The sequence below is a fragment of the Schistocerca gregaria genome, chromosome 1 (assembly GCF_023897955.1).
Source record: "Schistocerca gregaria isolate iqSchGreg1 chromosome 1, iqSchGreg1.2, whole genome shotgun sequence".
In the NCBI taxonomy this organism is placed as follows: Eukaryota; Metazoa; Arthropoda; class Insecta; order Orthoptera; family Acrididae; genus Schistocerca; species Schistocerca gregaria.
The window spans coordinates 1021287266-1021348213 of NC_064920.1; the positions used below are offsets into that span (position 1 = coordinate 1021287266).

Here is a 60948-nt window from a genome sequence, read left to right on the forward strand (position 1 = left end):
GTAGAAAGAAATCGCATTCTGAAGGACGACAGTTCAATAGCCCGTCCAGCCACTAATTTTAGATTTTCTGTTATTTTTCCGTGAATCGCTCGAGGAAAATAGATTGTGGTTCCTTTGTAAAGGATACGATGCATTTCCTTCCTCATTCATTCGTAATCAAAGCTTGTGCTCCTCCTCTAATGATAGCGCTGTCAACGTGAAATTAAACTCTAATTCTTCTTCCTTGCTTCCTTCCTTCCTAACTTAGCCAAAGAACTTGTGTATTCAACTTTTGATTCGACAAGTTCATAATCAAATGTTACTTTATTTTACTTGACGTTAATTTGTAACAAGACGAAAACAGACACGTATTTTTTCCAGAAAATTTTCACTTGGTGTTCGTCATCTAAACGAGACGATATATACGTGTACTGTGTTAACGGAGAAATACGAATTACTGCAATTTTACTGGCGGAAGGTGCACTCGAGACGAGCGTTACAAAGAAGGTAAGTCAGTGACTTATATACCGATCAAAGATATCATAATGATCACAATGTCCACTACTTATTAGATAAGCAAACTGAAATTAACTGTAAATGGAATACATTATCAGAATGTCTGCTGGCAGCAATAATTTGACGAAAACGAATTCGGCTGTTATCTGAATGCCCCAAAAGGAAAGTCTGCGATAATGATGAAGATTATTGTACATGTAGAGAGCTAACAATTGGCGAATCGTCTTGATCGCAATAAATCTCGCATAAGTTTTCACCTTACAGCATCTTATAATGATATAGAAGATTTTCTGTACAATGTAAATATCTTAGGATTAAAGGAGATGGTTCAAATAGTGTAAATGGCTCTACGTACTATGGAATTTAACATCTGAGGTCATCAGTCCCCTAGACATACAACTACGTAAACCTAAGTATTCTAAGGACACCACACACATCCATGTCCAAGGCAGGATTTGAATCTGCGACCGTAGCAGCCGCGTGGGTACGGACTGAAGCGCCTAGAACCGCTCGACGACAGCGGCCGGCAAAGTAGATGGATCACTAAAAGCAGAAGCGTTGAGTTATCGACAGGCATATACAAGAGAAAGAGATCTTGTTAGTTTTCGGATGTATCCATTGACAAAGTAGAGTAAAATGCACAAAATCTCACACATGCGCCTACAAACATCTATTCCCCCTACATGGTTCTAGCTGATGCCATATAGAGGCATAGGTATGTATATGCGTGTGTATAAGCATGTTTGTGTTTGTATATTTTACTCTAGCTCGTCACAGGATAAATTTATATAAATACATTTCAACCGTCTATACCAACAGGTGTAAACACTATTTACATGCATGTTTAGATTCATCCGACTTATCTCACGAGTTGACTGTTCGTCTACTTTTCTGCGTTGAGCAATTAGTGTCCAATGAACGTGGATGTCAAAAGTGAGGGTTAATTAATTAGTATGTATCACAAGAAACCCGAACAATGGGACGTTCCATGCGGGAGCTGTAAAAACGGAGTGAAGACACGTAATGCCTTAACGGAAATGGCAAAAGAATCTTTAAGAAAGAGAGTGTTCGTTGCTCAAACATTTTCTATAAGAATAATATGTGGTGCTCACCCACGATCATCATGTACACATCTGTTTAAAGAGTTAGGCATTCTGACCACTGCTTTACAGTACAGTTATTCCATCATGAAGTTTGTTGTAAATAATCCATTAGACTTCAAGAGCAAAAATAATGTATATCATTACAATACCAGGAAAAAATGTTCGTTGCTCCATATTTGTCTGCATCTAACTACATCTACATGGCCACTCTATGAATCAAGCTTACTGGCACTGCAGACGGTTAATCGAACCAACGTCACGATAATTTTCGGTTATTCCAGTGTTGAACAGCGCGTGGAAAGGCTAACACACATATCTTTCCGTGCAAGCTTTGTTTTCCCTTATTTTAATATGATAATCATTTGTCCCTGCCACAAAACATACATACGTGGTAATATACAATAAACTTTACTTTTTGACTGCGATATTCATGTCCATCCCGACTGTCCACAATCTATATACATAATGTACCTAATAGATATTTGCCCAGCCACTCATTAGTCGAGCACACTAAGGTGATAATCCTCGTAAGAGTTTGAGCAACCTGTGCGCATTTGCACAGTGGATGGGCAAATATCTATTATGTATGTAGATTGTGGACAGTTGGGAATGTGGGTCTCACACGAAGCGAACAAGGCGAAAGCCCCAGCAGTCGCGCTATTCATCCGTGTCCTCGGTGGGTGAGATGGTTATAGCGTCTGCCATGTAAGCAGGAAATCCCGGGTTCGAGTCCCGGTCCCGGCTCACATTTTCAGCTGTCTCCATCGAGGTGTATCAACAACACTTGTCAGGAGCTGAGGGTTTCAGTTAATTATCATTTATTCCAGAGAAGCTGCACGGTCATCAATGCTATCTGTTATTTGGGAGCAGTTACTAGCTTCATACATCAGACGAATGTTTAAGCGCCGGTCGGAGTCTAATGTCTCCACTTTGTTCACATTTTCATCATTCCTAGAAGCTGATGGGTGACCGGCGCGCTGGTCGTCTTCGACGAGCTGCGGCCGCTCCCGGAACAGCTCGTGTCACTCTAACACTGTTCAGGGCAGCATCTCCTTAAGTATCCTTAAGCATTCCGAGGGTCTCCGTCGTGGTTTTCCCGTGATTCACGCAGAATTTGGTAGCGTAGCGCTACTCGAGATTTTTCTCCATCTTGAAACGCGACCACACTAGTGATCGCAGGTCCAGACAAACCGCCATGCTCTCCGCTATCCTGCAGGCGACTGGAAAAATTGTCGGTCTCTCCGGAAGGGTCCACACTATCCTACCCAGGCAGTCCGGCCCCTCTCCGCCGCTTCGCTCGCGCTACAGAAATTCCGTCCTAGTACTTATTGATCACACACTATACAATGTCAGCTTTCTTCATCCGGCTTCGGCCCCTGTACATAGGTTACTAGGCGCTGTTATAACTGCAACGTATGGGCTCTTCACAGCACGTCGGTGCCCTGTGCTGCCCTGATTACTTCACATTAGTATGCAGTGCCCGCTCAGCCGCACCCTCTAGCCTGAAAGCGATGTCCTAAACCTGCCTCGCCGAATCGTTTGCAAAATATCAACATTGCCTGCGCGTGCCATCCGTTGAGCCAATCAGTGCCGTAACTACTTACTGCGCGTAATTTGTAAGAATTCCTCAAATCCTCACCGCACAGATATATGATTCTATAAAGGATGATATAAATGCGACAGTGCTCCACTACGCTTAGTCCTACCAGAGATGATGTACGCTTGAATTCCTCCGACCTTAGAGCTCATTTATACAGCCGTTACAGAAGGTCAGACAATACGGCGAATAGAGCGATGGAACGTAGCAATTTTAATAGAAATGAATCAGTGGAATTAATGAATGAATCAATAAGAGCCAGGAAATAAAATTATGTTGCTAACAGGTGATCAAACTTTCGTAATCGTGGTCTGGTATTTAGTCACTTAGCCATTACGCGACAGATGAGCACATACGATATACTGCGCATCTCAGCTGTACTCGCGGAGTATTCAGTGAGACCGTCGTGCAATTCTTTTATGTACAGTCATTTGGTTTTAAGAAAAGACGAAACAAAATGAAACATAAAGCTTGACGGATATTCTGTAACAAGTTGATCGTTCGACAGTACGGAGTACAAATGGTCTTAAATTTAAGCCAGTAGTTTCACTGGCCTATCCACGACTCCCTTCCTCCAGATATGTGGTCTGTTCACGGATTCCCAATTTCGTGAACTGCTGAAGAGCTGTACGATATCGTTTTAATATCCACGCTTTTCAACCAGTGACCATTAGGAGCAGAAAGTTTCGTTGTCTGGAGTCGACTACAGCCAAAGGACGAGCCAGGAATTCTGGGTTACACACTGTCCATTTTTAGTCTGAAGAGCGGTTTCCTTCAACGCTTGCCTGAGCAGACATCATAAAAAATTTAACAGAACTTGCGAAGAGTTATTAATATAGGTTATGTGACCGTGAAAGTAAGTAATATTACATTTTGCAAGTCATGAGGTGCACTGAGTTATGTAATTTGTTCCATGTGTATGTTTATGTGGTGAGGGGGGTGGGAAGGGAGTAAGGAAGTGTGACCTGCTCCATGCGGTCCATAGAATTCCCCTCCTGTCCTAGCCCCTTCATCTTAGTATCTCTTATTCCCAACGTCCTCGGTTATATGCTGTATTTATTCCAATCTCTGTCTTCCTCTACAGTTTATGCTCTTTGGTTCTCTCTAGGAGCGTGGAAGTAATGCCCTTATGCCTTTAAGTCTTAGCGCCTTGCCTCTACTTTTAGTCAGTGTTTTGCACATATTTCCTTCCTCCTAGATACTGCGAAGAGCCACATTTCTTACCGGCCCATTTCATTTTCAACACCCCTCTGCAACACTAAATCTCAATCGCTTCCATTCTCTTTCTCCTTTTCCTAAAATCCATGATTCACTTCCACACAATGCTGTGCTCCAGACGTACATTCTCCTCAAATGAAGGCCTATTTTCAGTAGTAGCTGTTCTTGAGGTGAACTAGGCTCTTTTGGTCTGGTCTTGACTATCATTTTTTTCCTCCTTGTTTCAACCGCCATGTGTTACTTTGCTTCCAATGCAGAACAATTTCATCGACTCTTCATGTACGTGGTTCCAAACTCTGACGTAAAATTTGATGTTATTTTCATTGCTACTCATCCTCAACACCTCCGTTGTTATTCTGTTGTTTCGTAGCTTATATTCTTTGGTAAGCTGACTGTTTATTTCACTATAGAAGTAGTGTAATTCTTCGTCACTTTTGCTGGAGAAAGCAAGGCGTTCGGTGAATCTTAAAATTTCTCTACGTCACCTTGAACTTTAAACCCAATTCTGAATCACACCATTACGTCTTCTTCGAAGACTGCGTCCTAGAGTGAGGCCCTTGTTATCGAAGCGGTTCTCTTTTGGTTTTACACTCTTATTTTTCCCTATTCATATCTTTACCAGCATATACTGCATATTAATCGCCCGTTCCCGTTGATTTATGCGGAATGTACCACGGGTCTTCAAAAAGTACGTTAAACGTCACCAAATCTCTTTAAAACTACGTAGTTCCAATATTCGCGATGGAAATCCGCTCCTTGGTGAGTCATTATAGAACAGCTGTAAGAATGTCGTTGTCGTCGTAAAGTTTGCGGTTGCTGCGAATTATTTCATAGGTTGCCTGTATATTGTCATCCGTAGGCGATATCCATGTCCTATCTTCGCGATCAGCATTAGAAACATCTATACTGCCTTCTTAAAATTATTGGCACTATTTCACTCTAGCTGCACACGACACTGCATTTGGTCCATATTGCAACACAATTTCACTGTGAATCTGTGCGCAATTAGAGCTTTCCCACATAAATCGTGCTGTCCTGATTACTTCACCTTGGGAGTAAGTATACAGTTAGCGAGCAATTTAATTCGCATAAGGTGATGCACCTGTTAACGGTAGCGAGGCACAAGTGTGTGTACAGGAAATCTAGAACGTGTAGTCGCTTCTGACAATACAACACACTTGTTGCGCATTGATTTCAGCGTGGGACGACATGTGTAACTTAACTTTTAGAAGCCATTTCGTACATGTATCTCACTTTCTTAGGGAGTCACTATGTACAATCTAGACCTTAGGCTGTTGTTGTTGCGGTCTTCAATACCGCATACTAGTTTGATGCAGCTCTCCACGCTACTTTATCTTGCGCATGCCTCGTTATCTCCGAATCACTACTGCAACTTAAATCCCACTAAAGCCGATTTCTGTATTCGTCTCTAGGTCCCTATCTCCGATTTTTTATTCTCGCCCCCCCTCTTCCCTCCGTTCACATTTCCCTCCAGTAGTATCCTATCAATCGGTTCCTTCTTCATGTCAGGTTGTGCCACAAATTTCCTATCTACCCTAATCTATTCAGTATCGCCTAATTAGTTACGTGATCTCTCCAATTAATCTTCAGAAAAATTCTGTACCACCACATTTCAAAAGCTTTTATTCTCTATTTGTCTAAACTGTTTGTCGTCCATGTTTCAATGTTTCATTTCCATACGTGGCTCGGTTCTAGGCGCTCAGTCCGGAACCGCGCGACCGCTACGGTCGCAGGTTCGAATCCTGCCTCGGGCATGGATGTGTGTGATGTCCTTAGGTTAGTTAGGTTTAAGTAGTTCTAAGTTCTAGGGGACTTATGACCACAGATGTTGAGTCCCATAGTGTTCAGAGCCATTTGAACCATACGTGGCTACACTCAATATCAATACTTTCAGAAAACGCAACCTGACACTTTAATTATGTTCAACGATAACGAGTTTGCCTTTTTCAGAAATGCTTTTCTTGCCAGTGTCAGTCTACATTTTATATCGTCTCTACTGCAACCATCAGCAGTTATTTTGTTGCCCAAATCTCAAAACTCATGCATTACTTTAAGTGTCTCGTTCCTAATGTAGTGCCATCAGCATCGTCTGCTTTAATTCGACTACATTCCATTATCCTTCTTTTCCTGAATTTAATGTTCATCTTATATTCATCTTTCCAGACGCACTTTAATTCTTTCAACTACTCTTTCAAGTCCTTTGCTGCCTCTGACGGAATTATGGCAGACCTCAAAGTTTTTCTTTCATCTCCTTCGACTTTAATTTCTACTCCAAGTTTTTCTTTGGTTTTCTTTACTGATACCTCAATGTAAAGATTGAATAAAATCATGGATAGGATACAACCATGTCTCATTCCCTTCTCAGCCACTGCTTGTGTTTCGTGCCCCTCGACTCTTATAACTGCTATCTGATTACTGTACAAACTGTACAGATCAACTTCAGGTGGGACTGACGGATGACATCGAAAAAGTACAAAGAAGGGCAGCTCGTTTTGTATTATCGCAAAACAGGGGAGATAGTGTCACAGACATGATACGTGAATTGGTGTGGCAATCATTAAAACAAATACGTTTTTCGTTGCGAAGGGATCTTCTCATGAAATTTCAATCAGCAGTTTTCTCCTCCGATTGCGAAAACATAGGGAGAAATGATGACCACGATAAAATAAGAGAAGTCAGCGCTCGCACAGAAAAATTTAAGTACTCGTTTTTCCCGCGCGCTGTTCGAGAGTGGAACGATAGAGAGACAGCTTGAAGGTGGTTCATTGGACCCTCTGCCACGCACATAATTGTGAATAGCAGAATAATCAGGTAGATGTAGATGTAGATCACCCTCAAGCATATCTGCCTTGTATAGACCCTCTATATTCTTTCACCTGTCGGCTTTTCCTTCTTTGCTTAGGACTGGTGTTCCGTTTGAGTTCTTGATACTTATAGAGCAGCTTCTCTTTTCTTCAAAGGCCTCATTAATTTTCCTGTATGCGATATCTATATTTCTCCAAATGACTATTCTTCTAAACCCTTACACGCATCCTCTATACGTTCCTGCGTTGTCGTTTTGCGCTTCCTATCAGTCTCAGTTTTTAAACGATTAAATTCCTCTTTGTTAATATGAGCAATGAAAGACACAGGTTGGGGGAAGTGGCTGGTGTGTATATTTAACTGTTAATCACTACACGAGACGGCCCATTAGCACATACCTGAGCAGATAATCAAGGTGAATTGCACAGGTAAAACACTCCATTGAACTAATATTTTTATTAAAAGTAAGCGTGAGTAATTGATCATTATGGAATTTTATACCGTGTGTCATCCGATATTTGGATCCACACCAATATTTATTGTCTTTTGACCGTTTAAATAGAAAAGTAGTATCTACTGCATTTGTACCAGGGGAAGGAAAGTAACTTCCAATGTATTTATTGAGCATAATTTCTCTCACCTAATGTACATTTTTCACGTGTTACTTTAAGGGCATGCTCACAAATCATTTGTCGATAATTTCCAATTGCTGAAAACTGTTATCATGCAAATCTTTCGGTTTTATTTACGTCAGTCATGCGAAATTCTGTATTTATTCTCCCTGCATGCTCAGAACAGGCCATTCTACGACTCTCAGTTGGTTCAGGAGTAGACAGTTCGAGCCCCGTCCATTTAACTTTTACAGCGATACTATTTCTGACAAAATCCCTCCCCTTTCATACAGAGAAGAAAGCAGCAATCGTCTTGAGCGGCAGCTTGCAACTACACGCTCTTATCTCAGCAGAGAATGTACCCTCTCTTTCCTGCGGTTGAGTTACAGCCCTTATCTGGGGTTATACTGTTGTAGAGAGCACCACCTGCAGCACAGTTCTCAGAAATTATTACGTTTCCCTTCAACAGATATCTGACGAAACAATTTCTGAAAGTACTTGCAGCAATTCTCAGCGTATAATTCCTTTTTGTGTCAACATAAATAAACGGACCAATACCTTTCACACTACCTGGAAGACAGGCAAGGTCGGCCAGAACATGTCGAAAGTATTGTTAAACCATAGTCTAACACATACAGTCACAACACTCTCTGCAGCGAAAGTTGTACCGTTTGAGCGACACTTGCGCTCCAAGTAGTCAGAAATTAGTCACATGCAACATAAGGATAATAATTGTTTTGATTATTTTCTACTTAATTAACGAAATAGTGGTTATATCTTTGAGTTCCACTTATTAATAAATAAGCAGGAGACATAAATGATCGTGAAACATATTTAAGAAAAGTCGAATCACACTGATTCAATGAAATAAGCTATAATTGATTCACGAAAAAATACTATCTAATGTGTGTATATTTGCAGCTTATTCCGTTGAAAGCAAGAGAATATAAATGCATACTTTATGTAGGAGATGCAAATATTTCTGTTATCTGTTGTTGAGGCTGTAAATTTTCTTTAGTCTAATGACTCGATTTTCTAATACACGAATATTTGTTGAAGATTCATGTCGTTTGTGGCTCAAATTTAACAAGAACTGTGTTATTGGAATCTTCTGTGTTTGGAAAACAGTTTTATTGCTTTCGAAGATTTATTATCACATCTTTGTGGTTTTCCCTTAAGTTGCATTCTTGGTTACTTATTTGATACGTTTAATAATGTAGATATTAGATTCAATACACGTTTCTTACGTTCATATTCACTGATTTGACTGAAAGTGTAGCGAACAAATCTCAGCGTTGTTGGGTAGACATACGACGTCTTTCAGCAAAAGGTCAGGTCTTCTAGAGCTTCTTAGTAAATTTTTGTTATTGAAGGAAAACGACAGTGCTCAGTAAATATCGGCGTGTTAGAAGAGAATCATAAGTAAACTGTCCTGTAATGTGCCGTCCTTAGGAAACAAAATGTTACAAATGCGATGTCGCTTTTCGATTATTGTTGACTTTTATAGCACTACGTACAACCCCTATTGTAAAAACCATGTTACAAATCAGTGTAAACGTTAATACTCGCAGTCATCCGATATCGTGTTCAAAAGTGTCGTTAACTGGCTGCTTGGGACGCTGCTGTCGCTATGGGTAACAAAAAGGAGATGGGGTGCCGCGACTGTTACGCTAAACTGTGGTTAAATGTTTCAGAGTTTGAGAATGCAGTGTAGTATCTGTGGCCAGAGATAGAACACGTCTAGGTACGTGAACCTCGTTTCGAGGCAGTCGTAAACAGCTTTGGTGGGACACATTAACGGCTCTCTCAGTAACAACCCAGCTTACGTGAAGAGCGTGTGGAGCGTTCGCTGGCAGGTAAAGCTACTACGTTGTCCAGTGTAAAATGCTGTCTAAAAATCTCAGTCTTGCACAAATGTCACAAAGGGCAGTGACTAGAATTCCTGTCCGGGCACCCAGGTTTACTTTTTCCGTGATTTCGCTTAGTCACTTACATTAAATGCAGCCGTAATTCCTTTTAGAAATCTCGCCCGATTTCCTTCCTCATCCATTTACGTTCCGGGGTGCAAGTGATTTCTAATGACGTCATAGTCGACTTGATTTACGCATTAATCTCGATTCCCTAGCAACGTTTTCGTAAATTACCATGGTCTGTTTCCTGGATTAATTCGTGAAAAAGGGCTTGTACGATACACGCTCTTATTTTAGTCCGTCTTCGAACGGTAGATCGTCTCCAACGCCCTCAATAGCGATGGGGTTTGAAGCTCTATGTATCAGTTTACGATGTAGTTGGTGCTAAATTTTTCTATGGAAGAGTCTGGGTAATTGACATCTAGAAAATGATTTAAGTTGCTTCACTACTCCAAAGATATTTAAATTTACGTTACTCATGTTGGCAGCTGATCTTCATTCGAAATCTGGAGCATTTACTTCGTTTTCTCTTGTTAAGGCATTTCGGAAGTCTGTGTTTAGCAAAGTACGCTTTCCATAGCGCAAGTTATCTCTTGTTCACATCTTTGAGTAGAAACGACCAGCAAAGAAGATCACAACAATGTGTGTTACAGTTTCAGAAATATTCCATGGAAATTATGCGCCGGGAAGAAACAGTGAAGGTCATCATTGTTTTCAAGTGAGCCGCTAGTGAGACAAAATATGAATAATAAGACAAAACGTTTCTACATACATCTCAGATGTAGAAGAAAATGCGTCTTCTCTAGCTTTTCAGCCACTCCTAGCCAAATGTTACTGTTGTTTCTCATATTACGAACGCCGTGACAGTCATATGTCAAGAGGAATGCGAAAGATCATAAAATTAGACATTGGCTGTAAGTATAACACAATTAAAAGGTGAAAAGAAAGTTTATTTAAAATATGTTCTTTATTTATATTAGCATAAAAATCGCACCACGAAACTAAAATTGCGAATTTCCGTATTTCCTGGTTAAAAGTCAATATTCTAACAATGATTGTTATTGTTTATCTCAATTACTCACGTAAGAATTTCACAGTACGAAATTATTAATACAAATGGAAGGAAAATTTACGTCTTTCCTTTCGGAAGACGTCATTGTCAACTTTGGCTGTTACAGTTATTTATTTATAAGGTCAACGAGTGCATTTGAGCCATTTCAGGATGTACACAATAACAAATGCAACTACAGATTTTTAAATGAGAAATTTTGTTATTCAACGGCAATGATGATTTCCTCCCAAACGTTTGATATGACTGTGATGTTCATTCCTGCACCCCTCCCGCCCCCCTGCCCCCCTCCCAAACCAAAGTCTCTATTCGTTGTCTACCTCTCACATAGCCACATTAATGTGTTGCCTACACTTTAATTCTCTCTTGGCAGACACTCTCCATAACTTCAGGGCTGTGACTGTTTCCAGTGATATGTTGTCGGTCTTTTAGATAAGCGATAGGAAGTGCTTTGGGCTATTTTGCAACGCATTTGGCTACACTGGTCAGGTTACAGTCATTTAACGAAACACTAACCTATTAACATTAGCAATTCTAAGGAGACCTTACGCCCTCATTATGGAAAGCAGTAATTTAGAAAGCTACTTTATATTTTAAATTTTTTTAAAAAAATTTATTCTTTTCAATGAATTCCTCTACCAGATTCATAAAAATTTTAAAGTTTTCAGTTAAATCTAAGTGATAGTAGACAACCTCATTTTACTCGATGAATCTCATATTCAGTATTTTCAATTACACACCAATATCTATTTAAAAATATGTTGTTTGTAAAAGTCAGAATTACTTAGCGAAATTTGCATCTTAAAAAATATTTTTAGTGTGGGCACAAGGTACTACCACCCTCCTTGATAGTACACGTTACTGAAAGAATCATGATATTGCTGAGAGTGTGCTAAATCATCTACATCTACATTTACATGGATATTCTGCAAATTACATTTAGGTCCCTGGCAGAGGTTTCATCGAACCACCTTCAAATTCTCTATTGTACCAACCACGTATAGCACGCGGAAAGAACGAACACGTATAATTTTCCGTACGAGCTCTGATTTCTCTTACTTGATTATGGTGATCACTTCTCACTATGTAGGTCGCTGTCAAGAAAATATTTTCGCATTTGGAGGAGAAAGTTGGTGGTTGGAATTTCGTGAGAAGTTTCCGACGCAGCGAAAAGCGCCTGGTAAGGATCCTACACAGCGGAGCAGTATTCTAAAAGAGGACGGCCAAGCATAGTGCAGGCAGTCTCCTTAGTATATCTATTGCATTTTCTAAGTGCCCAACCAATAAATGGCCGTCTCTGGTTAGTCTTCCTGACAACATTTTCTGTGTTCCTTCCAATTTAAGTTGTTCCTAATTTTAATTCGTAAGTATTTAGTTCAATTTACGGCCTTTATATCTGACTGATATATCGTGCTACCGAGGTTTAACGGAATCCTTTTAGCACTCATGTGGATGATCTCTCACATTGCGTTATTTAGAGTCAATTGCCAATTCGCGCACCACACAGATATCTTTTCTAAATCTTTTTGCAATTTGTTTTGATCTTCTGATGACTTTATTAGTCGATAAACGACAGCTTCATCTGCGAACAACATAAGACGGCTGCTCATATTATCTCCCAAATCGTTTATATAGATAAGGAACAGCAAAGAGCCTATAACACCACCTTGGGGGACGCCAGAAATCACTTCTGTTTTACTTGATGACTTTCCGTCAATTCCAAATCCACTCACACAACTGAGACGATATTCGATAAGCTCGCAATTTTATTACGAGCCACTTACGTGGTACAGTGTCAAAAGCCTTCCGGAAATCCAAAAATACGGATTCAATCTGAAATCCCCTGTCAATGGCACTCAACATTTCATGGGAGTAAAGAGTTAGTTGTGTTTCACAAGAACGATGTTTTCTAAATCTATGTTGACTGTGTGTCAATAGACTGTTTTGTTCGAGGTAATTCATAATGTTCGAACACAATATATGTTCCATAATCCTGCTGTATATCGCTGTTAATGATATGGGTCTGTAATTTAGTGGATTACACCTACTACCTTTCTTGAATACGCAACTTTCCAGTCTTTGGGTACTGACCTTTCTTCGAGCGAAGGTTTGTATATGATTGTTAAGCATGGAGCTATTGCATCAGCATGCTCTGAAAGAAACCTAATTGGTACACAGTGTGGACCAAAAGACTTGCTTTTATTAAGTGATTTATGTTGCTTCACTATTCCGAAGATATTTAATTTTACGTTACTCATGTTGGCAGCTGATCTACATTCGAAATCTGGGGCATTTACTTCGTTTTATCTTGTTAAGGCATTTCGGAAGTCTGTGTTTAGTAAATCTCCTTTGGCAACACTGTCCATTGCAATCGCGCAGAGAAGGCATTGATTGTGTCTTGTCGCTAGCATACTTCACAAGCGACCAGAACCTCTTTAGATTTTCTGTCAGGTTTCGAGACAAAACTGGAAACTATTATAAGCATCTCGCTTTAAAGTCCGTGCTAAACTTCGAGCGTCTGTAAAAGATCGCCAATTTTAGGGCTTATGCGTCTGTTTAAATTTGGCTTGTTTGTTTCTTTGTTTCTGCAACAGCGTTCTGACCAGTTTTGTGTACCAAGGATGATCAGCTCCGTCGTTGGTTAATTTTTTAGATGTAAATCTCTCAATTGTTGCCGATACTATTTCTTAGAATTCAAGCCACATCTGGTCTGCAATTATATTGTTAATTTGGATGCAGTGGAGATTGTCTCTCAGGAAGGTGTCAAGTGAAGTTTTATCTGCTGTTTTGAAAAGGTAAATTTTTCGTATACTTTGGAGAATTTGGGGGTTACGATATTCAGTCTCGCTACGACAACCCCGTGTTAACTAATCCCCGTACCCATTTTTAAGCTCGTTATTAACTCAGGATTATTTGTAGCTAAGAGGTCAAGTGTGTTTTCACAAAGTTTACTTTTTGCGGGGGACCATGAAGTAATTGCTCGAAATAATTTTCAGAGAACGTGTTTAGCACAATTTCGGATGATGTTTTATGCGTACCTCCGGATTAAACATGTATATTCATTTTCTGGAAACTACTAATATATCGTTACCTCTTTAAAAATTATGTTGTTAACATAAATCAACAACAGTTAACCAATTTAATTTTTTAATAATTTTTTGTAGGGTGGTCATAGAGTACATTCTGACCCCACCCTTGGAAATGTGTGTTATGGAAAAGACGTTGGTCTTCATAGGGCAAAGTCCATTGCAGGTTATATAAAAAACATACAGTGTAACTGTATCCACGTCACTCAAAAATCTCAACGTTTCTCAAAGTAATCTAGAAATAGTACTTTTTCTGGCGAACCGAGACACAAAGTGATCCCCACGGGAACAAATTGTCATCCTCAAGAGAATAATAGTATTTATTATCCTTAATAATATTATAGACAGCTGACGTACACAATTCTTCCAGCACTACGGGAGCAACAAGAATATTCGTTTCGAAACAAAGAACGTAAGTGACTACCAATGCAGCTATTTAGGTACATGGTACGGCAGCTCTTATAAAGGAATTTAACTTCAGAAATTCATTCTAAAATATTGTCTATTTAAATATATATATATATATATATATATATATATATATATATATATATATATATATATATATATATATATAATGTATATTATTTGCATTTAAATATATTTTTTATTACTGAGCTTCGCTAATAATGTATGAAAACACAAAGTGAGGACATAACCAATGCTAAACAGTAACAGAGAAATTTCATACGAAATCCATCAAATATGTCACCACTACGCAAATTTTAAAAAGTGACCATTAGTACTTACGATAAAATGCATGCTGTTATTAACCTCCTAGATACTCTGAATTAATATTAATATTTCCGAGTTTAGCTCTGAGTCGAGGATTTTCTTACACAGAATGTGGCAATGTCTAAGAAAATTCTTAACCAAAATTAGAATATTCAGTTCAGAATTTACTCGTAGACATTATGAGTTCATTAAAAATCCAGTAAAGTAGTTTCATATAGAAAGCAGCAGTTTTATTGTTGGTATTCTTTTACATCTTGCCACTTGTAGTTTTTGTACCTATTTACTTTTATCTTCAACTATTTAAACTTACAAATTGTTGAAAAAATCATTAGCTTACGACATTTAAAAAAAAAGGTACTCTAAAACGGAAATCAGTTGTTAAAGTACAACAAAAAGGAAAATTTGTATTTAGCTACTCGCAGTTTATGAACAGCTTTGTGCTTAGCAGTTTCTCACACGCGTCACTCCGTAACTAGATCTAATTTCTCAAAAATCATTAAGAAATGGTTTTGTTTCCTTGACAAATGTTGACAGGAAATAATTTCAATAACTTTTCGAAGTTAGAGACAATAATAGTTCTCGTGGATTCGGGCAAGGATTTAAGCTGAAATATTTCAAACTTCCTTGGCTGTACCCTTGTTGAAGAGTACACTTAGATTTGTTGACTTACGCGCAGGCCACCACTTCGGCTTCCTGCCCTCATATGTTTTCAGAAAAGAAACGTACCAGAAGAGGATCTCGTATGTGCCTTGCTACACAAGACATTGAGAGTACTTCGTTGTTAAAAATTTCCAAGTTTAAATCCAGCGGACTATAAAAGACCACTACTGTGACTTTAACTATTAAACTTCATCTTGTGTCCATCAATTAAGTTCGTGGGGGACACTTGGAGCCTAAGAAGTAACTAAGGTGTCTGTTTGCACAAGGGTAGCCTTGTGCCCAAATAGCATGATGTTACTCTAAGGGATGACCACTCCAACTATCAAGAAAAGTCCACTGCATGTGATATCTAGTGTTATGTCTGTGCTCCTCAGTGTTACTGCCTGCTAGTCTCACTGAATTTACAATGATAGTTAACGAGTAAAATTGTATGCAAATAATACTACTAAGCTCCTATCAACAGAAATCAAATGCACCCTTCAGCGCACTAAAGTAAGCATTTTTAGAATAATAGGAGTAATTGTAGATAGATCAAGAAAGGGACATGTTCATAGGAGAAAGTCGCGTCTATGGAGACTGCCAGAGTGTTTTCCCTTAGAACAACGTTACAGGAGGAACAGGGAAGCTTGAACACAGCCATGACTTTTTTTGGAGGCAAGACAATGCAACCGCGCCAGGTGCGTAGCTATAAATTCCCTTTGTTGATCGTTCTGGATGATGATGTAGCTTCAGAGTGATATTATCCATACGTCAAACATCAACACACATCTATTCGAAGTTCAGTTACATTAACACGAATTTAATATCATCAATATCTCATCATTGCATGGCTGTCTACGTCAGCGAGTGTATTCGGTTCTCACCGAATATCGATATCCAGTGCTAGGTGTCTTTCTTTTGAACTTTTGGCACACCTGGTCTAACTCATTAGAGTTTTAATTGAAGTAGATTTTTTGTCATTCTGTATTGGCTCCTCAGGTAGTCACTGATAGATGAGAGAACATACAGCAGGTGGAGATGCTTCAGATGCGATTGTAAGAGAGCACATTAACAATTCTACAGTGTTTAAGATTATACCCTAGGATGAACAAAATGATTCACTAATGTGTATGTTGAATGCTCGTCATGAGCAATTAATTCAGGAATAGGTAAGGCAGTTTTTGTATAGGTGGTAGAAGATGAAACTGATGTGTCTTCAAAATTTCAGATGGTTGTAATATTTCGTTATCTATTCTCTACGGGAGAGCCTGTTGAATGATGCTTCTTCAGCAGTTTGAGTTAGAATGTCAACGCCGGTCTTGTCGAAGAACACAAAGAAAAAGTAACATGTGGGAGTCATGATGGTGCATGCATCATGTGCATCCAATACGCAGCGGTTCAACCAAATGTAGGAGAAAAGTATCATTTCTCGTATTATGTCCTTTATTATGCATACCAACTGAACTTAATACTTACCAAAGATACAAGTAAAGTAAGCAAATAGAACTGTTCTTCAGTACTATTGCAGACGTAACAAATTCTTCTCATTCAGCTCAAGGAGTGGTTTTCTAGATGCAATTGCGAAACGAAGAGTCCATCTTGGATCAGCCACAAAACGGGGGCTTAAAACTGAGAACAGTCCTCACAGTTCATGAGGATAAAGAGGCCATTCAACAATGTTTCGAATACATTGAACATACCGGAAGAACGATGAAACCTCTGTATCTACCTTATAGCCTCAGGTTGAAGCACCAACACCGAAAATTTCCCTTTTGGTTTCCGGTATTTTGTAAAATAAGATCTCACGTGAATGCCTGGTATAGCCAGTTACCAAAGCGCACCACTGGTAATAAAGGAAGCGACTGCATCATTCGTAAACGAAATTTTCAAAATTAGAGACAACGTTGATAATATCATGATCGAGGAAGAACAAAATGTAGCAAAAAGAAGATGCGACGATATATGTATGACAATGAATGTAGCTGCGAAGAAAGTATAATAATCCAGCAGAGCAAACAGAGGTTTCAACTCTCCAGCCTTTTATTGGCCTCCAACTTCTTCCCTTTACCAAGAAATAAATTTCCTTAAAAAATTCCTTTCTGTTGCTGTGCAGTCCTATCCATTTTCAATTAGCGCCATGTCAAAAACAGAATTACAGAACATTTGTTCACAAAATTATTTTCAAGAAATGGAAAGTGCAACAGCCCTTCTGGAGTTTTTAATTGAAAATAACCAACTACAATCTTTTGATGACGTTGAGAAACTGTTGAAATTAGCGGAGCAGAGAAGTGTTTCTCTACTTGTCGCGGATTAAAACGTTTCTTAAAAGTACGACGGACGAAAGCAGGCTGTCTGCTCTTGATCTATTGAAACGGATATGATCCACAGGCTCCCAGATTTCGTCGGCAGTCAACACGGGAAAGAAAAGAAGGACGGACTTTCTCCATAAATATACCTCTGAAGGGGATTCAACCACATGAATGATGTCAGGCTGGCTTTAAGATAATTTTAGAGCTACAGAAATAATTTTAGTAATGTAGAAAAGTAAATTATTTGGAAACCTAAACTGTATAATGCAGTAAAAGTAGTGAACACCCACCACCTTAGGCATCAGCCTCTAAGGCTTTTACCTTCCTAAACCCAAAATGATCGTCATGTAACAGACCATAATTTTTCTTTTCCATTTGTATGTATTTTTCAGCAGTTTGGATGCAGAAGCTGTTAAGCTGATTATAGTATAGTTCTTGGTATAGTTCTTGCACTTACCTACCATTTGCTAGCATCGGAATTGTGCAAATAGTCTTCAGAAAGTTTGATGGTACTTCCCCAGTCTCACAGATTCTGCTTCAGCTTGTCACTTCCTTCAATTATTTTAAAAATTCCTATTGAGGACTATCAATCCCTTCTGCCTTATTTGATTTCAAATCCTCCAGAGCTTTTTTTTAAATTCTGGTTCCAATACTGGATCGCCATTGTCTTCTATGGAACTTCCTGGCAAATTAGAAATGTGCGCGGGACGGAGACTCGAACTCGGGACCTTTGCCTTTCGCAGGCAAGTGCTCTACACAGTTTTAATCTGCCAGGAAGTTTCATATCAGGCACACTCCACTGCAGAGTGAAAATCTCATTCTGGATACCTCCCCCAGGCTGTGAGTAAGCCGTGTCTCCGCAATATGCTATCTTTCATGAGTGATAGTTCTGCAAGGTTCGCAGGAGAGGTTCTGTAAAGTTTGGAAGGTAGGAGACGAGATACTGGCAGAAGTAAAGCTATGGGGAGGGTGCGTGAGTCGTGCTTGGGTAGCCCAGGCGGTAGAGCACTTGCCAGCGAAAGGCAAAGGACCCGAGTTCGAGTCTCGGTCTAGGACACAGTTTTTATCTACCAGGAAGTTTCATATCAGCGCAAAGTCCGCTGCAGAGTGACAATCTCATTCTGGAAATATCTTCTATATCGACTCACATTTCTTCTTCTACCACGTTATCAGACTAGCCCTCCCCTAGTTAGAGGCCATCAACGTACTGTTTCCATCTGCCCATTCACCTGCTCTGCGTTTAACAGTAAAACTCTCATTGCTCTGTTAATGTTACCTCACTTGCTTTTAATTTCACCAAAGGCCATTTTGACTTTTCCGTACGCCGAGTCAGTCCTCGCGGTAGTCACTTATTTTTTATTTTTGACAATTCTCTGGCAGCCTTTTCGCCTTGGGTGCCTTGCAGTTTCTATTTACTCCATTCTTAAAATATTTATATTTGTATATTCTTATATTCCCCTGAACATTTGGGAACTTCCTTCTTTCATCAATCGACTTAACTGTTTGGCCCGTTACTCAAGGTTCCTTCGTAGTTATCTTTCTTGTACGTAATTTGTCTGTCCATCATCGGTAATTCTCCTTTTTAGAGATGTCCATTCCTCTACATCTGAACTGCCTACTCTATTGGTCCTGATCACAGTATCCACGTCCTCAGCGAAATTCAGACCGATTTATCACTCCTCACACTTCAATATCCCACTTCCTCTACACTGATTATTCGGTGCTGTTCTCTTAAACTTCGTTCTACTCTCCACCATCACTAAATTGAGTTCTGAGTCTTTATCTGCCACTGAGTACACCTTACAATCCAATACCTGATTTCGGAATTTCTGCCTGACAATAATGTAATCCTGCTGGAAACTTCCGGTGTCTCCGAGTCTTTTCCAGGTGTGCTTCCTCCTCTTGTGATTCTTGAACAGACTATTTGCTATTATCACACGAAATGCATTGCACCAATCAATTAGACTTGCTCCTCTCTCATTCCTACTGCTAAGTGCATTTTCTTCCCTAACCCTTCCTCCTGCTTCCTCCCCTATAAACGCGTTCCAATCATCTATAATTATTAGATTTTCCTCTCCTTTTACATACTGAACTACCCTTTCAAAATCCTCATATACTTTCCGTATGTCTTGTTGTCATTGCGACATTGGCATGTATAATCAGCTGTCGTAGTTGGCGTTGGTTTGCTATCTAATCTCACGGGAATAACCCTATCACTGAACTGTTCGCAGTTGCTCATTCTCTTCTCTCACTCTCTGTGAAAAATCGTAGCCCCGTTATACCATTTTCTGCTGGTGATGATATTACCCCACACTCGTATGACCATACATGCTTGTCTTCTTTCCATTTCAGTTCACGGACTCCCACTATTTCTACACTGAGCCTTAGAATTTCGCTATTCAGATTTTCTAACTTTCCTAGTACGTTAAAACTTCTGACATCCTACTCTCCGTCCTGTAGAACGTTATCCCGTTTTTTCTCATGGTCACCTTACCCTTAGCAATCCCTTGCCGGAGACCCGAATGGGGGGTGTAGTCCGGAATCTTTACTCAATGAAGAGATCATCATGACAGTTCCAATTACGGGCCACATGTCCTGTGGATACATATCATATGCCTTTAAGGCAGTGGTTTTCATCGCCTCTTGTATTCTCATGCCGTGATCATTAATGATTCTTCCGTCATTTCGGGGCATTTTCCCACCCCAAGGATAAGGGAGTGCTCTGTGTACTACTTCGCTCCCTTTAACAAAGCAGATGTTAGAACGAGGGTGACTTATTATGCCGGAAGTCCTGGGCATGCTTGTTGCTCCTAATTTTCTACTTCATCTGTCTCAGTGCAACTATTTTGTGGGAAGGTCTTGAGATAGATTCGTATTGTCCTAATAAAAACATTGATTCTTACAAAATCGATTTCTTGGAATAAGTTTTATGGCACCTTAATGGGCTGATGTTTGGATGTTTTAAGGTTTAGTTATATACTTACTATCCAATATTTTTAATAATGTTGGTTGACGTGTGTGTACAAGAAAAGAGGTTTCTAATTAGTGCAATTGTTTTGATTATGTCAGTATTTTTGTGCACCATTTTGGTTACTGCATGTTATCTTATGCCTCTTAGCCTAAAGTTTTAGTGCCAATTTGTTCATTTTTCTCTGTGTGAGGGTTTTTTAATATAGCTAAAGCAGGATACAATTACAAATCGTGAGATTTTGTGAGATATTTGGAATAGTGATTTAGTTTCTCCTGTAACGAAGTTTTTTGATGTTGTTGTTTTAGATAATTTTATGATTAGATCAGAAGCCGTAATTGTTAATAATTTCCGAAGTAACGAAATTAAACTAGTTGTGTACATCTAATGTTGTTATGAAATCATGGTTCTGATTAATTTCTGCGGTTAAGCCGCTTCAAAATTCATGTTGTAAAACTGAAGACTTCTTTTGTTTTGAACGTAATTGTTTTTCCGCTACAGCTGGTTCACCGGTGCACCCGTTGCACCCCCACATACAAACACCTCTATTTCCGTACTACGTAATTAAGGCTATTTTTCCATTTGCTGCAATGTTTTATGTTGTTGAACAAACAGGTTGCGCTGGTGAGCAAAAGGCCGTCTCCCGGCGGCAGGGGTGTCGCGATGTGCCTTCCAGCAGCGCTGAGGCCACGTTGGTCGTCATCCGCAAACCAGTCCTGCCACTGGGCGTCTACCAGCTGGGTCTCGGACCCCGGGTCGCTCGTCTTCTTCGATCTGCTGGTACTCCTCGTTCGGTCGGTGTACCCCGTGCTGACAGCGGCTTACGAATTGCCTCGGGATGCCGCCTGTGACATGGAGGACAGCTACGACTTCGTTATTGTGGGCGCTGGAAGCGCCGGTGCCACCCTGGCTGGCCGTCTCAGTGAGAACAAGAAATGGAAGGTAAGGCCAAGTACAGCGGACTGCGAAATTTCCATATTTTATGTACACAATGTCTCCAAACTCATTAGTAGCGTCGAGCGTTGATATTCAATTTTCATATTTGGCCAACACAACGTGTCGTCAAACCAGTACGGAAAAAACGCGACAGACATTGCGGTACACCAGCATCTAAGTAGACAACATGACACAGGCAAGTGTTTGTACATGTTATCATCAGAGTGCAAATTGAAACGACCATGTTTAAATTCCTTTGTTCAGTTTTTTGAAATTTACTGAAGCCGCTAAACAGTTAATTATTATGATTATATGAACGTGTGCTTAATGAATGAAAGGCTATCGGTTTCTCTGCTGTGGTTTCAGGGATATTTCAACCGAATGCGGCTGAGACTGAATAGTGGAATGATTGAAAGTTTGTCTATTATTAAGGACCACAAAGTTTGCGATGTACATACTGTATTGTATTTTCTACGAACACACAAATTTTGAGGCAGTTGCTACCTTCGCCTTACACATCTGATCACAGTTATATCTTTTTATTGGTTGCTGATTTCAGTACTTCGTCACAGGCAATGATGATGGTTAACATTCACAACAGTTCTCACTACAAATCCATGGTTGCTGCTGGCCGCCGCGGTTGACGCGAAAGACGTAATTCGGCACTTGTCACTTTTGGTTTCATATCACTCGCGAATCGGTTTCGATGAGTCTACACCCCATTTCTCATAGTCGAGTGAATTTTATCGTTTACTACTCACTCGACCACCATTCTTGCCCGTCTCTCGAGTACTACTTCTCACTCGATACTCTCCATTACTACTACTCACTCAACAGTAGTCTCACTACCTACTGCAGCACTCGACAATCGACTTCTGTGTGCTATCGACCGGGGTGTCAGATACTAGCATCTACGTTCGTGGGATCACTGATCCCTTACACAATTCTCGAGCAGTGATAATCATGCTTTCTTGTAGCAAAATACTAATTATGCCTTTTTGGAAACATATACAGGGTGAATATTAATGAAACCGACAAAATGCAGTGACGGATACCTGATTGGAAGTGGAGGAAAAAAAGATGCTATGAACATGTATCGAGAAATCTACGGTGTATGTGGAACGACAAAATATCGTCCCGGAACATAGTCCAGAGCCACATTGCATCCAAGTCACACCAGATGTTCAAAGTGGCCTCCATGGAATTGCAAGGGATAATAGAGGTTACCAGGCAGGATTCAGATAATCATACTTCGGCTTACACCATGTTGGCAGGCCACTTGCCTGAAGCTTGTAGGATGTTTCATCTTAATATCTTGTAGAACCCGGTCCTTCAGATCTGATATGGACACATTCCGCCGTCTCCCTGCATGTTCGTCTCTCTGAAAGGACCCTTGATCGCACAAATGTCTAAAAAGGGCTTAATATGTCGTTTGAAATGGTTGGTATCTCCGAGGGTACTTGTTCTCATACAGCCGTGCCGCCTCTTGACCGTTCCATCTGCCTGATCGTACACAAACACCATATCGGACTGTTCCCCACATGAATACCGAACCGTTCTTCCACTTACAATACGCAGCGTCAATCACACAGTCTGCATAGAACATACAAGGAGCACATGGCACGTGGTCAAAAATGTTCAAATGTACGTGAATTCCTAAGGGCCAAAATTGCTTAGGTCATCGGTCCCTAGCCTTACACACAACTTATACTATCTTATGCTAAGAACAACACAAACACCCATGCCCGAGGGAGGACTCGAACCTCCGGCCACACAATCAGTGACATGACACCTCAAACCGGGCGGCCACTCCGCGTGGTGCACGTGGTCAAAGCAACTGTCATTCGTCAACGCTGTCTACAGTGTCAACGGTGCGTTACCGGGCACATGTTCGTAGTACCTGTTTTGCTCCATTTCCTGTCAGGAATCCATATTGTAAGTAGTCGGTTTTATTCATTTTCACGCTGCATAATTTTCTCAGATTTAACCAACGCCGTATCCTGATGCCAAGCTCATGAACATGAGGAATAAGAGTAGAATAAGAAACTTCCTGGCAGATTAAAACTGTGTGCTCGACCGAGACTCGAACTCGGGACCTTTGCCTTTAACGGGCAAGTGCTCTACCATCTGAGCTACCTAAGCACGACTCACGCCCGGTGCTCACAGCTTTACTTCTGCCAGTACCTCGTTTCCTACCTTCCAAACTTCACAGAAGCTCTCCTGCGATACTTGCAGAACTAGCACTACTGAAAGCAAGGATATAGAGGAGACGTGGCTTAGCCACAGCCTGGGGGATGTTTCTGGAATGAGATTTTCACTCTCCAGCTGAGTCGTGCTTCGGTAGCTCAGATGGTACATTATTTGCCCGCGAAAGGCAAAGGTCCCGAGTTCGAGTCTCGGTCGAGCACACAGTTTTAATCTGCCAGGAAATTTCGTATCAGCGCACACTCCGCTGCAGAGCGAAAATCTCATTCTAAAGAGTAGAATAGTACATTGAGAATTTTGTGTTGCACAGAATATTTGCCGCTGATTGTTGTTAATCGACAGACCACCAATGATTTAATCATTCTCTATTCTTTGATCATGTTTTACAGTTAATATTGCAGTCTCTCTTTTTTTACACTATCCAGATGTACGATTGGACGTATTTTCACTTAATACCCAGAGACAAAATGTTACTAACATTCATTGTAATAGCTATTTTACAAATTAAGGACGTAAAGATGAAAAATCAAGAAAGAACCAAAGAAGGTAGAGAAAGGAAAAGCATGAAGACGTGGTTAAGACTGTGTGCAGTACACAAAAGACGATGAGATATAGTGTAAAGCACCATATTGTGAAACACACTGCTTAAAATAGCAAGGCCCAGAAACTGATGAGATATAGTGTAAAGCACCATATTGTGAAACACACTGCTTAAAACAGCAAGGCCCAGAAACTGTATAAAATAATATAAAATTAGTGTGAAGTATAGTAGAAACACATTATTAGCATTTCAACACCACCACACAAAGTACGCTGGGTGAAGCCTTCTACATTCTGTATGTGTGGAAATAGTATACACAGGGTTTCTCAAAATAATGGTTCAAATGGCTGTGAGCACTATGAGACTTAACGTCTGAGGTCATTAGTCGCCTAGAACTTAGAACTAATTAAACCTAACTAACCTAAGGACAGCACACACATCCATGCCCGAGGCAGGATTCGAACCTGCGACCGTAGCGGTCGCTCGGCTCCAGACTGTAGCGCCTAGAAACGCTCTGCCAACCCGGCCGTCAGGCTTTCTCATTCGAAGGTCACAATTTACTTGTGTTTATTTGTGATAATATCGTCTATGAAGTTAAGCTATCTGCTGTCACGAGTCAGCATTCAACATCGCCAAAATCGTGGTCTAGCGAGATTATGGTATACTGTTCCACGAATTTACTCTTTGCGCTGCTCAGACTTCCATGACTGTCATGGGTATATACTAGGGTGTTCTGGAAACTAATTCCTCCGTTTTTTTATGTGAAAGCACTTAAAGCTTTGTAAACCAAGAACGAAGTTATTAATATTTTACACCATTTTTCTTCCTTTTTGCATATCTGCAACCTCGTGCCGCTAGAGAGCTCCCAAATGTAGCGCGTAACAGAGCGCTGTGTAATGCAACTACGTCTGTGCTCGAGAAACAGCGTGCTGTAATCAAGTTTCGAATCCGAAGAGTTCGTTCACACCTGGAGCACCCTATCCTACAGCATGAGAAAGCTAGACCATAAGCGAGCGCTGTGACGTATGCAACAATCTGACGCCTTTGGTTCACTGTCATCGATCGTTCTCCATATAGTCTCGATTTGGCCCCATTCGATTTTTATGTTTTCATAACTGAGAGAACACCTACTAAGACTTCATTTTGATGATAGTGAAGAAGCAATGTAAGTAGAGGTAACGACTTTGTCAAGAATGTAGCGAAGTGTAATGTGATGCGAATACATAGAAAGATAGGTCCCTTATCATTTAGCTACAAAATAGCAGGTCAGCAACTGGAAGCAGTTAATTCCATAAATTATCTGGGAGTACGCATTAGGAGTGATTTAAAATGGAATGATCATATAAAGTTGATCGTCGGTAAAGCAGATGCCAGACTGAGATTCATTGGAAGAATCCTAAGGAAATGCAATCCGACAACAAAGGAAGTAGGTTACAGTACACTTGTTCGCCCAATGCTTGAATACTGCTCAGCAGTGTGGGATCCGCACCAGGTAGGGTTGATAGAAGAGATAGAGAAGATCCAACGGAGAGCAGCGCGCTTCGTTACAGGATCATTTAGTAATTGCGAAAGCGTTACGGAGATGATAGATAAACTCCAGTGGAAGACTCTGCAGGAGAGACGCTCAGTAGCTCGGTACGGGCTTTTGTTAAAGCTCCGAGAACATACCTTCACCGAAGAGTCAAGCAGTATATTGCTCCCTCCTACGTATATCTCGCGAAGAGACCATGAGGATAAAATCAGAGAGATTAGAGCCCACACAGAAGCATACCGACAATCCTTCTTTCCACGTACAATACGAGACTGGAATAGAAGGGAGAACTGATAGAGGTACTCAGGGTACCCTCCGCCACACACCGTCAGGTGGCTTGCGGAGTACGGATGTAGATGTAGATGTAGAAATCCAAACATTCTACACTGACAATATAAACAAACTTCTCTCTCGGTGGGAAAAATGTGTTCATCGGAGGGTGACTATTTTGAGAAAGCAACTTGTAGACATGAAGAACGAAGAAGTAGAGTGTTAATAAAGTTTTTTGTATTTGCAAAACTGTAAGAATTTTCGTATAAAAATTGGGAGGCATTACTTTTCAACACGATGCCGTAGAATCAATGCGCTGCTCAGGAGGGCCACACTGATTTCTATACATGATCGCTACGATCCTATGCCACTATGGCCGATAGGACAGGCATGTTTTCTTGGCCACGTAGGGAAGCAACTTCACGCACATAGTGTCGGGAGACTGGCTTTTTCGCGACAGTATCAGTATCCATAAACACAGTACGACGCCGTCTGGAACACCATGGAGCTGCTACGGCTTCAATTGACGTGCGAGATTCAGAAACAACACTGGGCACGGCAGTGGCAGCTCGTCGTGTTTTCGAACGTTATCCTTTCCGCATACAACATCATGATGAACTCATCCGTTGGCGTGACGGTGCGCGTAGCCATTAGGTACACACACATTAATACTACCAACTATTGTTCGCCGAGGCGGTAGTCTGAACAATAAGTGTTACATTTCTGTAATGTTAAGGTCGGTGACTGTCCATAGTTTCGAGGTTTCCGTGATTTTCTCTTTCTACAACTTAACGCAAGATCACATATTGCCCGTGCTGTCCTAACCTACCTCGACAGAGAGGGTATTCGAAATCTATTCTGACAAACACGTTATCCAGCTCTTACGCTTTAGAAAGATCGGTCTTTTGCTGAAATAATGGCAAACCACCACTTACAGACATTACACTTGATGAAGTCTGCCACAAAGTTAAAAAAAAGTCAGATGGAAAGAAAATCGAGTTGCTCGCAGGTTTTTTGTTCTTTCGGGCCCGCAATGCAAAATATGCCTTGTAATGGCATGATTGTTATGAATATTAGCCAACTACATTGCTCATAAACGGTTTTTATTTTATAAGTCACTCAGATGAGCCCATTTCGTCATATTGTAACTTAGAAGAAGGTGCAATTGGATGAATAACGAACACTAACTTCACTTAACGAAGGTTTATTCAGCAGCAGAACACATATGGTATATATACACTTATAGAACATTCCAGTACAATCATTCTTGACATTTGTGGATACTTCTAGAATACACTCGAACCGAATATAAAAATTAAAATTTTACAGTTCATGTGAGATTTGGACTCACGAACCACCATGTGACAGTCTAGTTTAATAACCACTACAGTACAATTACTGGGACAATGTTTCTGTCCTCAGGCGCTCAGTAAGTACTTAAATAAGTCATGGTCTTAACATAATGGTCTGCAACGATGATCAGAAAAGTTATAATGCATTAGGTTTGTGTTTTATCTTACATGTAATTAGAACAAAACAACCGAAGTTCCACACTTCAGTTATTTCTAATGGTAACTATGTAAACACGTAATATCACTGATTCGATGTCATCCATGCTGTCAAGAGAAAAAAAGCTTACATTAAAAGCGTCTGCAGTATGGCAATTGTCGAAATGGGCTCATAGTGAATTACTTATAAAATGAAAACCATTTAAAAAACAGTGTAGCTTACTGATATTCATAATAATGCTTGAAAATATTCTTTAAGACACGTCTTGCTTGCTGTACACTACCAGACACATGTAAGATATTCCACTGTCTAACTGGTATACGGGCATAGAACCTACCGTCAGTAGCATATATCATGTACGAACATGTTAACTGACGTGAGAGTCAATTGTAAAATCTAGCATGATACTGAGGTGTATCTAGAAAACATAGAACCCTGTGGATATTTCAGATCCAGCCGTAGTTACAACACAGAGAATTTATAAGTTATATGGACGTCATTTGATATTGATGTGCATAATATGTGACGCTGACGATGGGATGTGTGTCTGAATACTGGCCTGGGATCTGAATATTTTACTTGCAGCCTATAGTGTCTTCGAACAAACGAGGAATGACTTACCGTGTCTTTCACCCAGGCTCAGCTGTAATAGTGCCTCTGTTGTGACCTGTGGGGATAGCCCTGTGTTCTTAATTTCACCCATTTCATACTGCCGAATCGCCTACACATTTTATCATGTACTAGTAGAGAAACGCGGCGTTGCTGACGTATTTATTTGTAGCAATGCGTCCACGCCCGTACCGCGCAACGTGTGGTATTGTGCTTAAGGTTTGACGTCACGTATCCTCAGCTATGGTAAAATTTGGTAGATAAATTCAGCGGCATATTTGGACATTGTCTGCAATATGTGTTGCGAATGGAGTTAGTTGCAACGAAATAATAAGTTTAAACATCATGTACGATGCGACAGTTTTACACGCATCTAGTGTTCATGACGTCATATCTCCTACAGTGATATAATTAACAATGATATAATGTTGCAAATGCAATCAGCAGCATATGTGGACACAGTCTGTGAAATTTATTGCGAATAGAATTAGTATTAAAAAAGTAAAACATTTAAACGTTGTGCATGATGCGACATTTTACAATCATATTATTGTTTATGACGTCACGTTTCCTGAACTAAGTGTAGTTTTGCACCTGCATCCAGTGGTACAAGTGCGTACTGTCTGTAAAAAGTGACGCGAATGCAGTTTTTAGTGAAGAAGTAATAATTTATAACGTCATGCCTCAAGTGGTACATTTGTGACTAGCGGAAAACTAGTAAGCGATAAACATTTGTTCTTTCAACATTTCGTAGGGGTCGCGTTCGAAAAAGAATTTCACAAGGGTTTGAAATTAAAGTCTGCAAAGTCGCTAACAGCTCTCATTCTCAAATAAAAACTGTGAATCCAAGCGTCGCTGACCACTCCCGCTTTTCCCCCTCACCCCTTTGAGAGATAGGTGGTTCTAACCACAACAGCGATTGTCGCCTGATTGTAAGGTAGGTGTGTACAAAGTATGGATGAAATCTATCCAGACATACGTACATTTTTACAGAATTTTATTTATTTGTTTATTCTTCATAATTATAGACCTATTACCTGAAAAGCTAAAATCAACCATGAAAATCACATTTCCTTGGGTGGTAAGAAAATTATGTGTTAACGTTTTATTTCTGATACTTAATTTTAAAAAAAAAGAAAGAGGAGAAAATAATGAAAGAAAACTAAAACTAATTGTACTACTACGAAACTATAACGAATCCCTTAACCACCTAGGTTGCTTTGTGGGTGTTGAAGGGACCAGACCCTTAACCACTTACCCAGCTACTAATCTATTATAAGCATTATAGAAATTGTTCTGTTTGTTCATTTATTTTGATGCATTTAACTTGTAGATGGATGTCTCCTCTACTGGACGCACCCTCATACTAGCCTGATCAAAAGCGATTAGCAAGTAATTCCACCCATCACTGTTACGCCTTAAAGTCCATACTTCCGTGATCATTTGCACCAGCCCAATGTAGATTCTTGGGGCAGCATTGCATTCGGTGGTCAACGACCCCTGTTACCTTCTATCCATCTACAGAGTATGTTGTCTAACCTGGGTGGCAGCACGATGACTTATGGCTGAATGCCTGGTAAAACCTCCCTTGTCCTTCCTGGTTACAGCCCAAAATGCTAATACCTGACGTCCAATACACGCTGCATCTTCAAGGAGCGTGCAGTACCATTATGTGTATTCTGATGTGCCCACACTGTATAGATACGTAGTATAAGGGCCATAGTCGGTCCGGTAATGTACCTGGCCACTCAATCGGTTAAGAAATCTCATTTTTAATCTCTCCCTGATGTTAGGGAGAAATTCATATGGTGTCCTACCCGTGCCTGAAGTGTCACATTCATTTTGACACATTTATAATATGGCGATCTTTTATTACCTATTTCGAACTGCCTCAGTACCAAGCACCCTTCGTACTTCTATTTGATTGCCTTTCTTTAACCAGTAAAATGCTCCCATTTTCCTAATTTCCAGGTCCTGTGTGCATATTCCAAGAATTACTAACAAAGCATCATTAGCGTAATGCAGTAGGCACCATCCAATCTTAGTAGCAATCCTCATTGAACTCTACTCACTAATGAGGCTGACTTCACTAGCCACAGTCTACAGCCAAACCTCCATACGTATAAAACAAAGTAAAGAAAGAAAGAGGAAACTGAGGGAGTACAAGGAATCGAATGTGGGTCCTTCCATTTCGAAGACAGCGGTGTCAAAATTTCGCCAACTTAAACTTTTTGTGATCCAATTCTAAACCTTGAAATCATCTTTCGCCCACATTCTGTACGTTTTCGTACCAGAACCAAACCAGGTGGCGCTGTGGTGAGGAAACAGGCTCGTGTTCAGAAGGACAGTGGTTCAAATCACCATCTGACCATACAGATTTTTGTACTTTCCCTAAATCGCTTGAGTCGAATGCACGACTGTTTCTAATTAGGCGGTCAGTTTTTTTGCTGCCTTTCCCCAATCCGACCGTATTCTCCATCTCTGACGCGCCCGACGTCGATGCGACAGCAAACCCTAGCGTGTAAGACGCTAGCCAAGCTAGCAAGTCTTTTGGCTGCAAAAGTGATTTGCACTGGGTGGACCGACAGAGAGGCAGATCACTCCTCACGAACACAGATACGTAGATGATTCTGTTGCTCAACGGACTGAACTATATGAATACAATTGCCACTGGAAAATCTGACCCAGGTGTTACTTCCTAGGAAAAATATTAAAGGTTACATAATGAAAAGGGAATTTTCTACTGAATTAAGACTCTCGGCCAAATTTAACTTCAGCAGATTTGTTACAATCATTGCTTGTAAGTACACATATAACCTAGAAAGCAATAAATACACATTGTACAGTGGGGGCCGATACTGAATGGATTTAATAGTATGAAATTTGATTACTTTTCACTTGAAGTCCGTCAGTGCTAACTGCCTGGCGGCTAGTTGCAGCATTTCGGTCACGTTGGAAAACCAGGCACAACCACTTTGAAACTCACGAGTTGAACCATTATCAGCCAAACGCAAGTGTTGATGGAGAGATAACGCTACCGAACTGCGCGTCTACAACTTGGCTGTCCAATAGGAAGGGTTGGAGGACGTCATGTCGGGGTGGAACCGCAGCCAGTCGCCGGGAGAGGACACACCTCCGCTCTCTTCTGCTGGCGCCTTCCGAATCGACCAGAAACTCTCCTCTCCTGCTCTCTTGGGTAGCGGCCCATTCAGTTTCGGCCGCTTCTCTAGGCCTGCCTTTCGTTTTTACGGCACTCAACATCCATACACCTCAGTGAATGCCCATTGCTTTCCCTTCCTCACCAATCCTGACACATTAACAACATTAATATGCACAATACATCACTTAGAGGAATTACCCAGTTTTAACGTTGAAATACGCTTAAATCGGAGGTAGACTGGTTGGCAAATTCTATAAGAAAGAAGCGGATTCAGAGTGACCACAATTGCAATACGTTATTCATCCACAACTAGGGACAGGTGTGTAACGATTAGCTCATCGGTCCAGGAAGACATATTAAATCTGCATGCGAAAGAGTCTCCTCGTTCGTGGTTGAGTCCTCGACTCTCAGACCTTTTGTTAAGTTACGTCACCTTAGAAAAATTTATGAATGGTTGTGCTGATAAACCTCTTACATTATTTGAATATCAAACAGCCGAGCAGAACTGAACGTACTCAGACATTAAGTTCGTTCTTTACCTATTCTGATCAACACTAAAATGACACACAATATTTATAGCGCACCGTAATCTGACTTTCAGTAATCCCTACAAAACAATGGCCCCAGCTAACATTAACCTATACCTTTCACAAATCACTTACCTCGCAAAAATCTTCGTCACGCGAACTACTACAATACGGCGAGCGCACTACTGCCAGCTAAATAAAAGATTCAAACTACTGGAGGCACTAACTACTGATAGGCATAGTTAGCAAATGAGATTTTGATAGAGAACAAACAATGTATTTACCTTAATAGTGTTCAAAAGTCGTCATATAAAAAGCAGTTCATGACATCCAGTCTCACAAATTTACTGTTTCTAATGGACACACGTCCAGATCATCTGCTCTCAAAACTCCTCCATTTCTCTCCCCACATCCACCACTGCTGGCGGCTCACCTCCAACTGTGCAACGCTACGCGCTGTTAACAGCCAACTGCCCAACACTACAATGGTGACTATTCCAACAATGCAAACCAGCCACAGACTGCACACAGCACAGTCAGCGATTTTCATATAGAGCGTTACATGGCGTTACCAACATAACAACCTAAACAGCCTGCTTACTACGGACCAAAAAACGCCTCCCTTCCTTCCCAGTTATTCTGTGCTGCCAGATAATAACACTCTAGTTGATGAGTCGGAGCGTCGAGTCTTGCAACCGTCAGTACCTTCTGCCAGCCGAGTATCATCAGTCGCTGTGGGATCGGCTGACACACAATCCCAAACATGTAGTGCGCCATCCGTCATGCCTCTGTAGTCCAGAAATCTTCCTTGCGACGGCCCCAAGCCCCGGGAGTCTTTTTCCGCACCTTCATCCAGGTTGCCCAAAAAAGTTTTATCTTACCCCACTGCTCTCTCTCTCTCTCTCTCTCTCTCTCTTTTTCTTTTTTTTACTGGCGGTCCAACATCCCACCCAGCAAATATTTTGTTAGTTATCCAGTCAGTTTCCTTCCGGCGTTCCGGCGAAAACAGTTCTGAGAAAGCCGACTTCCGAACTCACAGATATCTTCCTGCGTCTGAAATTTGTTGAAAAGAGCATCGTAAACTCCAGCTTACAGAGTTATTTTCGAACAGCCAATGATGTTCCTTCTGTCATTGAGAGAGAAGATAATTGGAATGGAATCACGCTGTCAGAGTTCCTCCCCCATAAATGAAGAAGAAGAAATACCAACAATAAACAGCCGACGAGGTTCCCACAAGAAAGCAGAGATGAAAATGTTCCAACCAGCCCAGATAGTCCGTTATTTGACGAAAAGCATTACCAACGAAAGCACTTTCCACTCAGGTGTTCTATGAGCAGAGAGAATAACTTGTAGAAATAATGTATTTCGCGCTGGCCGGATGTGTAACACAGTCCATTAACAGGTTCTTTTCAGACGACCTCCGGGACCCCACAGCACGTGGCTACGTCCGACACAATCTTAATCGTTCGCACCATACCGGAGCTAGCACAGACATTAAAAACCCGCCTGTTTTCAGTTTCCAGGCCACTGTCCCAGCTCCCAGTTAGCGCGGTTCTAATGATCTGCCTATTGTGCCTAGAGAAATCCGTAGTTTGCTGCTAGTTTCCCCTGTGCCTTCACTGAGGACTCATTTAGGACTCTGTCAAACTCGTAAAGCACAGAAAGAACAGGACATTCAATTAACTGAGGAAACAGACGGATATTGTGGGATGAGTTGGCATGGTATTTTCTTCAACAAAGACGTGCTGGAGTACACAGAAAGTCTTTTTATAAGCGTTCTATACTTATGGGAGATCAAAAATAACATAGAACATAAACACATTATGAACTGATATTTTGTAGATGTACAGCTTACAGGAATGAAAACTTTGTGTGCTAATGAAAACTGCACTGTTGAATGTTCCCTAAAGTAAAAGTTATTCACAGTGACAGCAAATATAAATTTGAACACTTAATGTAAATATTTATATCTCATATAATAGTATTTCCCGGAGAATTTAGAAATTACAAAGATCATGATCACTTCATCTCGTGTACTTTAAGAATGCTCTGGTGTCCTTCCAGGCTCGTAGTTCAATGGCCATGCTACGCAAGTTTATTTTCCTCTGAGAGGACAAGGAGTGAATAAAAAAGATCATATGGACATACGGCCGCAAATGGGCTACAAGGGATGTGTGGCCTCTTTAAAGTGGAGATAAAAGATCTTTGATAAGGTAGGTCTTCGGCGATAGGAAGCACACTTGAGAACACACTAGGCAAATGGGAATGTTCTGTAGCAGTGTTTCAACTTTACACTCAAGGGGACAGTAGAGTGGGCCACGACGAGCGTACGCTCGCACATACGTACCGGGGGCACCCACTACACTGCTGTTGCCGACTCACTCTGGTGTGAACGTGTGTGTCATCTAGCGCACCGATAAGGGGCGACGGCCCGGTACACAGACCAGGATCATGCCCACATGGTCTTCACATAAGGACAGACGAATGGCAGCACAATTGTAACAGGGAAAGTATCCCAGCCGACAGCAGCTGCACAATAAACTGTTTTCAACTGTGTCGTCGTTTGTGTGAGGCAGACTCGTATATGGGAAAGGGTAATTATGAAAGTCAGGTGCACCCGATACGTACACAGGCCCTCGAGGAATAAGTGCTGAGCACTGCACAATATGACCCTAGTGTCAGTAGGAGAGAAGTGGCTCGCCAGCGTATGGTAAACCAGATGACCTTGTAGAACATTCTTCACAGCTGCCAGTATCCGTATCACTCGCACACGACGTATTAACTACGAACTTGCCTCTGCTGCGATGGTTTTGTCGCAGGTTCATCGAACAGGCCACCATGGTGCCGAGATTACCGTCACTCATGATTTTCACAGAAGACATTACCTTTATGTGGGGTCGTTTCGTCAACTATGACCACCCTTACCTGTGGGACACGCAGAATCCCTATGGAATGGTGGCAGCGAGCCATCACAGTAGTTCACCCATAATGTATAGGCGAATCGACCACCTTATGCGACCAGTGCAATGAAATGACATGATCGTATGGCATAGATTGCCGATAGTCACCAGGTGGGAAGGTTCGCCGCAACGTTGCAAGTCTTTTTATTGGACGTCACATTAGGATGATAAAATCATGGTATCACCTAGTCCCCGAGCGGAGAAAATCCCCGATCCGGCCAGGAATCGAATTTATGCTTGGTGTATGGCAGTGAGAGGTGCTGACCACAGAGCTAAGACGGTGGACAGAAGGGCCAGTGATCTTTCCACTACGGCTCACTGGCTAGGCATATCTGCAGTTCTTGCGGAAGACCCTTTTTCCCCTACATGAAAGACGTGCCTTTGTTGGCAGGAAGGGTAATATGGCTTCTACATGATTGTGTGCCGCTCCAGATCATTTCTACATGCGGAGGCATTTCAACAACATCTGTGCCAATCGATGGATCGGACAACGTGCTGCGGTTGCATGGAGCACCATATCGCCGGAACTCAAACCTTTATATTTCTACTTTCCGTGGCACCTGATAGTAGTCATATAAGCGGAACCTATCTCGGACGTACAGACACTGCCACAGCAAATTCATACTGCCTGTAACACCATTCGCTTGCAAGATGTCATGTCTTAAAAGGTGTGACAGTTGCTGCTGCATCGAATTTGCCCATGCGTAGAAGACCGTGGGAGCCGCTTCGAACACTTCCTCATGGTACCATATGGTTCTCTGTAGCGCACTGTACTGTACAGGCGTGATGAATTAATAAATACCCTATTGCATAGAAACAATGAATGATCCCTTTTGCTCCTTATACTCAGAGCGCGTTTCGTCCAATTCGCACAAATTCAGAAAATTTTCGAATTTGGAAATTTGTGGTAAGTTCTTATGGAACCAAACTGCTGTGGTCATCGGTCCCTAAGCTTACGCACTGCTTAATCTAACTTAAAGTAACTTACGCTAAGAACGACACATACACTCATACCCGAAGGAGGACTCGAACCTCCGACGGGGAGAGCCACGCTGACCGCGACAAGGCGCCCTAGGCCGCGCGGCTGCCCCGCGAAGCTCGGAAAATGTTGCCAGGTGTGAGTACGACTCACGCACTGAGGCTTCCGAACAAACTTCATTACTTAGACAGACAGCTCGTCCATTAAAGGAGACAGAATCTCGATGATTGTTGGCTGTTATCCATACTGATTCTGGCAAGACATCGGTCGCAGGGATTCCAGGGCTTTCGAGAACTTTTTAATTTCAAGTTTGAAGTCGGGTAACAAATGACAAAAGAAATATTTTTTTACCTGTAATATACATTACAAATTATCAATTTTCTAATTTTTTTCCCTTTCTTGCAATGTGAAACTTTTCTTCCCGCCAAATTTCTTGATTTTAGTCAAAGGGAAGTAACCTATAGATTTTAATGAGTGAGTATGGAAGTATAAAAATATGTCTCATAAATGACGGACAAACAATAATTGTTTAAGTAAATGGGAGGTTCTTTGTACGTTTTGGGTGGTAAGTTCGCTAGTATCAAAGAATGTGGTATAAATGCTCGTATCTTTTGATTGCTTTGACTTAGAAACTTACCTTCGTTACAACGTCCAGTGACTATAGACATTAATAAGTGTCATAAATTTCAATTTGGCAAGTATACCCACCTGAGAAAAATGGGGTTGGACAGACGGAAGGGGGACTGATGATCAAAGAAAAAAAACAGACGGAAGGACAGACAACAAGTCACGTAACAAATGACCAAAAACCTGTTAGTCAGATATAATTGCAATTAAAATTTTTTGGATTTTTTCCTTTGGCTGTGCCGTACCGTGAAAGCTTGCTTGTTGTCAAATTTCATGATTCTAGGTCGACGGGAACTACCCTGTAGGTTATGCTGACTGACTTCGCGAGTATCAAAGTATGTGACATTTGTTTTGGTGAAATTGACTTCGAAGCTTCGCTTTTTATATATTCATGAGATCATAGGCGTTGTACATGTATCTACATTTACGTGACGTTCCACTCTCGAATGTGGGAAAAACGAGCACTTAAATTTTTCTGTGCGACCCCTGATTTCTTTTATTTTATTGTGATGATCATTTCTCCCTATGTATGTGAGTGCCAACAGAATGTTTTCGCAATCGGAGGAGAAAATAGGTGATTGAAATTTCATGGAAGATCCTGTCACAACGAAAAACGCGTTTCTTTTAATGATTGCCCCTCCAATTCACGTATCAAGTCTGTGACACTATCTCCCCTATTACGCGATAATACAAAACGAGCTGCCCTTCTTTGTACTTTTCGGATGTCATCCGTCAGTCCCACGTGATGCTAATCCCACACCGCACAGCAGTACACCAGAATGGGGCGGACAAGCGTGGTGTAAGCAGTCTCTTTAGTAGACCTATTGCACCTTCTAAGAGTTCTGACAATGAATCGCAGTCTTAGGTTTGCTCTACCCAGTATGTTATCTATATGATGGTTTCAGTTTAGGTTGTTTGTAGCTATAATCTCTAAGTATTTAGTTGAATTTGCAGCCTTCAGATTTGTGTGAATTATTTCACACTTTTCTTTATTCAGGGTCAACTACCACTTTTCGCGTCATACAGATATCTTATTTGAATCATTTTGCAATTCTTTTTGGTCATCTGATGTTTTTACAAGACGGTAAATGACAGCATTATCTGCAAACAATCGAAGACGATTACTCAGACTGTCTCCTATGTCGTTAATATAGATCAGGAACAATAGAGGTCCTACAGCACTTCCTTGGGGAACGCCGGATATTACTTCTGTTTTACTCGATAACTCTCCGTCTATTACTACGAACTGTGACTTTTCTGACAGGAAATCACGAATCCAGTCTCACAACTGAGGCGATATTCCGTAGGCGGGCAGTTTGGTTCGAAGACGCTTGTTAGGATCGGTGACGAAAGCCATCTGGAAATCGAAATATATGGAATCAATTTGACATCCCCTGTCGATAGCACTCATTACTTCATCAGTATAAAGAACTAGTTGTGTTTCGCAAGAACGATATTTTCTAAATCCCTGCTAACTATGTGCCAATAAATGGTTTTCTTCGAGATACTTCATAATGTTGGAATACAGTGTATGTACCAAAAAGTGACATTAATTACAACTTGATACGTCGACTCGTTCCTCAGAAAAAGAGTTTTCAACAGTCGGACTGACAGGCTTACTTTTCTACCTACTAAGGTATGGAACGCTAAGAATCGCCCTGTATGTTTGAGGTATCATAACGGGAGCTGATCACTGTTGAAAAAAGTGTCAGGTATTTGCTCCTAGGAAACTGTGCGTAACTGGAATGGTTCTCTGTGACAAAAATGATATCTTCCGTAGCACAGAGAGGTGTGTGAGTTACGAAAAAGGCTGACGGGATGGTTAAAGAGGTTATCGCTGTTTAGAACTTATTGTGCGACTCGCAGTAATCGAACATGGTGAACAATGACCGTTGAAACTTCCAAATGAAGCGACAATTACAGTGGCTATCGAATAACGAGTTTTCGACACTTATGATTAAGGAGGAAAAAAAGGGATTTTTGTGAATCGCGGGTGATAAGGGATTTGTGCAAGAGTGAAACGACGAGTCTTGGATGAGCTGCGAGGATTCCTGGCCACCAGGTGCTGCTTCTGGAGGAGGGGTCGGCGCCGCACGTGTCCTCAGAAGTGCCCGGCCTGGTTTCGCCAGTCGCACTGCGCTCCAGCGGCAAGATGTTCCACACGGAGCCGGAAGCCGACGCATGCCGAGGACACCTGGGAAACAGCTGTACCATCGTGACCGGCCGCGGTCTTGGAGGTAGCAGCAGCATCAACGACATGTACTACCTCCGTGGGCACAGGTCAGTCATTATAAATGTCTGCCTCAATCGCTATTACTATTAGCCTTTACCCAAAGTGCTTTCAAAATGGTTCAAATGGCTCTGAGCGCTATGGGACTTAACTGAGATCATCAGTCCCCTAGACTTAGAACCACTTAAACAGCGGCCGGCCCTTTGTGCTTTGCTTACAGTATTACTTTAAGGTGAGTGCAGTGGTAATATTATTAATCGGTTGCTTTCTTTGCCAAGCATGTGAACGAGGTCGCTAGTGCGACCTATTCTTGACTAGTGTTCGAGCGGTTGGGAACCGCACAAGGTCGGATTGAAGAGAGACATCGAAGTAGTTCAAGAGGACGGCTCGTAGATTTGTTACCGGTACGTTCGTACAACACGCAAGTATTACGGAGACACCTCGGGAAGTCGAGTGGGAATCCCTTGAAGAAAGGCGAATTTCTTTTCGAAGAAATTTAGTGAACCAGCATTAGAAGCTGATTGCAGAACAATTATACTGCCGGCAGTATAATTTCACATAAGGACCACGAAGACAAGATACGAGAAATAGGGTTGATATAGAGCCTCATAGATAGTCATTTTTCCCTCGTTCTAGTTCTGAGTGGAACTGGTCAGGAAATGACTACCATTGTTACAGGTTATCCTCCTCCACGGACCGCATGTTAGCTTGCGGAGTATGTATAGATTTCTCAAAAGCGTTGCTTCCATCTTTATTTATTTCTCGTCATCTGTAGCTGTAGCACCGCGGCAAATTATTGTTCATCTAAACACGTCCCAGCTAATGGGGTATCATTTCTTTGTATAAGACTAGTAGGATATCATATAACAGGTTAACATTTAATAGGAAATAGGCGGTTTTGTTTTTTGGGATAACTCCCCAATTTTTTTCCCTTCAGATACGGTTCCTTTACCTTCTGCTCTTAAGAAGCACGAGCCGCTTCTGACAGATCTATCAGCCTATAATGGGATGTGGTACCTCAGGATATACTGTTTCAAAAGAATAATATAACGTTTTCAAGATGACTTAAGGCCTCCACAAGCAACCTCATGGCCAAATCTGTGTTAATGTGAGTAAAACTGACCCTCCGTGAAAAGTTGATTTTTGTATCTTGACTAGCTACGATTGCATAGGATGAAATGATGCAGCAGAATCATAATAATTGTTCATTATTCTGCTTTAAAAACATAAAAAATATGAATACGAAGTTATTAAAGCCTTTCTTTGTGTTAAATACGCTGGAGAAAATTTTAAGTAAACGCCAGCGACAGGAAAAGGTATCAAGTCGAAATTTATTTCACATACTAAAGTCTGTGGACCCTTGGCGTTGTTATAAATGTAAGCTTCAAAGATGCGGCCATGTAGGTCACATATTTTGATACTCGCAACTTCACGCATCAAAACCTAAAGGATACTGCCCGTTGGCCCAGGATCATGAAATTTGGAGTGAAACAATGTTTCACAGCACAAATAAAGGAAAAAATACGAAAATTGTTAATTTGTTGTTATACTACACGAAAAAATAAATGCCACGTGGGATCAGCCGAGCAGTCTAGGGCGCTGCAGTCATGAACAGTGTGGCTGGTCCCGGCGGAGGGTCGACTCCTCCCTCGTGCATGGGTGTGTGTATTTTGGTTGTCCTTAGGATAATTTAGGTTAAGGAGTGTGTAAGCTTAAGGACTGATGACCGTAGCAGTTAAGTCGCATAAGATTTCACAGACATTTGAACATTTGAAAAAATAAATCTTCGGTCATCTGTTATCCGACATCAGATTTGAAATTAAAACAATCAGTAGTTCTGCATTCAGGCTGATTGGGTCGCCTTGGTAAAAGTCAGTTCTCAGGCAAAAAAGTGACGAAAATTGGGTTTAACGTCCCGTCAACATCATCATTAGAGATAGAGCACAAGCTCGGATTGTCTGAAGCATAGGGAAGGATATCGGCAGTGCCCTTTCAAAGGAGCCATACTGACATTTGCCTGGAAAGGAGCCCTACTGGCATTTGCCTGGAACCTAGGAAAATCACGATAAACTTCAGTCTAGGTGGACAGACGTAAATCTGAACCTTCGTCGTCCCGAATGCGAGTCCAGTGTGCTAACTACTGAGCCACCTCACTCAGCAAACATCAGGCAAGGAATGACCTTGGCCCAAATGACGCTTTTCGGAATTTATCCACCATCATATTTCAAGCTGTTATTACTGCTCGTATACAGGGCGGTCCATTGATAGTGACGGGGACAAATATCTCACGAAATGAGCGTCAAACGAAAAAACTACAAAAAACGAAACTTGTGTAGTTTCATGGGGGAAACCAGATGGCGCTATGGTTAGCCCCTTAGATGGCCCTGCCATAGGTCAAACGGCTATCAACTGCGATTTAAAAATAGGAACCCTCCTTTTTTATTGCATATTCGTGTAATACGGAAAGAAACCTGAATGTTTTAGTTGGACCACTTTTTTCGCGCTGTGATAGATGGTGGTGTAATAGTCACAAACATATGGCTCACAATTTTAGGCGAACAGTTGGTAACAGGTAGGTTCTTTAAATTAAAATAGTAAACGTAGGTACGTTTGAACATCTTATTTTGGTTGTTCCAATGTGATACATGTACCTTTGTGAACTTATCATTTCTGAGAACGGATGCTATTACAGCGTGATTACCTGTAAATACCACATTAATGCAATAAATACTCAGAGTGACGTCCGTCAACCTCAATGCATTTGGCAATACGTGTAACGACATTCCTCTCAACAACGAGTATTTCACCTTCCGTAATGTTCGCACATGCATTGACAATGTGCTGACACATGTTATAAGGCGTCGGCGGTGGATCACGATAGCAAATATCCTTCAACTTTCCCCGCAGAAAGAAATCTAGGGTCATCAGACCCGGTGAACGTGCGGGCCATGATATGGTGCTTCGACGACCAATCCACCTGTCTTGATATATGCTATTCAATACCGCTTCAACAGCACGCGAGCTATGTGCCGGACATCCATCATGATGGAAGTACATCGCCATTCTGTCATGCTGTGAAACGTCTCGTAGTAACATCGGTAGAACATTACGTAGTAAATCAGCATACATTGCACCATTTAGATTGCCATCGATAAAATGAGAGCCAATTATCCTTCCTCCCATAATGCCGCACCATACATTAACCCGCCAAGGTCGCTGATGTTCCACTTGTAGCAGCCATCGTGGATTCTCCGTTGCCCAATAGTGCATATTATGCCTGTTTACGTTACCGCTGTTGGTGAATGATGCTTCGTCGCTAAATAAACGCGTGCAAAAATTCTGTCATCGTCCCGTAATTTCTCTTGTGCCCAGTAGCAGAACTGTACACGACGTTCAAAGTCGTGGCCATGCAATTCCTGGTGCACAGACATATGGTACGGGTGCAGTCGATGTTCATGTAGCATTCTTAACACCGACGTTTTGGAGATTCCCGATTCTCGGGCAATTTGTCTGCTACTGATGTGCGCATTCGCCGTGACAGCAGCTGAAACACCTACTTGGGCATCATCATTTGTTGCAGGTCGTTGTTGACGTTTCACATGTGGCTGAACACTTCCTGTTTCCTTAAACAACGTAACTATCCATCGAATGGTCCGGAAACTTCGATGATGTCGTCCAGGATACAGAGCAACATACATAGCACACGCCCGTTGGGCATTTTGATCACAATAGGCATACATCAACATGATATCGACCTTTTCCGCAATTGGTAAACGGTCCATTTTAACATGAGTAATGTATCACAAAGCAAATGCCGTCCGCACTGGCGGAATGTTACGTGATATCACGTACTTATATTATGTGACTGTTATAGCGCCATCTATCACAAAGCGATAAAAGTGGTCCAACTAAAACATTCATATTTGTTTACGTACTACACGAATATGTAATAAAAAATGGGAGTTCCTATTTTAAAAAAACGCTGTTGATATCCGTTTGACCTATGGCAACGCCATCTAGCGGCCAACCATAGCGCTATCTGGTTTCCACATTCAAGCTAGACGAGTTTCGTTCTTTGTAATTTTTTCGTTTGATGATTATTTCGTGAGATATTTGGCCCGGTCACTTACAATGGACACCCCTGTATATGGCGTTTGAAATTGTATGTGAAGTAAACATTCACAGACTAGTCTGCCTGAATGGAGAAGTACTGATTACTTTAATAATAGTCGTCTGTCTGCCGCATGACTTTGTCACATATATATTACTGAAATTAAAGCATTCTCCATAATACTGAAATCCAAGGGACCGATATCATGTTAGTATCAGCGTCGATAACAAGTAAAAGTGATCGAGATTCTCGATTCCTCAAATGGATGAATTTTTTTTTTTTTTTTTTTTTCCTTTATTGTCATTTTATACCTACAAAGGTAGGCCGGCAGCGGCCTAATATGCCGCTCTTCGGCCACAAGAAACATACAAGAGATAAAAACAGGAAGACATAATCTCAAAACACAGACATGGAGGACAAAAATCAGAAGACAACAGAGAATAAAAAGAAATGAAGTCGTTCACCGACGCAGCACTGTTTCAGTTTTAAAAAGACGGGCAGCACAGCACGGAACAGAGAACACTAGCACAGGTGAACGGTGGAGCAGAAAACGAAGAAACACTCGAGGCACAGACGGGACGAAAGACACGGACACTGCGGAGATGGGCTTCGGCGCTTGCAGGGGCACTGTCCACACCGAAAAGCTGGGGGCCTGCCAAGGGAAAAAACAGGGGGAGGGAAGGAGGGAGGGGGAGATAGGATGCCAGGGAGGAGGAGGGGAGAAAACGAAAAAAGGGGGGGTGGAAGCCCAGGGAGAGGGGGAGGGGAGGTAAGGATGAAAGGAGGGAGAGAGGGAGGGAGAGAAGGGAGAGAGGGTGCCCACAGGAAAATGAGAGGAGAGGGGAAGGCAAGGCTCAAAGTTGGTAGGAGGGGTAGATGGAGGGGAGGAGGGCATCATCCGGGAGGGGGAGTCGGCGGAAGCCACCTTGGGAGAGGGTGTGGAGAGTGTGAAGATGGAGAGCAGGTGGGATACAGGAGTACAGGCGCGGCAGTGGGTTGGGGTGGGAGAGGATGGAAGAGACAAGCGGGTGGGGAGGATCAAGCTTGCGGGAGGTGTAGAGGATCCGTATCCGTTGGAGGAAGAGAAGGAGGTGTGGGAAGGGGATGAGGTCATAGAGGAGCCGCGTGGGGGAAGGGAGGCGGATGCGATAGGCGAGGCGGAGTGCATGCCGTTCAAGGATTTGAAGGGATTTGTAAAAGATAGGCGGGGCAGAGATCCAGGCGGGATGGGCATAACAGAGGATAGGGCGGATGAGAGATTTATAGGTGTGGAGGACGGTGGAGGGGTCCAGACCCCATGTGCGGCCAGAAAGGAGCTTCAGGAGGTGGAGTCGGGAGCGTGCCTTGGCTTGGATTGTCCGGAGATGAGGGGTCCAGGAGAGGCGACGGTCAAGGGTGACGCCAAGGTACTTGAGGGTGGGTGTGAGGTTAATAGGACGGCCATAAATGGTAAGATAGAAATCAAGGAGACGGAAGGAAGGGGTGGTTTTGCCTACGATGATTGCCTGGGTCTTGGAAGGATTGACCTTGAGCAACCACTGGTTACACCAAGAGGTGAACCGGTCAAGATGGGATTGGAGAAGGTGTTGGGAGCGTTGCAGGGTGGGGGCAAGGGCAAGGAAGGCGGTGTCATCGGCGTACTGGAGAAGGTGAAGGGGGGGTGCAGGTGGAGGCATGTCCGCCGTATAAAGAAGGTAAAGAAGAGGGGAAAGGACGGAACCTTGGGGCACACCGGCAGAGGGGTAGAAGGTGTAGGAATCAGTGTTGTGGATAGTGACATAGGAAGGGCGGTGGGAAATGAAGGAGGCGATCAGACGGACGTAGTTAATAGGAAGAGCAAAGGTTTGGAGCTTGAAGAGGAGACCAGAATGCCACACTCGGTCATAGGCGCGTTCAAGGTCAAGGGAGAGGAATATGGCGGAGCGACGGGAGTTGAGTTGTTCGGAGAGGAGGTGAGTGAGGTGAAGGAGAAGGTCATCGGCAGAGAAGGATGGTCGAAAGCCACATTGGGTGGAGGGAAGGAAGCGGTGCCGGTGGAGATGCTGGTGGATGCGGCGGGTTAGAATGGATTCCAGGACCTTGCTGAAGACCGAGGTAAGGCTTATAGGACGGTAGGAGGAGACAGCGGAAGGTGGTTTATCGGGTTTGAGGAACATCAGGATCCGGGAGGTTTTCCACAGGTCGGGGTAGAAGCCGGTGGACAAGACCACATTGTACAGCCTGGCCAGGGTGGAGAGGAAGGGGGCGGGAGCTTCACGGAGGTGACGGTAAGTAACACGGTCGTGACCAGGAGCAGTGTTGCGTTTGGTGCGGAGTATATCGATGATGTCTTGAGTAGTTATAGGGGTATTGAGTTCAGTGTGTGTAATGTTGTCCAAGTACTGGAAGCCAGGAGCTAGTGGAGGGATAGAGGTGTCAGTTCGATCGCGGACATCGGGGAAGAGGGAATAATCGAACTGGGGATCGTCAGGGATGGTAAAGACATCGGTGAGGTAGGAGGCAAAATGGTTGGCCTTACTAAGGTTGTCAGGAAAGGGATTGTCATTATGAAGGAGAGGATAGTAAGGGGGGGGTTTTGATCCAGTAAGGCGGCGGAAGGCTGACCAGTATTTGGACGAGTTAATAGGTAGGGTAGCATTAAGACGGGTGCATGTCTGTCGCCAGTCCCGGCGTTTCTTAGCCGCGAGCAAGTTCCGGATGTGTCTCTGGAGTTGCCGGTGGCGTTGTAGTATGTCCCGGTCACGCGTGTGGAGGAAGGCACGGTAGAGACGACGGGATTCTCGAAGGAGGAGGACGGCCTGTGGGGGTAAAGTGGGACGGTGCGGGTGGATGGCGACGGTAGGGATGTGGGCCTCCACGGCCTCAGACAAGGTCTGCTGGAGAAAGGATGCGGCATGGGTTATGTCATGTGGGCGGTGGTAGGTGAGGGGGTGGCTATCGACCCAGGTAGTAAGGGTATCCCGGTATGCATTCCAGTCGGCACGGGAGTAATCGTGGACATACTTGGGGGGAGGGTCAAGGCGAGGATCGGGACGGGGGCGACGACCGTCTGATATGGTAAGAAGGACAGGGAGATGGTCACTGCCAATAGGGTCGAGGACGTCCACCGCTATGCGGCCAAGGAGACTGGGGGAGGCTAGGACGACATCGGGTGTGGTATTGGATTCAGGGCGGGTGTGTTGGGGAAGAGGAAGGACATCTCCTTGGATGGTGGCGAGGAACCGATGCCACCGCCATAACTGGGTGGCGGAGCGACTATGGATATTGAGATCTGCGGCAATCACGTAGGAGGAGAAGGTACGGTCGATGTGGGAAAGGAAGTCAAAAGGAATAGGGGCAGAGGGGCGGACATAGATGGTGGCGCAGGTAACGGTGAGGCCGGGGAAGAATAGACTAAGGATCAGGTGTTCCGTGGGGTTGGGAAGGAGGGGTTGGAGCCGAACAGGGATCTGGCGATGGTGGCCAATGGCAACTCCGCCACGCGCTATCGGGAGGGGGTTGTCAGAGCGGTGAAGGAGGTAGGGCGAGGTATGGACAGTATGGTGGGGCTGGAGGAATGTTTCGTTTAGGAGGAAGGCATCCACGCGGTGGGTGGTGAGGGTATGCATAAGGAGATTCTTGTTGACAGGAAGGGAACGGATGTTGTTAAACAGGATACGTTGCTGTCGCGCCATAGTGGGAATTTAGACGAGGGTGTCGAGACGGGAGAAGGTAAAATGGGCCTGGTTATGGGAGTAGGTGGCGTAAGTGTTGAGCTGGAAGACGGAACGGGCGGCAAGGGATACCTGCTGGAGGGTGTGGGGGCGCTGAAAGGGGTGGATGTTCTGAAGGACAACGGTTACAAAGCGGATGATGTCCTCAGCTGTGGGGGGGGGGACGGAGGGAATTGCCGGGAGGGGTGGGGGCATCCAAGGGGCGGACAGGGACAGTGAGTTCAGGAGCGGAGGGAGGGGGTCGGGCCTTGCACTTTTGGGAGTAGGTTGGGTGTTGGAGGTTACAGGTGTTACAGGAGGGGGGGGACTGAAGGTTGGGGCACTGCCGGAGGAAGTGCGCTTCTTTGCAGTGCGGGCAGACGGGGGCCTCGCGGCACTCAGATGTAGGATGTGCATTATAGCGCAAGCACCTCTGGCAGCGGATGGACTGTGGAGGGGAGCGGGAGGGGTCGACCTTATAACGGCGGTTGAAAAGGAGGGCACCCTCCTTGAGGAGGAGGTCTATGGAGGGAGCATGCTCGGAGAACACCCGCATGAGGCGGGTGGGGCCGGCTGGATTGTGAATCCGGCGGACAGCTCGAACCTCTAGATAGGGATGGGCCTTCAGCTCCGCCAACACCTCCTCCTCCGTGATCATCGGGCTAAGCCGAGTGATCACGGCAGTGAGGGTCGGTGGGCGACGGGGCGGCTGGGGTTGTCGGGATGAGGAGGGGGGGGGAGCAGGGGCAAGGGAGGCATGGGGACCAAACCGTTTGAGGGGAATGCGGGAGAGGATGTCGGAGTGGAGGGTGGGGCTGGGGGATGTGATCAGGACGGAGTCCCGACGGGGGGTGAGAAGGGAGATCGGGGCTCCGGGGAAGTGCTGGCGGAGGAGAAGGGTAAGATTGCGGGCCTCCAGGAGAGAGGGATCAGGGTGAGAAAGGAGGTACCTGTAGGAGGGGGAGGTAGAGGAGGGAGTAGATAGGGAAGGTGAGGTGGTATCCATGGCATCCTGGGGGGTTGGAGGGGGGAGAGTCTGCGACTTCTTGGGAGCAGAAGAGGCTGGGGTGCCGCTGGGACGTTTCACAGCGGGAGAGGGACGGGAAGAGGTGTGGGGGATGGGGACGACCGGGAGATGGCGGGAGACGGCAGGTCCCACCGGCGGTGCAGGCACTGGTGGTGGTGGTGGTGCTGGCGCTGGGGCTGGAGCTGGCGCCACAGAAGATGCAGTGGCAGTGGTTGGCACTGGCGATGGCGAGGGCGATGGTGATGGTGATGGTGATGGTGATGACGATGATGATGGTGTGGCGTGGGTGGTGGCCCGACGGGCAACAACCCTGGCGGGGGTGGCATGAGTCACATGTGGGAGGGGAGGGAATGGGTCACGTGAGGCATGGGGGGTAGGAACAGGGGAGGGAGCAACAAAAGGAGCGGGGGTGGGAAGAGTGAGGAGGGGGGGAATATATGGGGGAGGCGGTGAATGAGCACACCACGTGATGGTGGTGGCAGCAAGTGAGGGGGACGTGTACACGATTGCAGTGGTAGTGGCGGTAGTTGTGGGGGTTGTCATGGTGAGAGGATAAGTGGGAGAGGGGAAAAGAGGAAAAATAACAGGGGACAGTCAAAGGACAAGGACAAGAGACTGACGAAGAGGAAGGGTAAGACGTAAGCAGAGACGACAGAAAGAAAGACGGGCAGGGAGCGGCGGCGGCGGCGGCGGCAGCGGCGGCAGCGGCGGTCGGCAACAGCAGCAGCGGCAGGAACCGGATACGGTGGCGGCAACCGGCGGCGACGTCGGCGGGAGACCGGCGGCGGCGGCGGCGGCGGCGGCGGCGGCGGGAACCGGCGGCGGCGGCGGCGGCGGCGGTTGGCAACAGCAGCAGCGGCAGCAGCGGCAGGAACCGGATACGATGGCGGCAACCGGCGTCGGCGGGAGACCGGCGGCGGCGGCGGCGGCGGCGGCGGCGGCGGCGGCGGCGGCGGCGGTGGTGGGAACCGGCGGCGGCGGCAGCGGCGGCTGGGACCAACGGCGGCAAAGGCTCGGGACAACGGCAGCTGCAGCGATCACTGAAACTCCTAGCACTTCGAAATTAACGACAATAATATCGAAGGGCGCAACCCTCTCGAGTTACGCCGAAGAACGGTGAATGGATGAACTACCTATACACATAATTAAGTTTGTACAGAACACTCAGTGCGCGAGTTCTACTAGCACTTGGACAATTTTTTTATTTATATGTGTGGTCCGAGCTTTATCAACAAATATTACTTTGTTTCGTACTTACGTTCTGCACATCAGTGTTGAAGGAAACGCATTTCTTGACAGATGTACAAGGTGTGATTCAAAAGTTTCAGTACTGATACATTTCTGAGTAGAGAAGCGCGCGCGCGAACCGGTTCCACCGGTGGGGGTCTCAGGGAACGTACCGACGCTGCGGCAGTTGCCTCCGGAACCCTGTAGAGTGCGCATCGCTTGCAGCGTGAGTGCGTGTCATTAACTTCGGTCGAAAAATGCGAGAGGAGGAGACGGAGCAGCGTTATGCGACTTAAGTTTTGCGTGGGACTGAACAAAACTACCATGGAGGCTGTCGGTATGATTCAAGAGGCCTTTAAGGAAGGAGCCATGTCCCTGACAATGGTTTTCATGTGGCACAAATGCTTCAAATGGCCGAGCGGTTCTACTCACTTCAGTCCGGATCTTCGCTACTGCTACGGTCGCAGGTTCGAATCCTGCCTTGGGCATGGATGTGTGTGATGTCCTTAGGTTACTTAGGTTTAAGTAGCTCTAAGTTCTAGGAGACTGGTGACCTCAGATGTTAAGTCCCATAGTGCTCAGAGCCATTTGAAGCCAACGCTTCAAAGATGGCAGCGGGAATGCTGAAGACGACGGCCGCTCTGGGAGGCCATTATCAAACCGAATGGGTCAGAATTTGGAGAGAGTATGGGAACTTTTAAACAATGACCATCGTCTTAGTGTGGGTGCTCCGCAGCTTGAGGGATCGAATTCACCGCGTCCGCCCGGCGATCAGGGGCGACTGGATTCTCCACCATGACAACGCGCCCGCTCATACATCGCGCGCCGCAGCCGAAGTTTTGGTCAAGTTCAACGAGACAACATTGCTGCAGTCACCTTACAGCCCTGACGTGACTCCAAGTGACTTTTTCTTCTTTCTCCAAATCAAGAGTGGCCTAAAAGGGAAGCGATTAGACTCCATCGACGCCATCCAGCAAGCTTCGACGAGAGCCCTTCACAGCATGACCCCCGAAGCTTTCCAGAAGGGCTACGAATAGTGGAAGACGCGCTGGCACCCCTGTGTTGATGCTGAAGGATCATATTTTGAATCATTTTAGTCCGCTGTACTTAAATGTCCAATATATTTCTAATGCTGAGTTGAAACTTTTGAATCATACCCTGTATAGCTGCACATTTTTCGCGGATTATTCGGTAGCTTGATTTTGTCTTCGTGAACTACAATACCAGGAAGTAGTATTAGTGTCTGACACACACAGAGACGCTTAACTTCACATTTGTGTTTTCCACGAAAAGATGACGTAATGTCGCCTGCCTCAGATGTAGCATTTTGTGATAGCCGTCGCTGCTATATGTGGGTAAGGAAGCTCGGAATCGAGAGAGTGCTTATTACATAGACCAAGCTGTTAGCCAATGAACAAGTTCTTAGATAAACCGTTTCATCGTCGTGTCAGACGTGCACAACGTTTCGACAGCAAAACGAGTTTTTCCGTAAATGGGGATTCCAGCTTCCTGACATCAGAGCACCAACGCGCCGGGAGATGAAATCTCGTTTTGCTATCGGAATAGTGAGCTTGTCTGATACGACGAGCTAGTTGGTTCGCCGACAACCTTTCGTCCGCACTAAAATCGGTAAAAATGAAGAATTACACGATTTAGTTTTTGTCCAGTTAGTGACAGAGTTTGCTAATATTGGCTTGCAGATACGATTACGACAATTGGGAAGCAATTGGCAGCCCCGGCTGGTCGTATGAGGATGTGCTGCCCTTCTTCATGAAGTCTGAGGACGCGGTGACGGAGGACGTATGGGGGCTACCAGACGCACGATCCCACCACAGTCGTGGGGGTCCTCTAACCGTCACCACGCCGACCAGGGAACATCCTATTATCCACGCCCTGCAGCAAGGTACACCTGTGCAATTGCGACTTTCTTAAGCGAGACAAGTATACCGCTAAACGTACTATAGTTGGAGTCACGGAAGATGGCGGTCGAATTTAGGCTTGTTCTGCGCATCTATGCCACGTATTCTCCGGTAGCCAATGGGCGTTCAGCATGTTCTGAGTGCCTTGCTGTGAATGACGTAGATACTGCGAGGATGAAACGTGATCGTAACCACTTGTTTAGTGAATTTTAATCCAATTTGTTTCGAGCTGTCATCACTAATTGTGGTGCGAAGTGTAAATTCTGCACAGGCAAGCAAGAGACATAATTTGCAGGATACACGCTTTATTTAAGCGGAAAGCACGCGCTTGCGCGTACCGCAAATGTCTCTTAGAATTGTCAATATTGCAGTTCACGTCCGTGCCTCGACATGCGCGAACCGCCATCGTTCGTAGATCGGAATAAAGCTACCCGATTAAAAGCATGCATTGGTTGCATTGGAGCTACGCAAATGGTGTAGAGCTGGTACTAAACGGTCATGTGGCACTTCCGAGCTGACGTGAATTACAACTGTGAAGTAAGGTATATGTGACAGTCAGTGGTATGGAATCAGTGCAGTGATACAGTTTCACGTAGGGGCCTTACTGAATGTGATAATGGAAGTGTCCATGACCACAATGTTAATGACAGTCTGCATGAAGCCGATGCCGATGTCGTGTCATCCTCAGCCGATAGATGTCTCTAGATATGGATATAGAGTGCATGAGGTTACCAAAGCGCTCGCCGTGCCCTGTCATAATTTTCGTGACCATAGCAGTTTCTTCCCAGTTATGTAGCTTCTCAGCTGGCCTCACAAAGCCTGAATGAACCCGCTTGCCAACAGCTCTCGGAGAACCCGGAAGGCCACCCATCTGAGTGCTAGCCAAGGCCGACAGCGTTTAGCTTCGGTGACCTCACTGGATCCGTTGTTACCACAGTGGAAAGACAGTTTGCCATATATATATATATATATATATATATATATATATATATATATATATATATATATATATATATATATAATCACCGAAAATTTCTGTTATTCTCCTTTCACCTTGAATTTTAATCTCAATCTTGAATCTTTCATTCATTGCCATCATTTCTTCTTCGTAGTTTATATTGAACAGTTCAAATGTTCAAATGTGGGTGAATTCCTAAGGGACAAAATTGCTGAGTTCATCAGCCCTAGGCTTACACACTACTTAAACTAACTTCTGCTAAGAACAACACACACACATGCCCGAGGGAGGACTAGCACCGGCGGGAAGGGGCGCGCAATCCGTGACATAGCGTCCTAGACCGCGCATCTGTATTGAACAGTAAGGCCGAAAGTTGTATATATATATATATGAGCCTATTAACAAGGAAGACAGGGATGTAAGGGATGTACATTTTCGGCCTTACTGTTCAAGATAAACGTCGAAGAAGCAATGAATGAAACTTTCAAAATATTGATTAAAATTCAATGTGTAGGGAGAGTAACAATAACATTCGCTGATGATATTTGTATCCTCGGTGAAACTGATGAAGAATTAAGAGATTTTGTGAACTGAATGAACATCTAATGAGTATGGAATACGGATTGAGAGTAAATCGAAGGAAGACGAAAATAATGAGAAGCAGCAGTACGAAGAAAAGCGACGAGATATTTAACTACAGAACCGGTGAACACTAAGTGGCAGAAGGTAAGAAATTCTGCCAGGAGCAGAGTAACCCATGACAGAATGAGCAAGGAGGACATAAAAGGCAGAGTGACTCGGGAAAAAAGGCTTTCCTGGTGAAGAGAAGTTACCAGTATCAAACAGGTCTTAATTTGAGGAAGAAAACTCTGAGAATGTACGTTTTGAGCACAGCATTGTATGGTAGTGAAGCATGGACCATGGGAAAACCAGAAAAAAGAAGGATCGAAGTAATGAGAAGTGATGCTACAGACGAATGCTGAAAATTAGGTTGACTGATAGGGTAAGGAATTAGGAGAGGCGAGGAAAGGGTGATATAGAAAACACAGAGAAGAAAAAGGTATAGGATGCTAGGACATTGGGACAGAGACTAGAATACATCCGGCAATAACTGAGAACATAGATTGTAATTGCAACTGAGATGACTGATGACCTATAAAACAAAAATAAGTGTACTAGTATAGCGACGTCACATTAAAACCGAAGCAAACTACTGTACATCCCGAAGCGAAGAAATTTCCTGGGTAGCTTTTGCCTTGTTAATCAGTCCAAGACGAAATAAATTGCATATGTATAGAGTTTGATCTGCACGACAGGACACAACACCAAGATGAATGGAAGAAGTGGAAAAACACTCAGTACAGCAAAATAAGTATTCCACCAGTAATCTCTGATAATAAGTATTCCAAACCTTCTATCTAGTAAGTCTGGATTCACCCGAAGAAAGACACACATAATTGTAAGTCAGAATCCTGCGGAAGAGACCAGAGAACTAGCTCGATTTGCATATCAGAGTTCTGTAGATTACAAACTTTATTATAGCTTTACAAAGTTTACTTACTTGTTAGTGGTTGGCTATTCATTTTGTGGTTGTGACTTCATAAGCGAGGACCGTATTTTCTAAAATGATTCATGATGAATATACTTCATTAACAATCCTACATCATGGAATTTATAAGTTGTTTAGTACCTCAGACTCTTAAAAACTGCCGGCTGGAGTGGCCGTGCGGTTCTAGGCGCTGCAGTCTGGAACCGAGCGACCGCTACGGTCGCAGGTTCGAATCCTGCCTCGGGCATGGATGTGTGTGATGTCCTTAGGTTAGTTAGGTTTAATTAGTTCTAAGTTATAAGCGTCTGATGACCTCAGAAGTTAAGTCGCATAGTTCTCAGAGCCATTTGAACCATCTTAAAAACTCAAATGTCTACTAATCACCAAGGAAGTCTGTTTAATGATACTTCCACAAATGTAAAAAGCAGTGTTGTCCCCAAACGGACATTTGAAAGAGAGACAGGTTTAGATTGGGAATATTCGCCGTTTAAGGGCACCCATAAGAAGTCTGATTCCATGTTCGTGCAGGAGTGATGGAAAGGGGTGGTGGTGCAGGTGCAAGAGTATACAGACAATGAATACCTTTGTGTTACATCAATAGTGGAGGATATATCAATTTTGATATTGAAATTCATGCCTTAAATGTTGCGTAGCGCCAATTCTGTGTTCGGAAAAGCAGGTTTCGGAAAGAAACAGTACTGAGTGACTCAACATCAGTACAGCAAGTTTCTTTTCGTAGACAACCAAATATGTTAGTCATCGGAAAATTATGTTTAGTAGAAGCTCATTATTACACATACGGATGGGATAAGGCTTGCAGTGGATACTAGTCATGTCTTGGAGTTCGTAGAGTAGGCTGTCAGGCCAACTAGACATATATAGCAAACAGAACGTCCAAAATTTCCAAGCGATGCCATAAAAAATTGATAAACCAAATGGAGTTTCTGACACTGCAGACTTAAAAAATATATTAATAAAACCTTTACCCCAAAATATCCACTAAACTAATCAGTGACAGTACTACCCATTATTATTGCATTCATCGCAAGTGTAAATACACCACACTGTAAATTTATAACAAAATAGATATGGTTATGAACTGTAAGCTACCAGCTTGTGAAAAATTGCAAGAGTGTAATACATTGACAGTTGGAAGATTGCAATGGGAAACCCGATGTTAAACACCTATGTATGAATGTGAACAGCATTAAATAAAAATGTGTAAGGGATGAAAATAATCTATTCCTTTATAATTTTTTATTTACATAACTTCTGTAACCTGAAATAAGTGTATGAAAGGTTTACACCTACCTAATTAATCTGTTTGTAAGAACATTATAGTGGTATCAGCTTACAACCGTCAGATATTTGAAGTAAAGCATCATGAGCCTTCAGCTGTACATATGCAACTTTATTTCTCAACCGGTTTCACTTACTACAAGCATATCACTGGAGGACTAGAACTAAACCGAAACGAAGCATATATGTACTACACACAGTCAAATAATAATATATCCTGCCGGAAAAAATTTAGTGCACCCTTTTTGAGGTTTCCATTTCACTCAAAATTTATTGTTGCAACAGTCCATGTGAAGTACACTTGTACGTAGTGTAACCGCAACTGGCGGGAATGCAGGTGCTGACCCTGGCGCCCAGCCGATCGCACAGATGGCGAATACCATCCTGGGACACGTTATTGCAGGCCTGCTCGACTATTTCACGTAGCTCTGGTAGAGTTGGTGATTGACGAGTCGGACGAATCGCTTCTCTTCCCACCACGTCGCACACGTGCTCAACTGGAGGCAAGTGCGGAAAACGTGCTGACAGGGAAAGTTGCTGCACGTCTTGCTGAGCACATTGAGTTTCACGGGCAGTGTGTAGGCGAGGATTCTCCAGTTGGAACGACACGTCACATTCATATTGTAAGAGCGTCTAACAACAAAAAATGTTTCAAATGGCTCTGAGCACTATGGGACTTAACATCTGTGGTCATCAGTCCCCTAGAACGTAGAACTACTTAAACCTACCTAACCTAAGGGCATCACACACATCCATGCCCGAGGCAGGATTCGAACCTGCTACAGTAGCAGTCTCGCGGTTCCGGACTGGTCACCTAGAACAGCTAGACCACCGCGGCCGGCGTCTAACAACATTCTGAACTTGCCGAGCGCTTGTTAGCGTTCACTCCAGAAACACCCAAGGTGAACGAGAGTTGTAGCGAAAGCACCCCAGACTACAAGGTCTGCGGTGGAGCAAGTGTGGCTTGCACCATAACATTATACTAGACAAGAAGAAATGTGTGTGAAATCTTATGGTACTTAACTGCTAAGGTCATTAGTCCCTAACCTTACACACTACTTAAGCTGAATTATCCCAAGGACAAACACACACACCCATGCCCGAGGGAGGACTCGACCCTCAGCCGGGACCAGCCGCACTGACTGCAGCTTCTTAGACCGCTCGGCTAATCCCGCGCGGCTATACGAGAGAAGACTTACCAGGTCTACGTTGTACGTGCGAACGACGATTGCTCGCGTGCAGGTGGAACCTGCTTTAATCGATGAAGATCAGGGCTCGCTACTCCTTCTTCCAGGTAATCCTCTGATGGATCGAGCCGTCCACGTCCGTGCTATGGCGTAACTGGAAGACGGGCTACAGTTGTAGATGCCCGTACTCACATTGCTAATAATCGGTTCGCAACAGTTCGTGTTGGCACATCCGGGATCACGAGCCCTCTTATCTGTGTTGTGGTGGGTGTACGATATGCAACTGCTGTCCTTACAATACAACGGTCCTGGAGGGCATCTATGCTGCGTGAACGTCCAGAACCTCGTCTACCGGTGCGACAATGTTCACGTGACCACTAATATCAGCATAGTTGCAGAACTGACGTAGCACTCCCAGCTTGGGTGGAAATTCTCCGAACAGTCCATCATGTCATTCGGAAGCTACAATTTGACCCCTTTCAAACTCATTCAGTTAGCTGTAGGAAGAACGAGCGCATTTCCTTGGCACGGTTGCTGCTTGTTTCACACGTTGACACCACATCGCACCTTCCTGGCTGTGAGCATTCCCTGTTAAAACGTAAACACAAATGGTGCTCTAGTACCTACTCCACTACGCTATCTGTTGACGGACGACGTTGAACCAATTATCATTACGTCTACTTTACCCCTGGAGGTATAAGCCGTCATCGGATGAAAATCGATGTCGACTTACAAGGTAAACTAATTTTTTCCCCGGCAGGACAGATATCGTACGTATAAAGAGAGGCACCTGCAGTACTTAGAGGGTTGTACATGAAGTAGGACGTTATAATACGTTCCAAACAACTAAATATCATGATGAAGTGCACACCAACGATAAACCTGACTTCAGTGAGACTCATACCGGTAGTGTTATAAATATAAGGTAACAAGCAGGTATATGTTATCAACATAACGCAAAAGATCGTGTACTGAAGGAATATCAAAAGCAATGGAACATCTATCATCACAGACCAACGAATCTTCTATCAGGTCAAAGATTGGCAGCAGTTATAGATAACAAAAAATGTGTATTTGCGTCCACACAATCCTTAGACTAATCTTAGTCGTATCCGATAGCGAGTCCTTATTAATAAAGTGTACAGTAGTAATCTGTAATTTAAAAGGTAATAAACATTATAAGTAAGTAATAACATCGTTTGTCATTTTCTATGAATACCATCGCTACATAATGAAGTGATGAGCCAATTCTGTTTAAGGTACCATTACACTCATGTAATTCAATCATTCTTACGCTTCCTGTTCCTTTTTGTGTCAATAATCATCAGTAATTCAAATATATCGACGTAATATTAAACTATGTCACTAAATCACATTTTCTGGGTGGCTTCTAGTTACGCGCAGGATTTGGTCTCTACTGGATTATTCCGGAATGTTTTACAATTATAGAAGTTTTTGTCCTGAGCAGTAAATAATTTTCCCACGCAATACCCAAACGAAAGGTGGAGGAATGTTAGTAAAAAATTAGTTGTGTTACAATGGTACAGAATGTTTCTCAAATTTGTGTCATCTTTATTCTTTGTGTGTGTATAGTTATTCTATGGTCTTTTTTTTCTGTTTTTCAGGAGCACTTCATTTCAACCATTCTTTAATCACAGACTTCAACAGAAATGATATGATGGGTTACGGATTAGTCCAGCACACCATCAGGAATGGAACCCGCTGTAGTACGGCCAAAGCTTTTCTTGCACCAGCCAAACATAGGAAGAACTTACACGTTGTGCAGAAAGCCTTAGTAACTAGAGTACTAGTAAATACGAAGACGAAACGCGCTTACGGCGCTGAGTTCATACTCAGAGGCAAAACGCGTCAAGTAAGAGCTTCTCGGGAATTAATCATTTCCGCCGGAGCCTTAGGCTCGCCAAAGCTACTCATGCTCTCGGGCATCGGCAGACCGGAGCATCTACGCAAATTTGACATACCTGTCGTTCAGAACCTGAGCGTGGGAGAGAACTTACAAGACCATATAATGTATGTTGGCATTGCGTACTTGTTGGACAAGGATGTGTACAGCGAACCAGAAAACATCGACGCTGTGTACAAATACCTCAGAGAAAGGACAGGACCTCTAGCTTGCCCGGTGTGTGAACGGTACACAGGTTTCGCTGCGAGAGCAAACAGTGAGACGAAGGGCGCCCCTACTGTTCAAATACACCATTACTGCACTACCCACAAACTGTCATTCAGGAGCGCCACCATGCTGTCGTTCTTCCAAGGTCTGAAACTAGACACACTGCTGAGTTGGCTGGACGTTCTGAGACAAGCGCAAGCTGCTATAGTGCCGGTGGTGACACTGCTTCGGCCACTTAGCAGGGGTAAGTTGGAGCTGCGCAGCAAAAATCCAAAAGACCCTCCGCGGATCTCCGCCAATTACCTGTCCCATCCCGATGATGTGGAGGCTCTGCTGGATGGTATCCAGCAAGTGGTCGACATTGGCCACCACGTGCCTGGGGTGAACTCCGTCCACGACATCCCCGTTAGCCAGTGCTTACAGCACCAGCGCCTCACGAGGCAGTACTGGCGATGCGCCTTGCCCTATCTCACTTCTTCAGGGTCCCGCCCGGTTGGAACGTGCCAGATGGGCACCCATAGGGAGTCAGTGGTCGACCCACGTCTGCGAGTAAAGGGCATCAGTGGCCTCCGCGTAGTCGACTCCTCTGTTTTTCCGCTTCACGTCAGTGGAAATTCTAACGCACCTACCATCATGGTGGCAGAGAAAGCAGCCGGCATGATAACTGAAGACTGTGGTGGTAGATGTATCTCTTGACACCGACATCTCATGTACGAATAGAGTGGCTAATCAGACCTATGAAGTATCACCATGAACCAAAGGCAACTGATACGATCCTCAATTTCTGCAATGATAAATATACTTCATACCATTATGGACTTGAGATCAGGTATGAGTCTCGCAACTCATATGAAATTTGGTGTTCAGTCTCAGTGGTCTACTTTCCGCATCTCGATTTCACTACAACTAATGCATGGTACGCTATAACTATAAAAAAACAGCGTAATACTGAGATATGCTGATTATATTAATGCCAACATACCCGACCGGAAAGACAAGTGTGTTGAAGAGCGGCTTCCGGGTCGGGTAGAAGCGGCGACCCCGGATCGAATCCGCCTGGGGATTAACGACTAGGCTTGGTGTGATGGCCAGTCTGGATGCTGATTTTAGACGGTTTAACACATTGCACTAGGTTATTACCTGGTCGGTCCCCATGTCTCACTTCAGTTATATCATTCGCAAACATTTAGAAAACTTTCACTCAATTACACATGAACAACGTTGCATGCAGACAGTTATGGTACACATTTTCCCTTCCACTCAGGGTGGGCATCGGGCCACCCTTAATTTAACCATGAAAACAGTGTTCATAACCATGACGACCCTGCGACTAACCAGGATAACGGCATAAGAAAAAGAATAGGATACTAATGCACCAAAATAGAGACGTCACGAACCTGGACAGGCAAGCAGACACAACGTATTTCAGAAGTAATGGCTCTAGCAGAAACAGGGTCTTTTACACTGATTTTACAGCTCTGGTTCTGTGGGTCTCCATGCCTTTACTTCTGTTATCGTCCTATCTCAAATTTGAGAATGTAGTATCCTCTTAGAACACTTCATTGCTTTGGTCGCAGGTTCCGTTAGATAGGTAACCAGTTAAGTGGCCTTCTTCAGATAAATAATCACAGAACTTGCAACATATGAAACATTCCATAGAGTACTGAGCACTATCACGTAGGGCAGAAGACCTGCGCATAACCCCTGTTTGGCAGTTGGGTCGCCAGTTTCCATCAACGGGATAGCGCCAACTTGTCCCCATATCATGCAGGATGGGGTGTTCTATTGGTTATGGTTATTGTCTAGAAAACGTGAGATCATCAAGCACACGGGATTCTGCCCCTTTTTTTGCGTCACGTGATAATGCTCAGTACTCTATCTGATGTTTAATACGTTCCACGTTCTGGGGTTATGGATCTGAAAATGACTATTGAAGTGGCCGACACGTGTTATCTATGTACCAAAATTAGCGCTCTAGCCAATGAAGTGTTTCAAGGGGATACTAGAGCCTCAAGTGTAGAATATCACTTCCTGCTTCCACTGACGACGTCAAATAATCGTAACTAAACTCTATTGTTTTTATTTATTACACCATATATTTCTAGTTAATGCTCGGCAAACAGTATTTGTTCCCCTTTGTGATGTCTCTCACATTGTTGCAAAGGGTAAGTTCAAAGTTAACATTCTTCCTTTTTTCTTCTTTCAATTTTGCCATTACATCTATAAAAATAATTACTTTTGCAGAGTGGTTTTAGCAAGACACTGCATTGTAAATAGTTTTAGCATGCCACTTAACTTTTAAAAAAGTCTGATTTTTCATTTGCACGAAGCTGCTATTGAAAATATAGCCTCTCTGTACATACTAAATTGTCTGTGAGGAAGAACTAAGACAGACGTCATTATTTTTCTGCTAGATAAACATGAGATCAAATTGACGTAAACAGTGCATTTTCGTAAAGTGTGCTACGAAAGATCACGAACTCTTGCAACAGGTTTTCAAACCAGAGATATTTGACCAAATCTTTCAGAACAACTGTGTTTTCCCTAGTGCAATGGATCTCATACTATTTCGCCTTTCACAACTGAAAGTTACCTAACTGCACTCTAAATTGTGCGGTTCGCACAGTTGCTGTAAAAAATATTCCTGTCTGTGCAGAGAGGTATACATTAAGATAGAGGTATACGTTAAGATAGAATGTAGCCAGAATGAGATTTCCACTTAGCAGTGGAGTGTGCGCTGATATGAAGCTTCCTGGCAGATGGAAACTGTGTGCCCGATCGAGACTTGAACTCGGGAACTTTGCCTTTCACGGCTTCTATTCCCCCAGTTAGGACGGGGACTGAGTCGTGCTTGAATAGCTCTGATGATGCCGGCACGGTAGCTCAGTGTGTTCGGTCATACAGTATAGCTATCCTCCGTAATAAAAAAAAAAAAAAAAAAAAAAACTGAGTGCACGGAACAATGAACAAGCTGAACGAATGTCATCGCGCGTCCGCCACGAATAAATTCAACGAACAGCAAAGAACAAAATCAGATTTTAAAAAAGGATGGTAGAGTACTTGCCCGCCAAAGTCAAAGCCCCGAGTTCGAGTCTCGGTCCAACACACAGTTTTTACTCTGCCACGAAGTTTCAAGACAGTATGTACTTTTCAGTCATATGTTATGATGCCTGTTACTGATAGTGAATTTCACTTCGTTTC

At 43.3% G+C, this 60948-nt stretch overlaps 1 protein-coding gene across 1 annotated transcript; it reads left to right on the forward strand.

Moving 5' to 3' along the window:
- The first annotated feature begins 21226 nt into the window (after positions 1-21226).
- Positions 21227-58443, forward strand: LOC126284933 (L-sorbose 1-dehydrogenase-like). Its single transcript, XM_049984234.1, has 4 exons — positions 21227-21505; positions 38480-38697; positions 50405-50607; positions 57242-58443. Exons 1-4 carry the CDS (start codon positions 21227-21229, stop codon positions 58441-58443), a joined length of 1902 nt encoding a protein of 633 aa, XP_049840191.1.
- Positions 58444-60948: the final 2505 nt, after the last annotated feature.

Excerpts from the sequence above, each read along its gene's own strand:
- LOC126284933 (XM_049984234.1), top strand. The coding sequence starts at position 21,227 with ATGTGCCTTCCAGCAGCGCTGAGGCCACGTTGGTCGTCATCCGCAAAC. Across the intron at positions 21,506-38,479 it reads GTGAGAACAAGAAATGGAAG|GTGCTGCTTCTGGAGGAGGG; the intron begins GTAAGGCCAAGT and ends CCTGGCCACCAG. Across the intron at positions 38,698-50,404 it reads TACTACCTCCGTGGGCACAG|ATACGATTACGACAATTGGG; the intron begins GTCAGTCATTAT and ends ATTGGCTTGCAG.